Raw genomic sequence first — 72,089 nt, 5'->3', positions numbered from 1 at the left:
ATTTTGGCTGTTGGAGCTGAAAAGAGGACATCGGTAAACCAGGGGAGGAGTCCTGAGGAGATAATTTGCATATTCCCACTGCATTTTGGGGTAAGTGAAGAGTCTCCGCGAGCTCAAAGAACACTGGATTTTGGCTGTTGGAGCTGAAAAGAGGACATCGGTAAACCGCGCGCCGCATTTTGAAGCTTTTTTCACTGTTTTCAGAACATTAACAATAAGAACATGGAAGAGTCCAGGAGCCATTTGGTGAGCTGCATATCCTGCTACATGTTCACAGACTTGCCAGTGGAAAAGCCAAACTTCACATGCCAGAAATGCAAGCTTGTGTCCCTGTTGGAGGAAAAGTTGCGAAATCTAGAAGAGAGGTTAACTACCTTGAAAATCATTAAGGAAGGTGAAGAGTTCTTAGACAGAGCAGAATTATCTCTTCATGATTCAGAAAGAGAAGAAATTCTCGCTGCACCTGATGAAACAGAGGAATGGAAGCATGTGACCCACAGAAGCAGGAGGATCGAGAGGCAGTCAGCACCCATACTGCTCAGGAACCAGTACCAGGCTCTCACGCAGGAGAACCTTGAAGAAATACAGCAAGATAAGACTTTGCCAGCAATGAATAACCTTGTAAGTCCTCAGAATCCTCCTGGATGGAGAAAGAAGAATGTTGTGAAGAAAAAACAGAGAGTGGTGGTTATGGGGGATTCCCTGTTAAGAGGAACAGAGGCCGCTATCTGCAGACCAGACATAACCTCAAGAGAAATGTGCTGTCTTCCAGGAGCAAAAATTAAAGATGTGTCTGACAGGATATCAAGACTCTTCAGACCTACAGATCACTACCCATTCCTGCTAATACATGTGGGGACAAATGACACCGCAAGAAAGGACCTGGAAACCATCTGCAGTGACTTTGAAGACTTAGGCAAGAAAGTGAAAGAATTGGGAGCGCAGGTGGTCTTCTCATCCATCCTCCCAGTGGATGGCCATGGAACAATGAGGTGGAATAAGATTCTACAGGTGAACAACTGGCTACGTCGATGGTGCCGTCAACAAGGATTTGGATTTCTGGATCACGGAATGAATTACCTATACGATGGACTACTTGCTAGAGATGGGGTGCACCTTACGAAGACTGGAAAACATGTATTTGGAAGTCGCCTTGCTACACTCATCAGAAGAGCTTTAAACTAGAACAATGTGGGAAGGGAAGCAAAAGGCCAGAAAAAGCCATACAGCTGACAAGTACTATTGAGATCTCTGCTACTGGAAGTGGAAAAGAAGAACAAAGACAAAACAATTTAAATAATAAAAATATGGGAGGAAGAGAAACCAATCACAAACTAAAATGTTTTTATACAAATGCACAAAGCATGGGCAACAAACAAGGAGAATTGGAACTACTAATGCAGGAAAAGAAATATGATGTCATTGGAATCACTGAAACTTGGTGGGACGATACACATGATTGGAATAAAAGGCTAAAAGGATACAACTTATTTGCAAGAAACAGACTTGATAAACGAGGAGGAGGTGTTGCATTGTATGTTAGAAAAGCGTATATCTGCACAGAGATTGAAGCTTCAGAGACTGGGAGTTCTGTGGAAACTGTTTGGGTAAGAATACAAGGAGAGAACGGAAAGGACACCATTGTAGGCATTTACTACAGGCCACCTGGGCAAGCTGAAGATATGGATGAACTCTTTATGTATCAAATGACCAAGTTCTCCAAAAAATATGACGTAGTGGTCATGGGAGATTTCAACTATCCAGACATTTGTTGGGAATCTCTCTCAAGTAAAACTAACAGGTCAAGCAAATTCTTATCCTCTCTTGCTGACAACTTTATCTTCCAAAAGGTAGGGGAGAAAACAAGGGGATCTGCTACTTTGGATCTAATCCTTATAAACAGGGAGGAAATGGTTGAGGAGGTAAAGGTGGCTGGGACCCTAGGAGGCAGCGATCATGCTATTATAGAATTTTGGATAACTAGAGGAGGAAGACATGTGAAGACTCAAACTTCAAGGTTAGATTTTAGAAAGGCAGATTTTAAGAGACTCAGAAAGAGAATAGGAGGGATCCAATGGCTGGATGTCCTTAAGGACAAAAATGTCCAGGAAGGATGGGAAATTTTTAAAAATGAGATTCTCAAAGCACAATCGTTAACAATCCCGAAAAGTAGGAAGAATGGGAAGCATTTAAGGAAACCAGGATGGATGAACACAGAACTTAAACACATGCTAAAAAGAAAGAAAGAAATGTTTATTAAATGGAAAGAGGGAGGCATATCTAAAGAAGATTATAATGCAGTCTGCAGATCCTGTAGGGCACGTATCAGGTTAGCTAAAGCTGACAATGAATTAAGGCTTGCAAGAGATGTCAAAAGCAATAAAAAAGGATTTTGGGGGTATGTCAAAAGTAAAAGAAAAGTCAAAGATGCTATAGGATTTTTACAGGATGAAAATGGAGAAATGATAAGAGAGGATGTTGAGAAGGCCGAACTTTTTAATTCCTATTTTGCATCTGTTTTCTCTCAGAAAGAAAATGTAACATCAACTGATCTTCACTGTCCTTTTAAAGGAATAGAGGAATCCAAGTTATCTGTAAACCGAAAGATTGTGAGGGAATATTTAGCTAACATAAATGAGTTCAAGTCTCCAGGTCCAGATGAATTACACCCCAGAGTACTGAAGGAGATCGTAGAAGAAATTTTAGAACCACTCTCCATAATCTTTGAAAATTCTTGGAGAACAGGAGAAGTCCCAGAAGACTGGAGAAGAGCAAATGTTGTTCCTATCTTCAAAAAGGGGAAGAAGGTGGACCCAGGGAACTATAGGCCGGTGAGTCTGACTTCTATACCAGGAAAGATCTTTGAACAAATTATTAAACAACATGTATGTAAGTACATGGATAAGAATGAAGTGATTAACCAGAGTCAGCATGGGTTTGTAACTAACAAGTCATGTCAGACTAACTTAATTTCCTTCTATGACAGAATCACTGACTGGGTGGATCAGGGAAATGCTGTAGATATAGTATATCTTGACTTCAGCAAAGCATTTGACAAAGTATCTCACACCATCCTTATTGAAAAAATGACCAAGTATGCAATGGACCAGGCAACTGTTAGGTGGATTCATAACTGGCTTAGTGATCGGACTCAAAGGGTGGTTGTAAATGGCTTCACATCCAGCTGGATGAATGTCTCAAGTGGGGTACCACAGGGCTCCGTCCTGGGACCTGTATTGTTCAACATCTTTATCAATGATTTAGATGAAGGAATTGAGGGTAAGCTGATTAAATTTGCTGATGACACAAAGCTAGGAGGGATAGCTAATACTAGAGAAGAGAGAGAGAGGATTCAAAAAGACCTAAATAAACTGGAGCAGTGGGCAGCAACCAACAGAATGGTTTTTAACAGGGAAAAATGCAAAGTACTACATCTGGGCAATAAAAATGAAAAAAGCATATACAGAATGGGAGGAATAGAGCTAAGCAACAGTACATGTGAAAAAGACTTAGGTATACTAATAGATCATAGACTGAACATGAGTCAACAGTGTGATGCAGCAGCAAAAAAGGCAAATACAATTCTGGGATGTATTAACAGAAGCATACAGTCTAGATCACGTGAAGTCATTATCGGTCTTTACTCCTCTTTGGTCAGACCTCATCTGGAATACTGTGTACAGTTTTGGGCACCACATTTTAAAAAAGACATAGACAAACTGGAGCAAGTTCAGAGAAGAGCGACCAGAATGGTGACTGGTCTGCAAACCATGTCCTATGAGGAACGGTTGCAGGATTTGGGAATGTTTAGCTTGCAAAAAAGAAGACTGAGAGGAGACTTAATAGCTGTCTACAAATATGTCAAGGGCTGTCACATTGTAGAAGGATCATCTTTATTCTCATTTGCACAAGGAAAGACTAGAAGCAATGGGATGAAACTAAATGGGAGGAGACACAGATTAGATATTAGAAAAACCTTTTTGACAGTTAGGGTGATTAATGAGTGGAACAGGCTGCCACGAGAGGTGGTGAGTTCCCCTTCAATGGACGTCTTCAAACAGAGGCTGGACAGACATCTGTCTGAGATGATTTAGTGAATCCTGCTTTGAGCAGGGGGTTGGACCAGATGACCCAGGAGGTCCCTTCCAACTCTACCATTCTATGATTCTATGATTCTATGATTCTATCTCACTAGCGGGTACTGGCAGGTTCCTGTAGCAGAGGCAGACCGGGAGAAGACCGCATTCACCACCCCGATGGGACTTAGCGAGTTCACCTGCATGCCGTTCGGACTCTGCAACGCACCGGGAACCTTCCAACGACTAATGGAGTGTTGTCTGGGCCACAGAAACTTCGAGACGGTCTTGTTGTACCTGGACGATGTCATCGTATATTCCAAGACGTATGAGGACCACCTGAAACACCTGGCGGAAGTGTTCGAAGCTCTGGCGAGTTACGGCCTAAAGGTGAAACCCTCCAAGTGTCACCTCCTGAAACCAAAGGTGCAGTACCTGGGACACGTGGTGAGCGCTGACGGAGTGGCTCCCGACCCTGATAAGATCACCGCAATTAAGGAATGGCCAAGCCCCTCCAGCGTAAAAGAAGTGCGGCAGTTCCTCGGGTTGGTAGGCTACTACCGAAGGTTTATTCCCGGTTTCACCAAAAAGGCAGCACCTATGCAGGACCTCCTGATAGGCCAGTCCCGGAAGGCCAAGAACCAGAAGCCGCCCTTCAAATGGGAGGAGCTGGAAGAAGAGTCCTTCCGCCAGCTGAAGATGGCCCTCACTGGGGACGAAATCCTGGCGTACCCGGATTATAGCCAGCCCTTTATCCTCTACACCGACGCCAGTAACATCGGGCTAGGAGCCGTACTGTCCCAGATCCAGCAGGGGAAGGAACGAGTAATCGCCTACGCCAGCCGAAAACTGCGACCCACCGAAAGGAACCCCGAGAATTACAGCTCATTTAAGCTAGAGTTCCTGGCCGTAGTATGGGCAGTCACCGAGCGCTTTAAGCATTACCTCGCTTCTTCCCGGTTCACCGTGTACACGGATAACAACCCGTTGACACACCTGGACACGGCAAGACTCGGTGCCCTGGAGCAGAGGTGGATGGCCCGTCTGTCCAACTACGAGTTCACAATAAAATACCGGGCCGGACGCTCCAATACCAACGCAGATGCCCTGTCCAGGATGCCCAACCTGCCGGACGAAGGAGAAGATCCGGAGGGACTGGAAGAAGTTGAACTCCCTGCGTTCCACCGTCATGGGACTATCCAGTATTCCCACCGGGTAAGGAGTAAGCAGGCTGCTACGTTGAACCCCTTACCTCACTACAACTGGGCGGAAACGCAAGACAGCGACCCTGCCGTCCGACTGGTGAAGGAGATGCTGACTCGCCCGGAGGCTTGCCTTGAACCAGACGCTCCGGAGGAAGCCAAACAACTATGGGCAGAGAAGAGTCGACTGTTCCTTTACAAGGGGAAGTTGTGCCGCAGAATGGTTAACTCCCGGACGCATGAACTACTCTGGCAAGTAGTGGTGCCACGAAGAGACGCAGCCATGGTGATGGAGGCATACCACGATGGAGCTGGACACTTCGGGTGGAAGAAGCTGGAGTTCCTGCTGCGCGAGCGATTCCACTGGGTAGGCATGAGGGGAACCATTGAGAAGTGGTGCAGAGACTGTGGCCCGTGCAACCTGAGAAGGAAGGACCGTGCCAGCCAGAAGACTCCCCTGCAGTCCATCGTCACCCGGCAACCGTTGGAACTGGTAGCCTTGGATCATGTAAAACTGACCACAAGCAGAAGTGGCTACGTCTACGCGTTAACCATCGTGGATCATTACTCCCGGTTCTTGGTTGTTGTCCCCGTCAAGGACTTAACGGCTCAAACAGCAGCTAGAGCCTTCCAGCAGCACTTTTGCCGTCCACACGGGTACCCGGACCAAGTGCTGACGGACCAGGGACCTGCCTTTGAAGCGGAGGTCTTCCAGGAATTCTGCAATCTGTATGGCTGCCGGAAGATAAGGACGACACCCTACCATCCGCAAACTAATGGACTTTGTGAGAAAATGAACCAGGTGGTAATGGATCTTTTAAAAACGTTGCCCCTGGAAGAGCGCAGTCTGTGGCCTGAGAAGTTGCCCGATCTGGTGGACCTATACAACCACATCCCGGTAGGTTCCACCAACTGTACCCCGGCTTACCTAATGAGGGCAAGACCTGGTAAGTTACCTGTTGACCTGGAAATGGGAGTCCTGACACCCGAGGACACTTCACCAGAAACAGACTGGGACACAGAGAGGCAGCAGCAGTACCGGAGAGTACAGCAGAGCGTGGAGCGAAGTCTCTGTCAGGCTAGGGAAAGACAAGAGAAAACTTACAACCAGTATGCTCCCGCTGTTCCCCTGGTACCCGGAGAGCAGGTCTTGAAGAGGAAGAGACGGCTCCACAAGTTGGACGACCAGTGGGAAAAGGACCCGTACACCGTACTGCCCTCAAGCCACGAGAACCCGAAGGTTTGTACCATCAGTAAAGACGGAGGGGAAACCACAGCTATTGTATCCCGGGACCACCTGAAGAAGTGTCCCGAACAACTGAGGAACCCTGAAGAGGAACAAGAAGACCATCGACCCGTAGAGGAAAGGGAAGATATGGTTAGTACTGTGCTCGGGGACTTCCCTCGGTCTTGGACTCAAGTCAATGGTGCAGTTGTGGTACCCGTTCTCACCTTCCTCCAACCAGCATCCCAAGCACCTACGGAGCAACAGGTAGAGCTGGAAGAACAGCCGGTCCAGGAGGCAGAAGACCCCACACCCGCAGACCAGGAGGATCAACCCTCTGCTTGCAGTGAGCCTGCCATATCCCTAGTGAGCCAAAGAGCCGGTAGACAGCTGCCCAGTTTACCCTTGACAGCTCCTACACCCTGTAGTTCAGGGCTAGGCAGTCAGCTCCGTAGGTCCACTAGGGCCACTAGAGGCCAGTTACCCGCACGGTGGGGGATTTGAAGTGTATAAATTGTTTTATTTATGTTTACCTGTGTATTGTTGCTTGTGTATAATTTTGTGTTTCTAGTTATTTGTAGGAGTCCTTGGCGGATTTACCGGGAATCCTTGTACATAGTTGGAGCGTAACCCAGGACGGACTAAAGACTGTTAAGGACTCGGGGTAGGACAAACCCCTACCTGGTTACGTCTCCCTGTTTTGGTGAAATGGACACCTTGCTTTTCTTCAAAGACTGCACCCGGTTACGGACATGCCGTAACCATCTTTATATGTTTTTCTTATTGTATTATTATTGTTTTTATCTTGTTATGTTTTTCTAAAATATATTTAGTCCCGGAGTACTAAATTTCACTAGGGGGGAATGTGACACCCCAGGGGTCTGGTTGCCACAGTGATAGAGATGTTATGTCTGAGAGCAGGTGGGAGGTCCTTTGGTCAGGGATCCTGTGCATGCCACACCTCCTGCCCAGTCTTGGGAGGGGAAGAACTTCCCCTATATAAACCCAGGGCTGAAGCAGGGTTAGGAGTCAAGGAGAGTAGAGACAAGAAACAGTCATAGGAAGAAACAGCAGGAGCTCAGTGGGAGCAATACTACTACGAGTCAGGGGCTGGCAGCTGCAGAGCTCGCCCTGACTGAGGAGCTTTCTTACCGGACCCGGCGTCCGAGGCTGTGGGGACTAACTCTTACCCAGCAGCAGAAGCCGACCGGCAGGGGATTTCAGGTCCTCAGGCCCAGAAACCCGAAGGCACGGTCACACGTGTGGGACCAGCACCGCCATCGTGGAGCGGAAGCCAATAGAAGGCCCCGAGTCACCGGCCATACGGGTGAGCACCACACGGTACACTCAGGGACGTGGGCTACTTATATCCGCTTCTAGCAAGGTAGCCAGAAGAGTACAGTCAGTTTGGGAGGCCTACAACTCCGCCTGGCCAGGGGAGATCCCATCTGCTCAAGGACTGACCAGGCCCCGTTCGCTAGCAAGTACTCCGGGAGGGTCTATCGTTGTTACCAGTAAAGACCCTGAATTACACCGCACCGTCTCTGAGTGGTTCCTGCTACCCCCATCTTCCACGTCGGCTGCCCTGAGGCCATACCCCTCCCGTTGGGGGTTATACTATCACGCTGCACAATTCTACACCGGCCTCAGCGGTCTGCCCTGCAGCGGCAGCTCCATAGCTGCAAATCAACGGGTGGCGTAGTCGACACTAAAATAACATCTATCAAGACTGCCACACACTGAGTCTGACTCCCTGGGCACGGACCGGGTCCCCGCCACTCGGAGACTACAACCCTCATCTGATCCGGTTCCGGGTAAGCCCCCGTGCGCGAGACGCTGCGCGACACAGCAGGCCCAGGGGCGCGTCACGTACACCTCTATAGGTATTCTCCATTAGAGGCAATGCTTTCAGTGACGGCTTGTTAATACATTGCGTTTTGCTGTGCAGATCTGAAGCAGTTGAATATCTGCAGCGTGTTAATTCTTTCAGCTTCTTCACAGCATTTTTCACCCATTCCAATTAATAGGAAAAAAAAAAAATATATATATTTTAAAAAAATGAACGCAAAAACAGGTGTATTTTATGTAGGATTTTTCCTGCCAAGAGATACTGAAATGTCAGCTGCAAAAAGGAACATATTCACTTACAATAGCGTGTATCAAAAAAGAAGAGGAGACGGCTATGATCGGCAGTGTGTGCTGCTTCTCTGAAGGAGATAAATATAACCTCCGCTCTTTATATACCGAGGCCGATACTGCAACAGGAAGGAGTGTGCGCATCACCGAAAGTGGCATAACAAGAGCTGGTAACCAAGTGTGCGGCCCGGCCCTGTGCACCGCTCGCCTACGTCACAGCTGCAATCATTCGATGTCTCGGGCCGACCACAGCTTCCCCTTTCAGCCCTGAGAACAGAGAACTTCCTCATAACCATTAAGAGAATCATCTCGTGCTGATATCTTCTGCTTTATCTGTGAAAAGAACCAGGGAAATGTGAAATACCGAGAACCAGAAAAACAAAACACGCTCATAACAACTAAGTGCAAATGTGTGGAGAAGAGGAGGCGCAGAGCATCAGTCCTCCTACATCACTGACCTCCAGTAATGATGGGGCATATCACCAGAGGCCTAATGTAAAGCCCAGCGCAAAATCTACAACTGTCTCAGGTCTCTAAGGGCTCAAATCCGTATATGTGAAAAAAAAACGTTCCGTATTCTGGACCGAAAAAACGGATGAGTGTCAAGCGACTGCAGTCCGATTTTTCACGTACCGTCTCTTTAAAAGCCAGCAATTCATCAGCCCCGTACAGTTACAATACAGCGGTACCCGACAATTTAGAATAGAAAGAATAGATCTACACACATAGAATATATACAGTTGTGCTCAAAAGTTTACATAATCCGGCAGAATTTTTCCTTTCTTGGCCTTGTTTCAGAGAATATGAATGATAACCATAAACCCTTTTCTCCACTCATGGTTATTGGTTGGGTGAAACCATTTATTGTCAAACTACTGTGTTTTCTCTATTTAAATCTTAATGACAACCAAACACATCCAAATGACCTGATCAAAAGTTCCCATACCCCAGTTCTTAATACCGTGTGTTGCCCCCTCTAACATCAATGACAGCTTGAAGTTTTTTGTGGTAGTTGTGGATGAGGTTCTTTATTTCCTCAGATGGTAAAGCTGCCCATTCTTCTTGGCAAAAAGTCTCCAGTTCCTGTAAATTCCTGGGCTGTCTAGCATGAACTGCGCACTTGAGATCTCCCTAGAGTGGCTGAATGATATTGAGATCATGAGACTGAGATGGCCACTCCAGAACCTTCACTTTGTTCTGCTGTAGCCAATGACAGGTCAACTTGGCCTTGTGTTTTGGATCGTTGTCATGTTGGAACGTCCAGGTACATCCCATGCGCAGCTTCCGGGCTGATGAGTGCAAATTTGCCTCCAGTATTTGCTGATAACATGCTGCATTCATCTTTCCTTCAACTTTTACCAAGTTTCTTGTGCCTTTTGTATCTCAGATATCCCCAAAACATCAGCGATCCACCTCCGTGCTTTACTATAGGAATGGTGTTCCTTTCATCATAGGCCTTGTTGATATCTCTCCAAACGTAACGTTTATGGTTGTGGCCAAAAAGTTCAATTTTGGTCTTGTTATGATCTGCTACAGGGACTAAGGAAAGACAGGAGAATTGTCCCTACAATAGAACTAAACTAGATCCCTACGATGTAACAGGGAACCTGATCCTGCGATCAGACCCGCTAAAGTCCTCGGCTAGTCTGAACGAAGACCTATAGATGTGAGGGAGGGATCCCTACAAGAACTAGGGACTGGGATAAGTTTGGACACCTCCTAGCAGAAATAGTAGCAGTCAAAGACAAACACACAACAAAAAGCATAGAGGTCAGAAGACCTAGCAAAACTAACAGAGAACGGCAACAGAGCACCAAGCTAGCTCAAGAGTAGTAAATACAATGAAGTCCAGCAAGACCAGGAGGGCGGAGCCGGATTAAATAGGCAAAAATGGTCATGTGACCAGCAAACTAAAAAAAACCTAACAGGAGAGTTCTAACAGTACCCCCTCTTCTAAGAGGATCCTCCGGATCCCCTAGGCCCAGGCTTACCAGGAAACCTCCTGTGAAACGCTCTGACAAGTCTGGAAGCAGAAACATCATCCGCCCTCACCCATGAGTTATCCTCAGGTCCGAAACCCTTCCAAGCGACGAGATACTGCAAACTCCCTCTATACCGTCTAGAATTTAGGATGCGGGAAATTTCATATTCCCCGTCCTCCACCACCGGAGGAACAGTGGCAGAGGCGTCACCATCAGACACATCAGCTTTTTTCAACAGAGAAACATGAAACACCGGGTTAATCTTCCAGGACGTAGGAACCTCCAACCTAACAGCAGATTGGTTAACTATCTGAAGCACCTTAAAGGGCCCTACGAACTTGGGACCCAATTTTTTAGAAGGAATCCTCAATTGCAGATTCTTAGAGGACAACCAAACCATGTCACCAACAGCAAACAAAACCTCTTGCCGTTTCCTATCAAAGTACCTCTTAGATTTTTTGTTAGCCTCCTGAAGATTACCACGCACATCCGTCCAAACTCTCTCCAAATCACCGGAAAAACTCTCCTCCTCAGGCACAGCCAAAACCAATTTGGAGAATGACCCAAAAGACGGATGTCTCCCAGAACAACAAAAAAAGGCGAACACCCAGCAGAAGAGGATGTATGGTTGTTAAGAGCAAATTCAGCAAGTGGCAGAAACTCAGACCACCCCTCTTGATTGTCTGCCACAAAACAACGCAAGAACTGCTCAACATCCTGGTTCTTCCTTTCTGTCTGGCCATTAGACTCAGGATGATATCCAGATGAAAACGACAAATGAACTCCCAACCTGTCACAAAAGGCACGCCAAAAACGAGCCACGAACTGAGGTCCCCTATCAGAAACAATGTCAGTAGGAACACCATGTAGTCTGACAATTTCCTTGACAAAGGCCTTAGCGAGTGTCTTAGCGCAAGGCAGTTTGATGAAGGGAACCAAGTGACACATCTTGCTAAAACGGTCCACGACCACCCAGATGATCGTGAAACCTTCAGAGGGGGGAAGGTCAGTAATAAGGTCCATAGCCAGATGTGTCCAAGGTGCACTAGGAACCTCCAGAGGGCAAAGCAACCCCGCAGCAGGAGCATGCGAAGACTTGGATCTAGCACACACAGTACATTGGCGCACCCACTTAATGACTTCCTTCTGCCATCCAGGCCACCAAAAACTGCGACCCACAAGTCTCTTGGTCTCAGAAATTCCTGGATGACCTGCCAACCGAGACTCATGACACTCAACAAACAAATCTCTCCTAAAGGTCCTAGGCACAAACAACCTCCCATGGGGAGTGTTAGATGGGGCATTCTCCTGAGCTTTAAGAATCTCATCCTCCAAAACGGAGTCCAAAGCAGCAATCACAACACCTTCTTGTAAAATGCTCTCCTCTTCCTCCTCAACACCGACCATGGGAGAAAAGCTGCGAGACAAAGCATCCGCTTTAACATTCTTAGTACCCGGGATGTAAGTAACGGAAAAATTAAACCGCGAGAAAAAAAGTGCCCACCTAGCCTGACGGGCATTCAAGCGCTTGGCAGCATCAAGATAGATCAGATTTTTATGATCAGTGAAAACCTGATTGGGAAATTCAGCACCTTCCAAGAGGTGACGCCAGTGTTCAAATGCGAGTTTAATCGCCAGCAATTCCCGATTACCAATATCGTAATTAAGTTCAGTCTCAGAAAATTTTTTTGAACAAAAGGCACAGGGATGTACTCCATCCTGGTTTTCCTGAGACAACACCGCACCGACCCCCACCGAAGAAGCATCAACCTCAACCAAAAACGGCTTAGTCACATCAGGCTGCATAAGGATGGGAGCAGAGGTGAACCTCTCCTTTAGAAACACAAAAGCTTCAATGGCCTCAGTAGTCCACTGAACAGCATTAGCACCTTTCCTGGTGAGATCGGTCAGCGGTTTGACAATAATAGAAAAATTTTTTATGAATTTTCTGTAATAATTGGCGAAACCCAAAAACCTCTGTATCGATTTCAAACCAATAGGCCTAGGCCATTCCTGCACAGCTTGAACTTTAACCGGGTCCATCTCAAAGCCTTCGCTGGAGATAATGTAGCCCAAAAAACTAATTCTCTGTACAGCGAACTCACATTTCTCCAGCTTAGCAAAAAGCGAATTGTCCATTAATAACTGTAATACCTCACGTACGCTCCGCCAATGAGACTCCAGATCAGGCGAATAAATCAGAATGTCATCCAAATACACAACCACATTTTTGCCGATTAAAGGTCTCAGGATGTCATTAATAAGATTCTGAAAAAATGCAGGAGCATTAGTAAGACCAAAAGGCATAACCAGATTCTCAAAATGACCCACAGGAGTGTTAAAAGCAGTCTTCCATTCATCACCCTCCTTCATGCGCAACAAATTGTATGCCCCCCGGAGATCAATTTTAGAGAACCACTTGGCCCCCACTAACTGGTTAAATAAATCAGGAATCAATGGCAGTGGGTAAGGATTGTGTACAGTAATTTTATTAATCTCACGAAAGTCCAGACAAGGACGTAAACCGCCATCTTTTTTTTTTTTACAAAAAAAAATCCAACAGCCACAGGAGACTTGGAAGGCCTAATGTGACCAGCTTGTCTGTATGTATTCCTCCAAAGCCTTTCTCTCAGGAATAGTAAGATTAAATAAACGACTCTTAGGAAGAGTCGCTCCAGGGACAAATTCAATGGTACAATCATAGTCTCTATGGGGAGGCAAAATTTGTGACTCCTCCTCAGAAAAAACTCTCCAAAAATCCTGAATAGGAACAGGCAATTCCCCTTTATCCACAGCAGCAATACGTCCGTTACAACACTTGTCATAACACTTAGGGCTCCAGGACTTAATTTCATTGGTAGACCAATCCAGTACAGCATTGTGCAATTTTAACCAGGGTAACCCCAATATTACTGGAGAAGGCAAATTATCCAATACCACCAAATCCAAATTTTCTTGGTGAATACCATTAATAGTGAGGGGAAATTCACAGACCTTATGAGTAACACTCTTCAAGGGAGAGCCATCAACAGAAACCACAGCAATAGGGGATGACAAAGTTTTAGGTTCTAATCTAAGTTTTTCCAAGAATCCCCCATCAATCACATTCAGAGTAGAACCACAATCCACAAATACCCGAAATTCAATTAATTCATCCTGAGCAGCAGTAGTGGCAGATAGGAATACTCCCTTAGAATTTAAACAGGCAATACGGGCATAACTGACCATTTTTTTTTCTTTCTTCAAACGAAGCATACAGTTCTTAATAAAATGACCAGAATTTCCGCAATAGAAGCACAAGCCTTCAGAAAGCCTGCGATCTTTTTCCTGAGAGCGGGGTGCCATCGCCCCAATCTCCATCGGCTCTCCATTGTCAGCACAGACCCTCTCAAGACTCGGAGCTAACATAGCAGAGGATTTGCTCTCATTAACCCTTGCACGCAGTCTCCTGTCCACCCGTATAGCTAATTGCATTGCCTCCTGCAAGTTTCCAGGTGTGGGATAAGCAATCAGTAAATCCTTAACCCTTTCACCTAGCCCTGCAAGAAACAAGCTTTTCAAAGCTGAATCGTTCCACCCCACCTGGGCAGACCACCGACGGAAGTGAGAACAATATTTCTCCACATTACCTGATCCCTGCCTCAAACGTCTCAATTCAGACTCAGCAGATGAGACACGATCAGGATCATCGTACAACAAACCCAAAGCAGAAAAAAAAACTATCCACTGATCTAAAGCACGGATCACTAGGTTGGAGAGAGAAGGCCCATCCCTGAGGATCTTTGCGCAAAAGTGACATTATGAACCCTATGCGCTGTGATTCATCACCAGAGGATCCGGGTCTCAAACGAAAATACAATAAACAAGCATTTTTAAAAGAAAAAAAATCTTGTTGTTCGCCAAAAAATAAATCAGGCAGACGTACCTTTGGTTCCACAAAATGTGCTTCAGAACAGCTACTCACGTGTTGTTGGAGCTTGGCCACCTCCAGAGAGAGTCCCTGCAAGCGTTGAGCCAAATCTTGAACCGAGACCATGATGGAAAACTGGAGGTCTTTCCTTAGAGACATTTTTTTTTTTTTCTTTTAGGGCTGGACTTACTGTTATGATCTGCTACAGGGACTAAGGAAAGACAGGAGAATTGTCCCTACAATAGAACTAAACTAGATCCCTACGATGTAACGGGGAACCTGATCCTGCGATCAGACCCGCTAAAGTCCTCGGCTAGTCTGAACGAAGACCTATAGATGTGAGGGAGGGATCCCTACAAGAACTAGGGACTGGGATAAGTTTGGACACCTCCTAGCAGAAATAGTAGCAGTCAAAGACAAACACACAACAAAAAGCATAGAGGTCAGAAGACCTAGCAAAACTAACAGAGAACGGCAACAGAGCACCAAGCTAGCTCAAGAGTAGTAAATACAATGAAGTCCAGCAAGACCAGGAGGGCGGAGCCGGATTAAATAGGCAAAAATGGTCATGTGACCAGCAAACTAAAAAAAACCTAACAGGAGAGTTCTAACAGGTCTCATCACTCCAAATTACCTTGTTCCAGAAGTTTTGAGGCTTGTCTCTGTGCTGTTTGGCGTATTGTAGGGGAGATACTTTGTGGCATTTGCGCAGTAATGGCTTTCTTCTGGCGACTCGACCATGCAGCGCATTTTTCTTCAAGTGCCTCCTTATTGTGCATCTTGAAACAGTCACACCGCTAGTTTTCAGAGAGTCCTGAATTATAGCTGAAGTTATTTATCGTTTTTTCTTTGCATCCTGAACAATTTTCCTGGCAGCTGTGGCCGAAATTTTTGTTGGTCTACCTGACTGTGATTTGGTTTTTACAGAGCCCCTGATTTTCTATTTGTTAATCACAGCTTGAACGCTGTTGACTGGCATTATCAGTTTCTTGGATATTTTTTTTTTGTATCACTTTCCTGTGTTATACAGTTCAACTACCTTTTCTCGTAGATCCGTTGACAATTCTTTTGCTTTCCCCATGACTCACAATCCAGAAACGTCAGTGGCTGGATGAAAGATGCAAGAGTCTGTCTGAATCCCAGATACTCACTCAGCTTTTATGCACACACACTGATTACAAGCAAACAGGTCACAGGTGAGGATGTTACCTTTAGTAGCCATTCAAACCCATTTGTGTCAGATTCTGTGCATGTTATCAGGCCAAAATCACCAGGGTATGTGAACTTTTGATCAGGGTCATTTGGATGTTTTTGGTTGTCATTAAGATTTAAAAAGAGAAAACACAGTAGTTTGACAATAAATGGCTTCACCCAACAATAACCATGAGTGGAGAAAAAGTTTTTTCGTTATCATTCATATTCTCTGAAACAAGGCCAAGAAAGGAAAAACTCTGCCGGGGTGTGTAAACTTTTGAGCACAACTGTAGAGAGAAAGATGTCAGTCACATATATAATCAGTACAGTGACTGTTGCTTACCGTACTTGTAATTTATTGTTAAAATAAAGAATTTATAAAAAAAAAATTGGCATGGGGTCCCCCGTAATTTTATAGTCTAGCAGAGGTTAAGCAGACGGCTGTGGTGGATGTTTTTAGCCTGGAAAGGGGGTAATACCCATAGAGCTTCCCAGGCTACTAATATCAGCCCCCAGCTGAATACTTAGCCTTTTCTGGCTTTTAAAATGGTGAACCCCCCAAAAAATGATGTGGGGTCCCCCTATTTTAACAGCTAGCAAAGGCTAGGCAGACAGCTGAGGGCTGATATTAATAGCCTAGGAAGGGGCCATGAATGTTGGCCCCCTCCGAGGCTAGAAACAGGAGCCCTCAGCCGCCCCAGAAATGGCGCATCCATATAATACTAGGTACCTCATCATCTCATAATTCTTGTAGACTTTTTTTTCCCTTTTAATAGTGAGTGTGGTGCAACGCTATAAGGAAATTATAGTTAGCTGGAAGACATTGTCCGGGTGAGAATATCTGTAGCTTCATATTGTCCCAATGTTCTTCTATCCAGCTATACATTATGTTATCTTATAGGTCATACAGTCAGGGGAGCACTGGCGAGAGTCACATGCCTGATATGCCAGTGTAAGGAGACTTATAGGCCATGCAATGCTTCTCACACAGTATAATTCCCCCACAGTATAATGCCCCTCATAGTACATTCTTCCACTGTCTGATGCCCCCAAAGTACATTCCCCTTCACACAGTATTATGCCCCCACATAGTACATTCACCTTCACACAGTATGATACCTCCATAGCCCTCCACACACAGTATGATGCCCCCCATGGTACTTTCTGACACAGTATAATTCCCTCACAGACACCCACACAGTATAATGGTCCTCAGAGTCCACTTCTCAGCACAGTATGATGCCCTCAATGTGCATTCCCCCTACACACAGTATTATGCCCCCACATTCACCCTCACACAGTAATTCCCCCACAGACACCCACACAAAGTATGATACCCACCACAGTACTTTCTGCCACGCAGTATAATTATACTCTGTGTGGGTGGCTGTGGGGGAATTACTGTGTGAGGGTGAATGTGGGGGCATGATACTGTATGTAGGGGAATGTACTTTGAGGGACATTATACTGTGTTAGAAAGTACCATGGGGGCATCATACTGTGTGTGGAGGGCGAATGTGGGGGCATACGCTGTGTGTAGGGGAATGTACTTTGGGGGCATCAGATTGTGTAGAGGAGTGTACTCTGAGGGGCATTATACTGTGTGGGTGTCTGTGAGGGAATTATACTGTGCGGCAGAAATTACTGTGGGGGCATCATACTGTGTAGGGGCACTTTGAGGGGTCAGGAAAGGGCTACAGTATTGTGTGGAAACACTAATGGGGCTCACAAGAAGCAATATGTCTGTGTGGTCATATATGAAGAACTGGGTCAAGTTAGGACGCTGACTTAGCATAAAATACTAAAATCATTTCTTATTTCTGTAAAAGTTGGGAGATGCGCAAGTGCCGCCTGTAGTGCCGCCTGTAGTGCCACCTGTAGTGTTGTCTGTAGGTCAGCCTGTAGTCCAACCTGTTGTGTTGTCTGTAGGTCTGCCTGTAGTGCCACCTGTAGTGCCACCTGTAGCGCCACCTGTAGGTCTGCCTGTAGTCCCACCTGTAGTGTTGTCTGTAGGTCTGCCTGTAGTGCCGCCTGTAGGTCTGCCTGTAGTGCAGCCTGTAGGTCTGCCTGTAGTACCACCTGTAGTGTTGCCTGTAGTGCCGCCTGTAGAACTGTAGTGTTGCCTGTAGTGTTGTCTGTAGGGCTGCCTGTAGTGTCACCTATAGTGTTGCCTGTAGTGTTGTCTGTAGGTCTGCCTGTAGTGCCGCCTGTAGGTCTGCCTGTAGTGTTGTCTGTAGGTCTGCCTGTAGTCCCACCTGTAGTGTTGCCTGTAGGTCTGCCTGTAGTGCCGCCTGTAGGTCTGCCTGTAGTGTTGCCTGTAGTGCTGTCTGTAGGTCTGCCTGTAGTGTCACCTGTAGTGTTGCCTGTAGTGTTGCCTGTAGTGCCACCTGTAGTGTTGTCTGTAGGTCTGCCTGTAGTCCCACCTGTTGTGTTGCCTGTAGTGTTGTCTGTAGGTCTGCCTATAGTGCCGCCTGTAGTGCCGCCTGTAGTGTTGTCTGTAGGTCTGCCTGTAGTGCCACCTGTAGGTCTGCCTGTAGTCCCAACTGTAGTGTTGTCTGTAGGTCTGCCTGTAGAGCTGCCTGTAGGTCTGCCTGTAGTCCCACCTGTAGTGTTGTTTGTAGGTCTGCCTGTAGTGCCGCCTGTAGGTTTGCCTGTAGTACCACCTGTAGTGTTGTCTGTAGGTCTGCCTGTAGTCCCACCTGCAGTGTTGTCTGTAGGTCTGCCTGTAGTGCCACCTGTAGTGTTGCCTGTAGGTCTGCCTGTAGTGCCACCTGTAGGTCTGCCTGTAGTGCTGTCTGTAGGTCTGCCTGTAGTGCCGCCTGTAGTGTTGCCTGTAGGTCTGCCTGTAGTGCCACCTGTAGGTCTGCCTGTAGTGCCGCCTGTAGGTCTGCCTGTAATCCCACCTGTAGTGTTGTCTGTAGGTATGCATGTAGTGCTGCCTGCAGGTCTGCCTGTAGTCCCACCTGTAGTGTTGCCTGTAGTGCCACCTGTAGAACTGTAGTGTTGCCTGTAGTGTTACCTGTAGTGTTGTTTGTAGATCTGCCTGTAGTGCCAACTGTAGTGTTGCCTGTAGTGCCACCTGTAGGTCTGCCTGTAGAGCTGCCTGTAGGTCTGCCTGTAGTCCCACCTGTAGTGTTGTTTGTAGGTCTGCCTGTAGTGCCGCCTGTAGGTTTGCCTGTAGTACCACCTGTAGTGTTGTCTGTAGGTCTGCCTGTAGTCCCACCTGCAGTGTTGTCTGTAGGTCTGCCTGTAGTGCCACCTGTAGTGTTGCCTGTAGGTCTGCCTGTAGTGCCACCTGTAGGTCTGCCTGTAGTGCTGTCTGTAGGTCTGCCTGTAGTGCCACCTGTAGTGCCGCCTGTAGTGTTGCCTGTAGGTCTGCCTGTAGTGCCACCTGTAGGTCTGCCTGTAGTGCCGCCTGTAGGTCTGCCTGTAATCCCACCTGTAGTGTTGTCTGTAGGTATGCATGTAGTGCTGCCTGCAGGTCTGCCTGTAGTCCCACCTGTAGTGTTGCCTGTAGTGCCACCTGTAGAACTGTAGTGTTGCCTGTAGTGTTGTCTGTAGGTCTGCCTGTAGTGCCACCTGTAGTGTTGCCTGTAGGGCTGCCTGTAGGTCTGCCTGTAGAGCCGCCTGTAGGTCTGCCTGTAGTGCCGCCTGTAGTGTTGTCTGTAGGTCTGCCTGTAGTGCCGCCTGTAGGTCTGCCTGTAGTGTTGTCTGTAGGTCTGCCTGTGTCCCACCTGTAGTGTTGCCTGTAGTGCCGCCTGTAAGTCTGCCTATAGTGTTGCCTGTAGTGCTGTCTGTAGGTCTGCCTGTAGTGCCACCTGTAGTGTTGTCTGTAGTGTGGCCTGTAGTGTTTTCTGTAGGTCTGCCTGTAGTGCCACCTGTAGTGTTGCCTGTAGGTCTGCCTGTAGTGCTGCCTGTAGTGTTGTCTGTAGTGCTGCCTGTAGTGTTGTCTGTAGTGCTGCCTGTAGGTCTGCCTGTAGTGCCACCTGTAGTGTTGCCTGTAGTGCCACCTGTAGGTCTGCCTGTAGTGCCGCCTGTAGGTCTGCCTGTAGTCCCACCTGTAGTGTTGTCTGTAGGTCTGCCTGTAGTGTTGCCTGTAGTGTTTTCTGTAGGTCTGCCTGTAGTGCCACCTGTAGTGTTGCCTGTAGGTCTGCCTGTAGTGTTGCCTGTAGTGCCACCTGTAGGTCTGCCTGTAGTGCCGCCTGTAGGTCTGCCTGTGGTCCCACCTGTAGTGTTGCCTGTAGTGCCACCTGTAGAACTGTAGTGTTGCCTGTAGTGTTGTCTGTAGGTCTGCCTGTAGTGCCACCTGTAGTGTTGCCTGTAGGGCTGCCTGTAGTGTTGTCTGTAGGTCTGCCTGTAGTGTTGTCTGTAGTGGTGCCTGTAGTGTTGCCTGTAGTGTTACCTGTAGTGTTGTTTGTAGATCTGCCTGTAGTGCCACCTGTAGTGTTGCCTGTAGTGCCACCTGTAGGTCTGCCTGTAGAGCCGCCTGTAGGTCTGCCTGTAGTGCCGCCTGTAGTGTTGTCTGTAGGTCTGCCTGTAGTGCCGCCTGTAGGTCTGCCTGTAGTGTTGTCTGTAGGTCTGCCTGTGTCCCACCTGTAGTGTTGCCTGTAGTGCCGCCTGTAAGTCTGCCTATAGTGTTGCCTGTAGTGCTGTCTGTAGGTCTGCCTGTAGTGCCACCTGTAGTGTTGTCTGTAGTGTGGCCTGTAGTGTTTTCTGTAGGTCTGCCTGTAGTGCCACCTGTAGTGTTGCCTGTAGGTCTGCCTGTAGTGCTGCCTGTAGTGTTGTCTGTAGTGCTGCCTGTAGTGTTGTCTGTAGTGCTGCCTGTAGGTCTGCCTGTAGTGCCACCTGTAGTGTTGCCTGTAGTGCCACCTGTAGGTCTGCCTGTAGTGCCGCCTGTAGGTCTGCCTGTAGTCCCACCTGTAGTGTTGTCTGTAGGTCTGCCTGTAGTGTTGCCTGTAGTGTTTTCTGTAGGTCTGCCTGTAGTGCCACCTGTAGTGTTGCCTGTAGGTCTGCCTGTAGTGTTGCCTGTAGTGCCACCTGTAGGTCTGCCTGTAGTGCCGCCTGTAGGTCTGCCTGTGGTCCCACCTGTAGTGTTGCCTGTAGTGCCACCTGTAGAACTGTAGTGTTGCCTGTAGTGTTGTCTGTAGGTCTGCCTGTAGTGCCACCTGTAGTGTTGCCTGTAGGGCTGCCTGTAGTGTTGTCTGTAGGTCTGCCTGTAGTGTTGTCTGTAGTGGTGCCTGTAGTGTTGCCTGTAGTGTTGTCTGTAGGTCTGCCTGTAGTGCCGCCTGTAGTGTTGTCGGTAGGTCTGCCTGTAGTGCCACCTGTAGGTCTGCCTGCAGTGCCGCCTGTAGGTCTGCCTGTAGTGTTGCCTGTAGTGTCGCCTGTAGTGTTTTCTGTAGGTCTGCCTGTAGTGTCACCTGTAGTGTTGCCTGTAGGTCTGCCTGTAGTGCCGCCTGTAGTGTTGTCTGTAGGTCTGCCTGTAGGTCTGCCTGTAGGACTGCTGGTGGGATGGCTTGTATACTTTTTTTGATCAAAAACTGTTCACTAAGTACCCTATATTTCATATGCAACTTTGCTTTACATTTATATATAATGATGGTAGGGTATGAGATATATTTTTTGTCTTTTGTAGGTTTTGCATCTTTTTGCTAGTGTGAACATGCTCCTATTTCTTGCATGTGTACCATCTTAGACCTCAGTTCACATTGCTTGGTTTTCTGTAGGTCTGCCTGTAGTGCCACCTGTAGTGTTGTCTGTAGTGGTGCCTGTAGTGTTGCCTGTAGTGTTGTCTGTAGGTCTGCCTGTAGTGTTGTCTGTAGGTCTGCCTGTAGTGCCACCTGTAGGTCTGCCTGTAGTGTTGCCTGTAGTGTTGCCTGTAGGTCTGCCTGTAGTGCCGCCTGTAGGGCTGCCTGTAGTGTTGCCTGTAGTGCTGTCTGTAGGTTTGCCTGTAGTGCCACCTGTAGTGTTGCCTGTAGTGTGGCCTGTAGTGTTTTCTTTAGGTCTGCCTGTAGTGCCACCTGTAGTGTTGTCTGTAGGTCTGCCTGTAGTGCTGCCTGTAGTGTTGTCTGTAGGTCTGCCTGTAGTGCCACCTGTAGTGTTGCCTGTTGTGCCACCTGTAGGTCTGCCTGTAGTGCCACCTGTAGGTCTGCCTGTAGTCCCACCTGTAGTGTTGTCTGTAGGTCTGCCTGTAGTGCCGCCTGTAGGTCTGCCTGTAGTCCCACCTGTAGTGTTGCCTGTAGTGCCGCCTGTAGAAATGTAGTGTTGCCTGTAGGTTTGCCTGTAGTGCCACCTGTAGTGTTGCCAGTAGGGCTGCCTGTAGTGTTTTCTGTAAGTCTGCCTGTAGTGCCACCTGTAGTGCTGCCTGTAGTGTTGTCTGTAGGTCTGCCTGTAGTGCTGCCTGTAGGTCTGCCTGTAGTGCCACCTGTAGTGTTGCCTGTAGTGCCACCTGTAGGTCTGCCTGTAGTGCCGCCTATAGTCCCACCTGTAGTGTTGTCTGTAGGTCTGCATGTAGTGCCGCCTGTAGGTCTGCCTGTAGTCCCACCTGTAGTGTTGCCTGTAGTGCCACCTGTAGAACTGTAGTGTTGCCTGTAGTGTTGTCCGTAGGTCTGCCTGTAGTGCCACCTGTAGTGTTGCCTGTAGGGCTGCCTGTAGTGTTGTCTGTAGGTCTGCTGTAGTGCCACCTGTAGGTCTGCCTGTAGTGTTGTCTGTAGGTCTGCCTGTAGTCCCACCTGTAGTGTTGCCTGTATGTCTGCCTGTAGGTTTGCCTGTAGTGTTGTCTGTAGGTCTGCCTGTAGTGTTGCCTGTAGTGTTTTCTGTAGGTCTGCCTGTAGTGCTACCTGTAGTGTTGCCTGTAGGTCTGCCTGTAGTACTATCTGTAGTGTTGTCTGTAGGTCTGCCTGTAGTGCCATCTGTAGTGCCGCCTGTATTGCCGCCTGTAGTGTTGCCTGTAGGTCTGCCTGTAGTGTTGACTGTAGTGTTGCCTGTAGTGTTGACTGTAGTGTTGTCTGTAGGTCTGCCTGTAGTGCCATCTGTAGTGCCGCCTGTATTGCCGCCTGTAGTGTTGCCTGCAGGTCTGCCTGTAGTGTTGCCTGTAGTGTTGTCTGTAGGTCTGCCTGTAGTGCCGCCTGTAGGTCTGCCTGTAGTGTTGCCTGTAGTGCCGCCTGTAGGTCTGCCTGTATTGCCACCTGTAGGTCTGCCTGTAGTGTTGTCTGTAGGTCTGCCTGTAGTCCCACCTATAGTGTTGCCTGTAGTGCTGCCTGTAGTGCCACCTGTAGTGCCGCCTGTAGGTCTGCCTGTAGTGTTGTCTGTAGGTCAGCCTGTAGTGTCACCTGTAGTGTTGCCTGTAGTGTCGCCTGTAGTGTTGCCTGTAGTGTTGTCTGTAGGTCTACCTGTAGTGCCGCCTGTAGGTCAGCCTGTAGTGCCGCCTGTAGTGTCACCTGTAGGTCTGCCTGTATTGCCGCCTGTAGGTCTGCCTGTAGTGTTGTCTGTAGGTCTGCCTGTAGTCCCACCTGTAGTGTTGCCTGTAGTGCTGCCTGTAGTGCCGCCTGTAGTGCCACCTGTAGTGCCACCTGTAGGTCTGCCTGTAGTGTTGTCTGTAGGTCTGCCTGTAGTGTCACCTGTAGTGTTGCCTGTAGTGTTGCCTGTAGTGTTGCCTGTAGGTCTGCCTGTAGTGCTGCCTGTAGGTCTGCCTGTAGTGCCGCCTGTAGTGCCACCTGTAGGTCTGCCTGTAGTGTTGTCTGTAGGTCTGCCTGTAGTCCCACCTGTAGTGTTGCCTGTAGTGCCACCTGTAGGTCTGCCTGTAGTGTTGTCTGTAGGTCTGCCTGTAGTGCCACCTGTAGTGTTGCCTGTAGGTCTGCCTGTAATGTTGTCTGTAGGTCTGCCTGTAGTGCTGCCTGTAGGTCTGCCTGTAGTGCCACCTGTAGTGTTGCCTGTAGTGCCACCTGTAGGTCTGCCTGTAGTGCCGCCTGTAGGTCTGCCTGTAGTCCCACCTGTAGTGTTGTCTGTAGGTCTGCCTGTAGTGCCGCCTGTAGGTCTGCCTGTAGTCCCACCTGTAGTGTTGCCTGTAGTGCCACCTGTAGAACTGTAGTGTTGTCTGTAGTGTTGTCTGTAGGTCTGCCTGTAGTGCCACCTGTAGTGTTGCCTGTAGGGCTGCCTGTAGTGTTGTCTGTAGGTCTGCCTGTAGTGCCGCCTGTAGGTCTGCTTATAGTGTTGCCTGTAGGTCTGCCTGTAGTCCCACCTGTAGTGTTGCCTGTATTTCTGCCTGTAGTGCCGCCTGTAGGTCTGCCTATAGTGTTGCCTGTAGTGCTGTCTGTAGGTGTGCCTGTAGAGCCACCTGTAGTGTTGCCTGTAGTGTGGCCTGTAGTGTTTTCTGTAGGTCTGCCTGTAGTGCCACCTGTAGTGTAGCCTGTAGGTCTGCCTGTAGTGCTGCCTGTAGTGTTGTCTGTAGGTCTGCCTGTAGGTCTGCCTGTAGTGCCACCTGTAGTGCCACCTGAATTGCCGCCTGTAGTGTTGCCTGTAGGTCTGCCTGTAGTGTTGCCTGTAGTGTTGTCTGTAGGTCTGCCTGTAGTGCCGCCTGTAGGTCTGCCTGTAGTGTTGCCTGTAGTGCCGCCTGTAGTGCCACCTGTAGGTCTGCCTGTAGTGTTGTCTGTAGGTCTGCCTGTAGTCCCACCTGTAGTGTTGCCTGTAGTGCCGTCTGTAGTGCCACCTGTAGGTCTGCCTGTAGTGTTGTCTTTAGGTCTGCCTGTAGTGCCGCCTGTAGTGTTGTCTGTAGGTCTGCCTGTAGTGTTTTCTGTAGATCTGCCTGTGGTGTTGTCTGTAGGTCTGCCTGTAGTGTTGTCTGTAGGTCTGCCTGTAGTGTTGTCTGTAGGTCTGCCTGTAGTCCCACCTGTAGGTCTGCCTGTAGTGTTGTCTGTAGTTCTGCATGTAGTGCCGTCTGTAGGTCTGCCTGTGGTGTTGTCTGTAGGTCTGCCTGTAGTGTTGTCTGTAGGTCTGCCTGTAGTGCCACCTGTAGGTCTGCCTGTAGTGTTGTCTGTAGGTCTGTTTGTAGTGCCGCCTGTAGTGTTGCTTGTAGTGCCACCTGTAGTGCCGCCTGTAGTGCCGCTGCACATTCTGCTTCCAATGAATCCTGTGACAGCGTGCTATAACACAAGTGACTAGGGCTTTCAAAAGCCCATTCAAATATCCCAGGCTTTTCCCTGGAAGGGGCGGGGGGGGATGCAGATTTTCACATCTGCAGCATGTAAACTTGTAGCAGATTCCTTTCTTTGCAGAAGGTAAAATCTGCAGCGATGACGAGGACTCGATCGCTTCACGATCCTTTATACTGAGTTTTCAGCAGCCCTTATTCCGCTGCTGGTGGTCACCGATAAATAATAATAATAAATAATTCCGTTATCACAGCTGGAGATGTAGATCTTTCTGAAGAATATTTCTTCTCACCTGACAGCGCTCTGTTATGCGGCTCCTTCTCCCATGTGACATTCCTGTAATAATTATTTTGCTTTGTTTTGGGGGGTAAAAATGCTCCTTCCAGCAATTACATGTAATTTCCCAGGGAGAAAACCTGCAGATCTGTACATTATAAATGTCGCACCGTACATAGGACCCTATGACGGAATTACACTGAGGCTCAGGACCTTCCAGCTAGGCCTCTGAGTATGTACTGACATCTAGAAGGATCTTCTGCAGTTTCATATCATAACCACAACATAATGGCAATTTTTTGGAATGACCAGTAGAGGGCGCTGCATGTCTTTAGAAAGATAGAAACATCTCTGTCACTGCTGCCACCTGTTATTGACAGAAGGATTTCATGACTCTGCAGGATTACGGTTTATGTCTGGTTATGTAACAGTATCGTTCTGAGTTTCTTCTGCGGCAGACACGTCATTGTGAGCATGAAGGAGAAATGTAAGATATATTGTAGAGTTTATTGCGTATCGCCAGGGGCTGGATGGATACATTTGGTTTAGGGGGCCAAGCACATAGCGGTGGCTCATGAGTAGCGGCCCATCCTTATTGTGTGCCCCTGTGGCTGCTTCATTAATGGAGTGGAGGTAACAAGCCTCTAGAAAGATAATGATGATGAGACCAAGCACACATGTTTGTGTGTTTCTAAAGGTCAGACTAGTATTTGTGCAACCCTGATTGCGGTCTCGTCTTGGAAACAATGTTGTTTGCTAATATGCTAATTGTACTAAAAACCAGCTATTTACAACAGCCCCTGTGATACCAACTATGTAAATAGATTAGCTCAATAATAACTGAGCCCTGCACCTGTGCATGATGACCTCACACAGATGTAAATATAAACAGGGATGTCTGTAGTGCTGGAGACAGAATGAGACTTGAGGCAGAGTCAGGAGGACTTTGGAAGGAGAATGGGAGACATCCTTCAGGAAAGTAGATGGATTGCATGACATCCAAAGGGACAAAGATTTGTATTCTACATGATTCTAGGCTAAGAGTACCAGCCCTGATTTGGATCTGCTCCATTAATCATTAGAGAGACATGGATGCATTTTGGGGAGTCCAGGAGAGGACAAAAGTCGCCTGGCCCCATGGATATGTTGTTTTGGGGTTGCTAGGAGGTACCCTCTGGTCGCCTAGAACACATGGAGACATTTGGAGTTGCCAGGAGGGACCCAACAGTCGCCTGGCCCCATGGAAACTCTCAGGCCAGATTTGGACCCTTGGGTCTGCTGCTACCTTGATGGACTGCTAGCTTCCTAAGCTTGCTGCTACCTTCTCTCTGTGGAGGCCCGCCAGAAGCGGGGGGCCACTGGTTGAGGTAGTCGGCTCTGGAAGTCTCCAAATTCGCGGCTGTCCTATCCCAGGCGGGCAAAGAAGGAAGGGTGAGACTGTGTAATGTTGCACCATCTTGGGTATTTGCTGGGACTGTTGTATGTGTTTATTGCCCGTTTTGTGGTTCAATAATGTATTGCCACACTGTTTTACCCTCACCCTGTGTTGTCTGAGTAGCGTTACGCCTACGGAAGACCCCTGGTCTTCACAAGGGGACTCACCACATCAGACTCTATATAAAAGCATCTACACCGAAGATCTGACACTCACTACACAGATACAGTATTGGATCAAGCTAAGTACAAAGAAGCAGGAAAAGAACAAGGCCTACTATAGACATATGGTACCAGAACAAAGCTTAAGGAGATTTTCACACACTTCCATTGATGTGCAGGCTGTCACAATTCCCCTGTATTAGCAGTGCGAGCAGGCGATCACAAGTACATGATTTGTATAGCTGTGGTCAAGTACTGACTAGATTCTCTTCTACTTCTCTTAATGTTTTACTGAGAGAAGCGACTGAGACTGTTGTTGGCATGGGACCATAATAGACATCGCATACTTGTGATCATGTGAAAGTCCGTTGCGCTGCAATTCCAGGGCAATCGTGACGGTGTACACATCACACACCATCATGTTTCAGCAATCTGCAGTCACATAGAATGGCTATAGAAGTTTGGAAAAATCCTTCAATACATAGATGCAGTAACAAATCCACACTTACTACATAGATACAGTAACAGAACCCAGTTTACTACTTCTACTTACTGAACTACTAATACATAGTCCGGAACTGAACCAACAACAAGATGTACTAGTAGATAGCCTGTCCCAGGACAATGAGTGTAGTAGAAAATGCATGAGTCCTGTGTCTTGCCATCTGTCAGGTCATGATTCTTTTATCATGCCAGCTGTCCCCCCCCCACTGTGTGGGGGCTTCTCATTCATGGAGGGGGGTCACTAACAATTAAAAAAATGATTCTTCTTTTGACAGGTTGAATAACCCTGGCTGAATCTACATCAGGAGCTAAAATGTAAATCATACATTAAAAAGAAATCAGTAACACTGAAAATAAAGTTTGCAAATGTAGATGGACATCCAGTAATTTCATATTGTCACCTATAAGATATTTCAATCTGTGGCAAATATGTTTTTACCCGGTTTTGACCTTGGTTGCCCTGGCAAACTGTACAACTTGTCTTCTCTCAGGATAGATTCACAACTGCATTTCTTTAGATAAGAAAGTTATGTTCTATGATATTCCATGAAGTGCGCCTGGCAGCTGATAAGAGACGGGCGATCATGTATGTGAAAACACTCTTTTCTTGCTTCAACTCTCTGTAAACATACTTTTGAATAGTAATGAGAATTTTTTTGCTACTTTTTATCTTTGTCATATTAAATGTTTTCTGTCTTTTAAACAGAATGGGGCATTAGACAAGGACATAAGTAAATTCATCTATCCATTCAAAATAGCTTTATTATAAAAAAAATATATAAAAATATTAAAAAGTACCATACATGTCCAAAAGTGTTAGCACCCTTGAAATTGTTCCAGAAAGCAAAGTATTTCTCCCAGAAGAATTATTTTAACTAAACACATTTTGTTATACACTTTTATTTCCTTTGTGTGTGTTGGTACAACACAAAAAAAACTGAAAAATAGGCAAATTGGACATAACTTCACACAAAACCCCAAAAATGGGCCGGACAAAATTGTTGGCACCCTCTACTTAATATTTGGTTGCACCCTTTGGAATAAATACCTGCAATCAATCGCTTCCTATAACCATCAGCTTCTTCCACCTCTCATCTGGAATTGTGGACTACTCTTATTTTGCAAACTGCTCCAGGTCTCATATGTGAAGACGTCTTCTCCCAACAATAATTGTAAGATCTCTCCACAGGTGTTCACTGGGATTTAGATCCGGACTCATTGCTGCCACTTCAGGACTCTCCAGCGCTTTGTTTCCATCCATTTCTGGGGCTTCTTGAAGTATCTTTGGGATCATTCTCCTGTTGGAAGACTCATGACCTAGGACGCAAACCTAGTTTTCTGTCACTAGGCACTACATTGCCACCCAAAATCCTTTGGTAATCTTCAGATTTCATGATGCCTTGCACACAGACAAGTCACCCAGTGCCAGAGGCAGCAAAACAACCACAAAACATCTTTGATCTTCCACCATATTTGACTGTAGGTACTATGTTCTTTTCTATGTAGGCTTAATTCTGTTTTCAGAAAACAGTAGAATGTTGTGCTTCACCAAGAAGGATTGTGGCTTACTCACGTACATTTTGGCAAACTACAGTCTAGCTGTTTTATGTCTGTGTCAACAGTGGGGTCCACATGGGTCTCCTGCCATAGTGTTTCATTTCATTCAAATGTGGACAGATAGTTTGTGCTGACACTGATGCACCCTGAGCCTGCAGGACAGCTTGAATTTCATTGGAACTTGATTGGGGCTGCTGATTTCACCTTCCAGTCTATCCTGGGCTGCAATCTTTCATCAATGTTTCTCTGCCTTCCACATCCAGGGAGATCAGCTACAGTGCCATGGTTTGTAAACTTCTTGATTATACTGCACACCGTGGACAAAGGAACATTAAGATGTGTGGAGTAGAGATGAGCGTTGTTCGACTCGAACTGTTCGCCAATCTCAAATTCGAGCTGTTTTGGTCGGTGTTCAAGCCGTTCGGCGAACACGAACGATTTGAGAAAAATTCGGCTGTTCGAGGTTATGTTCGATAACTGTTCGTGCACCAAAATCATAACTGGATTTTTTCTCAGTAATGATGAAAATTAATGTTAATACGCAGTTTGAGTGTACAGCGGGGTGGGGGGAGGGGCAGGGGATGGATCTCTGCAGGAACAATGAAGATCTCCATTTTTTTTTCTCTTTCCCGCATTTGCAGTGGGGAGGTGCAATCTGTCAGCCTATCAGCAGGGCACACACGGAGCGAAGTGCTTTTTTTTCACACAAGCAAGGGCATGTGTCATTGGCGGTGTATGTCACATGTCCTTGCCCTATAAGACCAAGCCATTTTCCCCGTCGCCACCATTTTCTCACTGCTGCAGCTGCGTGTTAGACGGCACCGCTGTTGCTGTGTGCGCTATACCTTGTTAATTTCAAGCCAATTTTCGCACAAATCTACAGATAGCTTGGGAGTAGGGAATAGTTGTGATTGCAGTCCTTTTAAGGACTAGGTTACAGCATTTCCTACGACTTTTATCAGGCAGGTCTGTGCTCTTAAATAGATAGATTGTGGGAGTAAAGACTAATTGTAATTGCAGTCCTTTTCAGGACTAGGTTACATCAGTTCCTATCAGTTTTTGCCAGGCAGGTCTGTGCCAGTGCTGTGCAAGTTTTTTTCACAGCATTTGGCTGAATCTAGCAAAGCTAATCCTTTTTGGCCTATTGCAGAGTGTGTTAGTCAGTGGAGTAGCCTATCTGTGTTGCAAGATATACCACCTGTGTATAGAATACCAATTTTTTTACTGCACCTAGTGAAGTAAAATCTTTTGGGCATAGCATCATTCTATTAGTCCATCTATACTGACCTCCATCAGGTTGCAAATTGAATATAATTTTTTTCTGCATCTAGCTCTGAAAAAATATTTGGGCTTCTAGCAGTGTGTGGGACTTGTTCTATTAGTCCATCTATACTGACCTCCATCAGGTTGCAAATTAAAAATAATTTATATCTGCATCTAGCTCTGAAAAAATATTTGGCCTTCTAGCAGTGTGTGGGACTTTCTCTATTAGTCCATCTATACTGACCTCCATCAGGTTGCAAATTAAAAATAATTTTTTGTCTGCATCTAGCTCTGAAAAAATATTTGGCCTTCTAGCTGTGTGTGGGACTTGGTCTATTAGTCCATCTATACTGACCTCCATCAGGTTGCAAACTGAATACAATTTTTTTCTGCATCTACCTCTGAAAAAATATTTGGCCTTCTAGCAGTGTGTGGGACTTGTTCTATTAGTCCATCTATACTGACCTCCATCAGGTTGCAAATTGAATATAATTTTTTTCTGCATCTAACCCAGCCAATAGTTTTGGCCTAATACCACAGTTTGGCCACTCAGCTCTGCTCGGTTCCCATCCATTGTTTTTTTGTGCAAACAACTCCAGAGTTGTGAATTAGTTAACCACCAAAATGAGTGGAAAAAGGCCTGCTGCTGGTGGAAAGGGGAATAGGCGTGTTGGGAAGGGGAAAAAAGGTTGTGTCCGTGGGGTAGGTGTTAAAGCAACAGTAACACCTGCAGAAGAAAGACCATCTTCCAGCCAAACTAAAATGTCTACTTCTTTTAGCGGACAATGTGATAAGATCCCTTTCTTACGGCCACGCCAATCGCTACAAATTCCAGATGAGGCACAAAAACAGCAGGTGCTTCAACGGATATCAAGTGCTCCTTTAAGTGGGCTCTCCTCCACATCAACTTCAACATCACAAATACTCCAGTCCTCAAAGGTGTCACCACAATCGCACTTGCTTCCTCACAGCTCCCAAGTCTCCAGCTGCCCGTCTGAGTATGAGGTAGAACAGATGGTTGAGTCTGCAGAGCTGTTTACTCATACTATAGCCTGGGAATCAGAGGTCGGCTCCAGAGCTTCTGTGAATCCAGACGAGGAAATGATCTGCACTGATGCCCAGAATCTTTATGAGTCGGATGCAGGACCAGACGCAGAAGGTTCTGACCATAATGTAGACCCTCGTTCCCAAACTGTAACTCCTGTTGGTGGAGACAATGAGGAAGACGATGATGAGACTCAAATACCTGATTGGAGCGACAACTTTAGTTTTTTGTCAGGGCAGGAACAGGTTGGCTCTGAGGACGACGGGTGTGATAACGCACAGGGTGATGATGATGAGGTTGGAGATCCCACTTACTGTCAACCCACAGTCGGCCAAGAGATGAGGTCAGCAGAGGAGGTGGAGGAAGATGCTAGTGACGACGAGGTCAGGTTGCGCCTTCCTGGACAGAGACGTAGTACTGGAAGCACGTCAACAACTGCATCCTCAAACACAACTCTGCCTCTCACCACAAGTCGTGGTGGCTCTTCAGGTCGCATGGGTGCTAAGCCTTTCATAGCCTGGGCATTTTTTCAGATCGATAAAGATGACCCAACTCGTGTTATCTGTAACATTTGTCAGCAAAAGCTAAGTAGAGGCCAAAAAATACATAGTTTGAGTACTTCATGCATGAACCGGCACATGGACATGAAGCATAAGTTGCAGTGGGAAGCTCAGTGTGCTACAATGCGGCCTAGCCGGCCGGGCCAACCACCGTCTGCCATATCTTGTGCATCCGCGGCCTCTTCATCCTCTGTGACTGGGGGGACAGCAGTCACACCTGTTTTGGAGCGCAGACCTGCCACCTCTTTACCCGCAACAGCCAGCGTGATTGGCAGGTCATCATTTTCTTTGGAGGTGGTAACACCAGCTGGTGTTGAGCGCTGTCCGACATCGATAGCACCACCTTTGGATCAAGGCAACCTAACATGTCCGCCTGCATCTTCCTCACAGACCGGCAGTTTGCCGGGGACAACCTTATCAACCCCGTCTAAGCACAATAGCCAGCCCTCGGTCCCTCAGATGTGGACAAGTAAAAGACCATTTCCTCCTAGCCATGAGAAAGCTAAGAGGTTGAATTTCACCATCTGCAAGCTCTTGGCTACAGAAATGCTGCCTTTCCGCCTGGTGGACACAGAGGATTTTCGAGACCTTATGTCCGTCGCAGTGCCCCAATACCAGATGCCCAGTCGGCACTACTTCTCAAAGAAAGGTGTGCCTGCGCTCCACCAGCATGTCACACACAACATCACCGCTTCTTTGAGAAACTCTGTGTGTGACAGGGTGCATTTCACCACAGACACTTGGACGAGTAGGCATGGACAGGGGCGTTACATGTCGCTGACTGGGCACTGGGTAACTATGGTGACAGCAGGACAAGGGGCTGCTGTCCAAGTCTTGCCGTCCCCACGAGTTGTGCGTCAATCCTCTTTATGTCAAAGTTCCTCCACTGCTTCTGCCTCCTCAACCTCCTCTCGGTCTTCCACCTGCACCCAAAGCCTGTCTGGTCATGCCACAAGCTTTCTAACTGCGCAGAAGGGATCCTGCACACCTCCTTACTATGCTGGCAGTAGGGCTCAACGTCATCAGGCGGTTTTTACTTTGAAATGATTGGGAAATATGAGTCACACAGCTGAGGAGTTGTGGTCAGCTCTGGAGAACCAATTTCATGAATGGTTGTCTCCACTGGACCTGAAACCAGGGAAGGCCGTGTGCGACAATGCTGCAAACCTGGGTGCGGCCCTTCGCCGGGGCAATGTCACACACGTGCCTTGTATGGCTCACGTGTTGAACCTGTGTGGCACCCCAGGGGTCTGGTTTCCACAGTAACAAGCAATGTTATGTCTGAGAGCAGGTGGGAGGTCTCTTGGCCAGGGATCCTGTGCATGCCACACCTCCTGCCCAGTCTTGGGAGGGGAAGACCTTCCCCTATATAAACCCGGGGCTGAAGCAGGGTTAGTCAGTCAAGGAGAGTAGAGACAGAGAAGCAGCATAGGAAGAAACAGCAGAAGCTCAGTGGGAGCAATATTACTACGAGTCAGGGGCTGGCAGCTGCAGAGCTCGCCCTGACTGAGAAGATTTCTTACCGGACCCGGAGTCCGAGGCTGTGGGGACTAACTCCTACCCAGCAGCAGAATCCGTCAGGCAGGGGATTTCAGGTCCTCTGGCCAAGAAGCCCGAAGGCACGGTCACACGCGTGGGACCAGCACCGCCATCGTGGAGCGGAAGCCATTAGAAGGCCCCGAGTCACCGGCCATACGGGTGAGCACCACACGGTACACTCAGGGACGTGGGCTACTTATACCCGCTTCTAGCAAGGTAGCCATAAGAGTACAGTCAGTTTGGGAGGCCTACAACTCCGCCTGGCCAGGGGAGATCCCATCTGCTCAAGGACTGACCAGGCCCCAATCACTAGCCAGTACTCCGGGAGGGTCTATCGTTGTCACCAGTAAAGACCCTGAACTACACCGTACCGTCTCCGAGTGGTTCCTGCTACCCCCATCATCCACATCTGCTGCCCTGAGGCCATACCCCTCCCGTTGGGGGTTATACCATCTACGCTGCACCATCCATCCACCGGCCTCAGCGGACTGTCCTGCAGTGGCAGCTCCATAGCTGCATTCAACGGGTGGCGTAGTCGTACAACATCTACCGCTGATACATCGCCGCTCAGTTTGACTCCCTGGGCACGGACCGGGTCACCGCCACGAGACTACAACCCTCAAGAGATTCGGCTCCGGGTAGCTCCCGCGTGCGCAACGCAGCGCGACACAGGCCCAGGGGCGCGTCAACTTTTGGCGTAGTCGGCAGGATTTCGTGCCCGCAACCACCGGGTACTGCGTGCCTGAAAAAGAGACTTTTCAAACTTACCTGTGGTGAAGATTCCCGCCATCCGGCGCCATCTTCAGCCTTCTTCCCGCCATCGGTGAAGTTTCCCGCCATCCGGCGCCATCTTCTGCCTTCTTCCCGCCATCCGTGGAGTTTTCCCGCCATTGGACGCCATCTTGAGGACGCCGCGCGGGAAGAAGAGGGGCGTGGACTCCGAAAGCGCGCGAGAACTGAAGCCCCGCCTCACGTCCGGACGTTGCGTAAGGTCCTGGAAGGAGCCCAGCAGACGCCGACGTCACAGGAGCGCGACGGAAGGTCCTCAACCCTGACGATCCACTGCGGAGCCGCGGCCTACGGAAGAGGAGCATCGCAAGGTAGGCCACGGTCCACTAGGGGGGAGGAAGATGTCGGATACGGAGGAGAGCTTCACTGCCTCAACCCCCGCCAGCGCTACCGCTGCTGCAGTCATGCCTTTCACCATGCCCTATATCCCGGGAGCAGCTTGGCTACCCCAGTACTCAGGGGAGTCACATACCCTGCATGACTTTAGAGAAAAGCTGGATAGCCTCTTCCAGGTGTACCCCCTCACAGAAGAGCAAAAAGTGAGCATCCTGGTGGCCCAACTAACCGGGGCAGCCAAAAGGGAAGTAAAATCCTGGCCACCTGGGAGGAAGACTGTCGCAGGGATACTAACCCGGCTGAAGGACACCTTTGATACCCGCACCTCAGCCGAGATTAAGCTTAGATTCTACGGGTGCAAGCAGCGAGCGCATGAGAGTATAAGGGACTATGCACTAAACCTACAAGAGGCCCTGAGGGCCATTAAGCAGACCGACCCTGATGGAGTGGGAAACGAGGACAGGCTGTTGACCGAACAGTTTATAGAGGGACTGTATTGTAATACCCACCGAACCCAGTTGCGGGCAATGGCCTTACAGGATCCCCATCTGGGCTTTGCACAGTTCAAGGACAGAGCCATCCGGGTGCTCCGAGAACCGGCACCGGGTGGCGTTGTGACCCACAGGCGCCCTGCTATCACTTACCACCAGGAGGCGGCGCCCTTGTCGGCAGGGCCTGTGGGAGCTGATGCGCAGGCTTTGGACAATGACCCGGCTTCAGACCTACACCATCAGGTCCAAGAGCTAGCTAAGAGCGTTGCTGCGTTAACCCGAACTGTGCAGTCTTTACAGGCTTCCATCCCAGGGAAGATCCAGATGGCATCCGGACCGGAGGACATCCCGTGGCGTCGACCAAGGAGGACCCCACCGGCCAGAGGAAGACCCAGTGACCGATACAGCGAGGACGGACGACCCATCTGCCGCCGCTGCAATCAACCCGGACATATGGCAAGGTACTGTTCTTTAAACGGGCACAACCTGGGGTAGAGGGCCAACCCCCAGGAAAAAGATCACCAGGCCCATCGAACTGGCACGACAGATATGTGGGAGGACGTCCAGTCTTGCCTGTGGTACTGGATGGCATTCCCATGAGTGCTCTACTGGACACCGGGTCACAGGTCACCACCATCCCGTACGTGCTCTTTAAGCAGTACTGGAATGACTCGGATATTACCCGCTACCCTGACGACGACTTGAGTATCATCGCCAGCAATGGCCAGCCCGTGCCACAGATCGGATTTAAAGAGGTGACCATCAAAATCGGTAGAGTCGAACTGGCAGCCCAGGGACTGATCATTGTAGATATTGACAAACATGAGAGTCACCCAAAAATAACTCTAGGAACTAATGTAATTGAGAATTGTCTTGCAGAGGTGATTTTCCTTCTACAGCAGGTTGCCAAGAACGCCAGCTCCGGCGAGCAGCGGGTGCTCCAGAAAGAGATCCGGGCACTGATGCGACGGCAACAGGTGGAACTCTCCGGCGGTGAGATTGGTACCGTAAGAATGTGTGACCCTTTCCCTATTGCCATGCCCCCAAAAAGTGAAATGATGATTTGGTGCCGGGCAGCTATTGGTCCGAGAGGTAGAGATTACCAGGCAATGGTAGAACCAGTTTACTCAGACAGTAGGCCCACCATTTTGACAGCACGGGGGGTGGTCAATGTACGCCATGGGAGGGTGCCCGTTCGCATAATCAATATCGGGGAGAGGGAAGTGTACCTGCCCCGGTATGCCACGCTAGCCAAATTATATACCATCAACCAAAACTCTATACAGTCTGTGGAACCCTTGCCTCCATCTCACCCGGAGGAAGGTAACGGCTCTAAGAAAGTAATGGAGGATTGGTGTCAGCAACTACACTTGGGAACTGACTCCACTCCCTCCCACCAGAAACAGGGAGTCTACCGGGTGGTTCAAGAGTATGAGAGAGTGTTTAGTAAACACCCGTTAGACTTCGGGCGAGTCAAGGGGGTAGAACACCGCATCCCCACGGGAGATCATCCTCCCATAAAAGAGAGGTATCGACCCGTACCCCCTGCGCATTACCAACACGCCAAGGGGATGCTTAGAGACATGAAGGAGGCTGGGGTAATCCGGGATAGCTGTAGCCCCTGGGCAGCCCCACTAGTTTTAGTCAAAAAGAAAGACAACACCATGAGGATGTGTGTAGATTACCGGAAAATCAACCGTATCACACACAAGGATGCGTACCCTTTACCAAGGATAGAGGAGTCTTTGGCTGCTTTAAGATCTGCTAATTTCTTCTCCACCTTGGATCTCACTAGCGGGTACTGGCAGGTTCCTGTAGCAGAGGCGGACCGGGAGAAGACCGCATTCACCACCCCGATGGGACTTAGTGAGTTTACCTGCATGCCGTTTGGACTTTGTAACGCACCAGGAACCTTCCAACGATTAATGGAGTGCTGTCTGGGACACAAAAACTTCGAGACGGTCCTGTTGTACCTGGACGATGTCATCGTATATTCCAAGACTTATGAGGACCACCTGAAACATCTGGCGGAAGTGTTCGAAGCCCTGGCAAGTTACGGCCTGAAGGTGAAGCCCTCTAAGTGTCACCTCCTGAAGCCAAAGGTGCAGTACCTGGGACATGTGGTGAGCGCTGACGGAGTGGCTCCCGACCCTGATAAGATCACCGCAATTAAGGAATGGCCAAGTCCCTCCAGTGTAAAGGAAGTGCGGCAGTTCCTCGGGTTGGTAGGCTATTACCGCAGATTCATCCCCGGTTTCACCAAAAAGGCAGCACCTATGCAGGACCTCCTGATAGGCCAGTCCCGGAAGGCCAAGAACCAGAAGCCGCCCTTCAAATGGGAGGAGCTGGAAGAAGAGTCCTTCCGCCAGCTGAAGATGGCCCTCACAGGGGATGAAATCCTGGCGTACCCGGATTATAGCCAGCCCTTTATCCTCTACACCGACGCCAGTAACATCGGGCTAGGAGCCGTACTGTCCCAGATTCAGCAAGGGAAAGAACGAGTAATCGCCTACGCCAGCCGAAAACTGCGACCCACCGAAAGGAACCCCGAGAATTACAGCTCATTTAAGCTAGAGTTCCTGGCCGTGGTATGGGCAGTCACCGAGCGCTTTAAGCATTACCTCGCTTCTTCCCGGTTCACCGTGTACACGGATAACAACCCGCTGACACACCTGGACACGGCACGACTCGGTGCCCTGGAGCAGAGGTGGATGGCCCGTCTGTCCAACTACGAGTTCACAATCAAATACCGGGCAGGACGCTCCAATACCAACGCGGACGCCCTGTCCAGGATGCCCAACCTGCCGGACGGAGGAGAAGATCCGGAGGGACTGGAAGAAGTTGAACTCCCTGCGTTCCACCGTCATGGGACTATTCAGTATTCCCACCAGGTAAGGAGTAAGCAGACTGCTACGTTGAACCCCTTACCCCACTACAACTGGGCGGAAACGCAAGACAGCGACCCTGCCGTCCGACTGGTGAAGGAGATGCTGACTCGGCCGGAGGCTCGCCTTGAACCAGACGCTCCGGAGGAAGCCAAACAACTATGGGCAGAGAAGAGTCGACTGTTCCTTTACAAAGGGAAGTTGTGCCGCAGAATGGTTAACTCCCGGACGCATGAATTACTCTGGCAAGTAGTGGTGCCACGAAGGGACGCAGCCATGGTGATGGAGGCATACCACGACGGAGCTGGGCACTTCGGGTGGAAGAAGCTGGAGTTCCTGCTGCGCGAGCGGTTCCACTGGGTAGGCATGAGGGGAACCATTGAGCAGTGGTGCAGAGACTGTGGCCCGTGCAACCTGAGAAGGAAGGACCGTGCCAGCCAGAAGACTCCCCTGCAGTCCATCGTCACCCGGCAGCCGTTGGAACTGGTAGCCTTGGATCATGTAAAACTGACCCCAAGCAGAAGTGGCTACGTCTACGCGTTAACCATCGTGGATCATTACTCCCGGTTTCTGGTTGTCGTCCCCGTCAAGGACTTAACGGCTCAAACAGCAGCTAGAGCCTTCCAGCAGCACTTTTGCCGTCCACACGGGTACCCGGACCAAGTGCTGACGGACCAGGGACCTGCCTTTGAAGCGGAGGTCTTCCAGGAATTCTGCAATCTGTATGGCTGCCGGAAGATAAGGACGACACCCTACCATCCGCAAACTAATGGACTTTGTGAGAAAATGAACCAGGTGGTAATGGATCTTCTAAAAACGTTGCCCCTGGAAGAACGCAGTCTGTGGCCTGAGAAGTTGCCCGATCTGGTGGACCTATACAACCACATCCCGGTAGGTTCCACCAACTGTACCCCGGCTTACCTAATGAGGGCAAGACCTGGTAAGTTACCTGTTGACCTGGAAATGGGAGTCCTGACACCCGAGGACACTTCACCAGAAACAGACTGGGACACAGAGAGGCAGCAGCAGTACCGTAGAGTACAGGAGAGCGTGGAGCGAAGTCTCTGTCAGGCTAGGGAAAGACAAGAGAAAACTTACAACCAGTATGCTCCCGCTGTTCCCCTGGTACCCGGAGAGCAGGTCTTGAAGAGGAAGAGACGGCTCCACAAGTTGGACGACCAGTGGGAGAAGGACCCGTACACCGTACTGCCCTCAAGCCACGAGAACCCGAAGGTTTGTACCATCAGTAAAGACGGAGGGGAAACCACAGCCATCGTATCCCGGGACCACCTGAAGAAGTGTCCCGAACAACTGAGGAACCCTGAAGAGGAACAAGAAGACCATCGACCCGTAGAGGAAAGGGAAGATATGGTTAGTACTGTGCTCGGGGACTTCCCTCGGTCTTGGACTCAAGTCAATGGTGCAGTTGTGGTACCCGTACTCACCTTCCTCCAACCAGCATCCCAAGCACCTACGGAGCAACAGGTAGAGCTGGAAGAACAGCCGGTCCAGGAGGCAGAAGACCCCACACCCGCAGACCAGGAGGATCAACCCTCTGCTTGCAGTGAGCCTGCCATATCCCTAGTGAGCCAAAGAGCCGGTAGACAGCTGCCCAGTTTACCCTTGACAGCTCCTACACCCTGTAGTTCAGGGCTAGACAGTCAGCTCCGTAGGTCCACTAGGGCCACTAGAGGCCAGTTACCCGCACGCTGGAGGATTTAAAGTGTATAAATTGTTTTATTTATGTTTACCTGTGTATTGTTGCTTGTGTATAATTTTGTGTTTCTAGTTATTTTTAGGAATCCTTGGTGGATCTACCGGGAATCCTTGTACAATTAGTTGGAGCGTAACCCAGGATGGACTAGAGACTGTTAAGGACTCGGGGTAGGACAGACCCCTACCTGGTTACGTCTCCCTGTTTTGGTGAAATGGACACCTTTGTTTCTTCAAAGACTGCACCCGGTTACGGACATGCCGTGACCACCTTTATGTGTTTCTTTATTGTATTGTTATTGTTATATCTTGTTATGTTTTTCTAAAATATGTTTAGTCCCGGAGTACTAAATTTCACTAGGGGGGAATGTGGCACCCCAGGGGTCTGGTTTCCACAGTAACAAGCAATGTTATGTCTGAGAGCAGGTGGGAGGTCTCTTGGCCAGGGATCCTGTGCATGCCACACCTCCTGCCCAGTCTTGGGAGGGGAAGACCTTCCCCTATATAAACCCGGGGCTGAAGCAGGGTTAGTCAGTCAAGGAGAGTAGAGACAGAGAAGCAGCATAGGAAGAAACAGCAGAAGCTCAGTGGGAGCAATATTACTACGAGCCAGGGGCTGGCAGCTGCAGAGCTCGCCCTGACTGAGAAGATTTCTTACCGGACCCGGAGTCCGAGGCTGTGGGGACTAACTCCTACCCAGCAGCAGAATCCGTCAGGCAGGGGATTTCAGGTCCTCTGGCCAAGAAGCCCGAAGGCACGGTCACACGCGTGGGACCAGCACCGCCATCGTGGAGCGGAAGCCATTAGAAGGCCCCGAGTCACCGGCCATACGGGTGAGCACCACACGGTACACTCAGGGACGTGGGCTACTTATACCCGCTTCTAGCAAGGTAGCCATAAGAGTACAGTCAGTTTGGGAGGCCTACAACTCCGCCTGGCCAGGGGAGATCCCATCTGCTCAAGGACTGACCAGGCCCCAATCACTAGCCAGTACTCCGGGAGGGTCTATCGTTGTCACCAGTAAAGACCCTGAACTACACCGTACCGTCTCCGAGTGGTTCCTGCTACCCCCATCATCCACATCTGCTGCCCTGAGGCCATACCCCTCCCGTTGGGGGTTATACCATCTACGCTGCACCATCCATCCACCGGCCTCAGCGGACTGTCCTGCAGCGGCAGCTCCATAGCTGCATTCAACGGGTGGCGTAGTCGTACAACATCTACCGCTGATACATCGCCGCTCAGTTTGACTCCCTGGGCACGGACCGGGTCACCGCCACGAGACTACAACCCTCAAGAGATTCGGCTCCGGGTAAGCTCCCGCGTGCGCAACGCAGCGCGACACAGGCCCAGGGGCGCGTCACCTGGTTGTCCAGCAATTTTTAGCCCACTATCCCAGACTAGATGGCCTTCTGCAGAGGGCACGGTCGCTGTGTGCTCACTTCCGCCGTTCGCATCCCGCAGCTCAGCGACTTACATCTCTACAGAAGTCGTTGGGCCTGCCACTTCACCGGCTAAAATGCGATGTGCCTACCCGGTGGAATTCAACTCTGCACATGTTGCAGCGACTGTGGCAGCACCGACAAGTCCTGGTGCAATACGTTCTGACGTATAGCCTGGGCCAACGAGATCCAGAGGTGGGGCAAATCACGCTGGAGGAGTGGTCTCAGATCAGGGACCTATGCACCCTTCTGCACAGTTTTGAAATGGCGACGAAGATGTTTAGTGCTGACGATGCCATTATCAGCATGACTATTCCGGTGATTTACATGCTGGAGCACATGTTAAACAGAATTCGGAGTCAGGTGGTGGCACAAGAGGAGGTGGAGGAAGTAGAGGAGGAGGAGTTGTATGCGGAAGGGCTAACATCTGCAAGGTCCAGACGGTCGGCAGCACCAAGGCGGCAGGCATGTGAGGGTGGGGGAGATGGTTTTACCAGGGCTCATGGTAGCAGCCAAACTAGTGAGGAAGGTGCAGGAGCCCAGGAAGAAGTGGAGGACGAACTGATGGAAGACTCATCAGATGAGGGAGACCTTGATCACATTTCTGTTGTGTGAGGTTGGGGGGAGAGGACAGAGGAATGAAGCATGATTGTTACCTCGCCACCAACACAACAGGGACTTGGTGCTCCTGGATGCGCAACACACATGAGTGCCTTCTTGCTGCACTACCTGCAACATGACCCTCGAATTGTGAGAATTAGAAATAATCCTGACTACTGGGTTGCCACACTGTTAGATCCCCGGTATAAAAGTAAATTTGCAGAAATTATTCCTGCCATAGAAAGGGATGCACGCATGCAGGAGTATCAGCAGAGACTGTTGCAGAATCTTACATGTGCTTTTCCACAAAACACCAGTGGTGCACGTAGTGAATCTCACAGTTCCAACTTGCCAACCGTGGGACCGTCAAGTGTTCAGCACTCAAACCGTAACAGAACCACAGTATCTGCTGGTAACATCAATTTTGCGGAATCATTTCACCACTTTTTTAGCCCATCCTTTGCAAGGCCACAGGAGACAAAAAGTCTGACACATAGTCAACGCCTAGAGACGATGGTACAGGAGTATCTCCAAGTAAACATTGAAGCCATGACTGTGTCACTGGACCCTTGCTCTTTTTGGGCTTCCAATCTGGATAAATGGCCCGAGCTCGCCACTTACGCCTTGGAGATCTTTTCATGCCCCGCAGCCAGCGTTCTGTCTGAACGTGTGTTCAGCGCTGCTGGTGGTGTGCTGACAGATAAGCGCACGCGGCTCTCCACTGATAATGTAGACAGACTCACGTTCATAAAGATGAACAAATCATGGATCCGAAACGACTTTTCTACCCCTGTCTCATCCTGGGGAGAGTAAAAGCTTGATGATTGGTTAAAATCACCCTACCAACCGTTTTAAGCTTTCAAATTACTAATCATGTTTATCTGTATCTTGGCTGGAAAATAATTTGGGCTTTGTAGCAGTGTGCAGCACTGATTCTATTAGGCCATCTATAATAAGCTCCACCAGATTTAAAATTACTAATCATGTTTATCTGTATCTTGACTGGAAAATAATTTGGGCTTTGTAGCAGTGTGCAGCACTGATCCTATTAGGCCATCTATACTAAGCTCCACCAGATTTAAAATTAATAATAATTTTTAGCTGCATCTAGACCGGAAAATAATTTTGGGGCTCCGAGATGCGCAAGACACATAAGTGCCTTCTTGCTGCACTACCTGCAACATGACCCTCATATTGTCAGAATTCGAAGTAATCATGACTACTGGGTTGCCACACTTAGATCCCCCAAACTTTTCGATCAACCTTTTCATTTTAATAAAGACCAAAAAAATGGTCATTTTTGAAATTATAAGCATTAGCAGGTTATTAGAAACTGAAATCAAACAGTTTTCAACTCAAAACTTTATTCTAGGTGATGTTACATTTTCACATAGGACCCCTTGTTCGAAAGGAGCTTCTGAACTCTCTCGTCCATTGAATTTGTCAGGTTTTGGATGGTTTCTGCTTCAATTGTTTTGCATGAGGACAGAATACCCTCCCAGAGCTGTTGCTTAGATGTGAACTGCCTCCCGCCATCATAGACACTCCTTTTGATGATGCTCCAGAGGTTCTGAATGGGGTAGAGGTCAGGGGAGCATGGGGGTCACACCATAAGTTTGTCCCCTTTTATGCCCATATCAGCCAGAGATGCAGATGTTTTATGTGCAGCATGAGATGGTGCATTATCATGCAAAAAAATGATCTTGCTGTGAAATACACGGTTCTTCTTCTTGAACCATGGCAGGAAGTGCTGTTTGAGAAAATCCACATACATTATGGAGTTCATCTTTAGCGCCTTCAGGGATCCTAAAGGGGCCGACAATCTCTCTCCCCATGATTCCAGCCCAAAACATTACTCCACCTCCTCCTTGTTGGCGCTATAGCCGTGTTTGCGTGGGGTGTCCATCAACCAGCCATCCTCCACTCCATCCATCTGGACCATCGAGCGCTGCACGGCACTCATCCGTGAACAAAACAGTTTTGAAATCAGTCTTCATGTAATGTTTGGCCCACTGGAGCCGTTTCTGCTTGTGTGAAGTGGATAGAGGAGGTCGACAGGATGGCGTATGCACAGCTACAAACCTCTGAAGGACCCTGCATCTTGTTGTTCGGGGGACGTTGGAGGCACCAGCAGCTTCAAAAACTTGTCTGTTGCTATGACAAGGCTTTTTTGCCGCTGCTCTTTTAACCTGACGTAATTGCCTGTAGGAAAGAGTCCTCAATTTTCCCTTATCAGCACGCACATGTGTGTACTGTGAATCAGCTACATACTTCTTGATTGCCAAGACACTTCATCCTGATCATCGCACAATGTTGATTGTAGTCATGCCTTGACCTAAACACTCCACAATTTGTTGCTTCTCAGCAGCCGACACATCCTTTTTCTTTCCCATTTTGGCAGAAAATGTAGGCTGCTTAATAATGTGAGACAGCCTTCTTAAGTAGTCTTGCCTTTCATTGGACACACCTGCCAAACTAATTAGCACAGGTGTCTGCAATTGCTTACAGTGATATAAAGAGCCCTGACACACATCACCATCAATGAGTTTAACTGACAAACAAACAAATTCTTCCCTTATCACTCCTAAACACTTTTTGCATAATAATTTGGAACACAGTGTACATGTGCTTTTCCACAAAACACCAGTGGTTCACGTAGTGAATCTTACAGTTCTAACTTGCCAACCGTTGTCTGTATGGAGTTGTTCAATAAAGGGCCCAAAATTAAGATAACATAGATGGGAGAGGTCTCTATGAATAGGAATTCCTAAGTATTTGATACCCTGTGAGGGCCAGGCAAAGGGAAAGTTGGACTGGATGGAATCCTATATGGATTTGGGGAGGGAGACATCGAGGGCCTCAGACTTCGCTGCATTGATTTTAAAATTTGACCATGTAACAAAGTGATCTATTTCAGCCATAACAGCATGGATGGATATATGTGATTGAGTGATATATACTAGGACATCATCAGCAAATAGAGAGCACTTATACTCGGTGCCTCCCACCTCAATCCACCTAATATTGGGGTTATGGCGAATTGATGAGAGCAGGTGCTCCGTCACTAGGATGTATAAGAGAGGGGACAGAGGACATCCCTGCCTTGTCCCATTGGTGATTGTGAAAGGTGATGAAAATGTTCTGATGCACCCCCTGGGCCTTGGGACACCCGGAGCCGGACCCTTTTTGGTGGATGCTGGTGGTTGTAGTCTTCGTGGCGGCGACCCGGTTCCGTGGCTCAGGGTGGTCAAACTAGTGGCGGAACTATTTATGTGTTTTTGATGTTTAAAATGTCCGACTACGCCACCCGTGGATTGTGGTCAGAGTGAACCGCCGCTACAGGGCAGACCGCTGAGGCTGGTGTTGTGGGTGCAGCAGAGCGTAGCATAACTCCCCACGGGAGGAGTATAGCCTCAGGGCAGTGTATGCGGAGGATGGGGGTGATGGTGCAGGGCAGCAGCAGTAATGACACGGAGTCAGTGATGCAGTCCAGGGCCTTTACTCACAGTTCTTATTATCCAGACCACGTCTGCAGGTAACGGCTGCCCACGTCGTACTGTGCTCACCAGGTGAGGGGCTCAGACAACTCCCAGATAACTTTGGAGCGCTTCACAGGACCCCCTTTGTGTGTCCTTTGTCTGGCCTTTCTTACCAACCCTTCTGTCCGGCTGCCTCGGGCCTCCTCTTGGTAAACTTGGCGCCAGTTTCCCTGACCCTATGTGGTGCCTTCCTAGCGGGTGTAGCGAGGGGCTGCGCCACATAAAATGTCACAGCCTCCGGTTTCTAGCTGAGGGTCGTTTCCTGCCTCCACTAGTTTCGGGGACCGGTCTCCCCCTTTGGCCTGACCCCTCCACGCAGGTGGATTCGGGCGTGCGGTGGCGACTCGCCCGTCCGCAACCCTGGGATCCCTTCATTCCTCGTTCCTGGAGCCTTCTCTGCTCCTCTTCCTTCCTTCTCCCTCTTCCAGGCCTGGGCCTCTGTTACTAGGCCCGCCTCGGGAGCAGAGCTCATGCAGAGCCCCTGCTCCCTGCCACTTCTGCTCAGACTTCTCTGCACTGAACTAAGATGGTGCCCACCTTTTATACTCCCTTCTCAATGCACCCAGGAACTGCTTCCTCCCTGCTCCTGCACTACAGGGTTCCCCTTCCTCAGTGTTCCCTCCCCCCACTCCAGCCAGGGACAGGGACTGTCGTGCCCATCTCAGAGGCATATTGGTCGCCCTGCCCCACGGCAATGTGGTGTAATGCATGCAGGTGTCGGGTCCTGATCCACACTCCATCCTTACCTGAGAGTGAGATATCACACCTCTGGGTGAGGTGCAATACCTCTGTAGCAACCGAGCCCTCAGGGTGCTACAGTTCCATTCATCTTCAGCCTAGGTGACGTATTGTGATACAGGGCCGTGATTTTGGCTATAAAAGGGTCCCCTAGACCCCTACCCCAAGCTTTTTAAGAGAATCATATATGGCGTGCCAGGAGACTCCATGGAGTGCTTTCTCAGCATCCAACGAGAGTATCTAATTACAAATTTTTAACTGCATCTAGCCCAGGAAATACTTTGTGCCTAGTAGCAGTGTCTGCTAGTCAGCGGATTATCCCGGCTGTTAAGCAAGCTACACCACCTGTAGTTTGGACACTTAATTTTTTCAAAGGAAATGCTTCGGGACCACGGGATACTCAGTGAAGAGCATCAAGAGGCACCCCAAGGCATAGGGGCTGGGACTGGCAGTAGGATGCCTTGCGGTGGACAGCCGAGCTCGATCCTTATAAAAGCTTTTTAACTGCAGCAGCTTTAGTGGACGCTACTGGAGCTGGAATTACGCGGCTGCTGGCATGAGACTTGCCTTCCAATAGATCCTTGTAAATGGATTTAAAGTGTATTCATTCAAATTAGAGAGACAATTTAAATTAAAAAGCTTAGAGCTGCCTCCACCACAGGGGGGCTCGCTCGACCCACCAGCGGACAGGCACCAGTATTGGGAGAGGGGGGCTGACCGTCAGGGTTCACCGTGGCTCTGGCACAAACCCGGCGACACGGAGGTGGCACGGGCAGGAGCGGACTGAATGTGTCGGCTTCTCACTTTTTGGATTTTAGAAGGGCATCTGTGTCTCCCCCTCCTTTTACTCCTCCACCTCTTTTCTTTTCGCTTGACTATATGTACTTGTCACTTTTCCATGTGTTAGTTGTGTCTTCTGAGCAGTTTGTCAGCTTTTGGACACCTTTGAAGGTGTTTTCTATGTGTTTCTATGTGTTTTTGTTTGCCTGCCATTGGTTTTAACGGTGTTCGAAGGTGTTCGACGAACAGTTCGACGAACAGTTCGGCGAACACACGGGTGTTCGACGAACCGAACCGAACTCGAACACTACGGGGGTGGCTCAACACTAGTGTGGAGATGGACTTGTAACCTTGATATTGTTCAACAACTTTTCTTCTCTTTCTGTTCTCCACGCTTAGTGTGGCACACTCAGACACATAATACAAAGACTGAGTCAACTTCTCCCCTTTTTATCTGGTTTCAGGTATGATATTCACATTGCCCACACCTGTTACTTGCCACAGGTGAGTATGAGCGAGCATCACATGCTTGAAACAAAATTGTTTACCCACAATTTTGGAAATTTGCAACAATTTGGTCCAGCCCATTTTTGGAATATTGCGTGAAATTATGTCCAATTTGCCTATTTTTCTTTTGTTTTGGTTTTTTTTGTGTTGTTCCAATACACACAAAGGAAATAAACATGTGTATAAAAACATATCAAATTGCAATTATTTTCTCAGAGAAATATTTCATTTTCTGGAACAATTTCAAGGGTGCCAACACTTTTGGCCATGTCTGTAGTTGCTATTGCCGCAATCATAACAACTGTATGCTATAAAACTAACATTATATTTATCTCACATACTGAACACATTTCAAGTAAATAGCAGATATTCATTATTTTTCGTTCATTGTGCTTTCCAAAACTTAGAATAAAAGTGGTCAAAAGTCATAGTCCCCTCAAAATGTTACCAATGAAATCTAGTCTATCCAACAAAAAAATCAGTTCCTTCTATTCGAGACCCTCTCCCCTCAAAAATATAATATAATATTTAATATGTATCAATAAACTGCATAGTATATATACATAAGATGGGTATAGAAAGTCTACACACTGCTGTTAAAATGCCAGCTTTTTTTTATCATATAGAAAAATCATATCAAAATTCTTTCCAATTTTAAGGTCACCTATAATCTGTACAAATTCATTTTGAAATAATCTTAAATCATTGTGAGGGTAGAACTAAAGATAGCAAAGCTAAAATAATGTGGTTGCATAAGTGTGAACACCTTCTTATAATTGGGGATGTGGCTGTGTTCAGAATTAGCCAATTACATTTGCGCTCATGGTAAATAGCAGTCAGTGCACGGCTGCCATCATTTAAAGCTTAGCTTTTCTAGTGGGATTTTTCTGACATATTCTTAGTTACATTTTACATCAAAAATCAAAGCCCATAAACAGCATACAACACAGCAAAGGGATACTATTGTTGAACGTTATCAGTAAGGAGAAGGGTACAAAATAATTTTCAACACATTAGATATACCATAGACATTGTGAAGACATCAAGAAGTGGTGTCAATTTGGCACAACAGTGACATTACCTTGAACACAAAAATTGATGAAAACACAACAACAAAATTGGCCTGGAAAGCTGCCAAGAGGCTGACAGCAATATTAAAGGGAATTTGTTAGTAGGATCAATTCTCCTAAGTCGTCTTTATGGGCATTTAGATCATAGGAATCTGGATAAAATGATACCTTGATATCTGTGATCCAATATCTTATTCCAGAGAAATCTATGTTTTTCTTATATGTAAATGAGTTGTTAAAGACTATGGCCTCCAGAGCTGGTTTTATATAACAGGTGGAGTTACCAGTGTGATATGTAACTAATAGTGTTGAGCGAGCACTAAAATGCTCGGGTGCTCGAAGCTCGGGCCGAGCTCGCCGTGAGACTAACATTGGGCTCGTGGCTCGGGTCGAGCACCCGAGTATCACGGCGAGCTCGACCCGAGCAACGAGCCCAATGTTAGTCTATGGGAGACTCGAGCATTTTTGCGGCGGTTCCCCCCGGCAGTCTTTTAAAAGCCTAACAAGTGCTCAAAACGATAGTGACAGTGCTCAAATGACATGGGGACAGCATGGGGATCGCCCCAGGAAGCATTTCTGACCCCCAGGTCACTGCTGTCAACAACGTGGTCAGAGGTATTAAGCCACTTTTACGGGCTCACAATGAAACGTTCAAAAACAAAAGTGAAACTGCTTTCCTGTGAAATACGTTAAGGATAGTGTTGAGCGATACCTTCCAATATCAGGAAATATCGTATCGGATTGGATCGGACCGATACCCAAAAAGTATCGGATATCGCCGATTCCGATACCGGAAACCAATGCAAGTCAATGGGACACAAATATCGGAATGAAAATAAACCCTTTCTTTCCTTGTAGGTTAATTCTACATGAAGTAAAACAACTAAGAATAATGTAGAATGTATTACGCGAAAAGCCAGCAATTCAGCAGCGGCATACACCGGTACCCGACAATTTACAACAGAAAGAATAGAGCATCACACATAGATTAGATAGATAGAAACATGTCAGTCACATATATATGAAGTACAGTGACAGTGTTGATTACTGTACTTGTCATTTAGTGTAAAGGATTTATTTAAAAATATAATAGTGTTTTCATGCACCATCTCTTTAAAAAAGCCGGCCGGCAATTCAGCAGCGGTACCCGACAATTTATAACAGACAGAATAGAGAATCACACATAGATTAGATAGATAGAAACATGTCAGTCACATATATAAGAAGTACAGTGACAGTGTTGCTTACTGTACTTGTCATTTAGTGTTAAAATAAAGGATTTATTTAAAAAAAAATTGGCGTGGGGTTCCCCTTAATTTTAGGCTCTAGCGGAGGTTAAGCAGATGGCTGGGGCAGATGTTTGAAGCCTGGGAAGGGGGTAATACCCACGGAGCTTCCCAGGCTACTAATATCAGCCCCCAGCTGAATACCTAGCCTTTACTAGCTATTAAAATGGGGGACCCCCTCAAAAAAATGACGTGGGGTCCCCCCTAATTTAATAGCTAGCAAAGGCTAGGCAGACAGCTGGGGGCTGATATTAATAGCCCAGGAAGGGTGCCATGAATATTGGCCCCCTCCCAGGCTAGAAACACCAGCCGTCAGCCGCCCCAGAAATGGCACATCCATAGGATACTCCAATTCTGGCGCTTAGCCTCGCTCTTCCAGGCTGCCCTGGTGCGGTGGCAGGGGGTAATAGGGTTGGGGTTCATGTCAGCGCCAGCTGCTATGAAGCCCAGGTTAGTAATGATGGGCGTCTATAAGACACCCCCATTACTAACCTACAAAGTGTTAAAAAGAAAAAACACACTACACCCAGAAAAAAATAATTTATTTGAAATAAAACACACCATTTTATTTAATTCTTAGTTTACTAAAAAAAAATAGTTACCTGTCCACGTTCCTGCGCTGATCTCCCATGCACAGCTGTCACATCTGGAGATGGTGACAGCTGTGCATGGCTGCTGTAAGCGCACGCTGCCGGGAACACGTCCGCTCCCGGCAGCGGGAGCCACTGACTGAGGTCACCGGAGTGCATTCAGGCAGCGCAGCTCCGGAGACCTCCTTTACGGCACTGCTGTACCGTGGGAATTTCTCACGATACAGCAGGGCCGTAAAGGAGCTAACCGGAGCAGCGCTGCCTGAACTCCGGCGAACCCGCTTATGCAATGACGGGGCTGCTTTACGGCCCCATCATTCTAGCGGTGGCAGCGGTTCAGAGCGGTCACATTCTATGTGGCTGCTCTAAACTGGAGATCATCGTGGGACACTCGTGGACTACTACGGAGGGGTAAGGATAAGGTTGTGGTTTATTATTTTATATTTTATTACAGGAGATCGATGGCTTCGGGGAATTAGGTGTCTAGGTGAGTATAGGTGTAGTTTTTTATTTTTTACTTTATTTTATGTGGCGATCGGCGGGGACAGGTAATGTATAAACTAATTTATTGTAGGTAACCACTGGCCACCAATGACATGTATTTAAAATTTATTGGGGACACAGTAGGGCAATTTATATAGCAGGATCAGGCTGATGGGAACTACTGCTCCCATCGAGCTGATCCTGCTGGCACGAGTGGACCGGGGACAGACATAGGCCGATGGGAGTAGTAGTGTCACATCGGCCTATGTCTGCCTGCATGCACACACCCGCACACACACACCCGCACACATCCCGCACACATCGCACAGACACCGCACACACTCGCAGACATCGCACAGACACCGCACACACTCGCAGACATCGCACAGACACCGCGCACACACGCAGACATCGCACAGACACCGCACACACCTGCAGACATCGCACAGACACCGCACACATCGCACAGACACCGCACACACCCGCAGACATCGCACACACTCGCAGACACACGCACAGACACCCCGCACACACCAATCATGACGGGCTGATCGTCTGGGAGGTGACGCAGTGCGGCCAGCCAATCACTGTAATGCCCACAAACAACATGGCTGCGGCATTACAGTGACTGGCTGGCAATCCCTGCATGTTCATTGGCTCTGTAAAGAGCGGCAAGCGTGCAGGGAGGGGACCCGAGCTCCCGCCCGAGTAACCCGGAAATGCTCGGTGCTCGCCGAACATCCCGAGTAGCGTGATGCTCGGGCGAGTACCGAGCAGTGTCGAGCATGTTCGCTCAACACTAGTAACTAACACAAGATAGTACAACTGAACTTTGTCTCCTTACAAACACATTTTCTGCAGCTCTCACAGCTCTGATATATTGTAACACTATCAGCTTGTGAAATGGAAGCTGAAGAAGAGAGGAGCCTGCAGATGTGTCAGTTATAACCACACACAGCTCCGCAGTGAGATCAGGAGAGCAGAGAGCGGCCATCACACAGCACACTGGTAACTCCCCCTTCATGTAAAACAAGCTCTGGAGGTGGGGTGAAAGAGAACTTAAGTGCTACCACTCAGGGTTATTTTTCCACCCATAATCCTGAGAGAAGAACCAGTGTAACGTTCCCTTCTGAAGGCTTCTTCATTGCATTGCACAGGTGGTCTACAGGCCAGTCTACAACTATCATACAGAAACATCTGAAACACATCGCTGAAGAGGATATACTTCTATTCCAGCCTCCGATCCCGTCTTGCTCTGCACCATGATGGCCTTTGTGAGTGGTGGGGTAAGATAAATGGGGCAACTGTAGCTGGATGTCCCGCTTGTAGCCCAATGTCATACATATGCCTACCAATAGTTTGTGTAGACACTGACGGCATTGGTTAGTATATGGTATCCTGTTTCATTTTCAGTACAGAATGGATCAATCGTGGAATCAGTGGGACGAACATTTCTCCGCAATGTCCAAAGAACTGTTATTCAATATGACAATGCCAGGGCACATGTTGCTTGTGCTACTGTGAGCAGCCTGGGTTTCCTAAATCTGCAGTCATGGCTTTGTCTCCCATCGAGCACATCTTGGACATCATTAGTCGGCAATTACACAGGGAGCTGCCAGCAGCGGATCTTGATGATTTGCCAAAGTGCATTCAGTGGCAGAACATTCCTCAGACAGCCATTAATAACCTCACTGATAGTATGTCGAGACATAGAAGTACAGAGTACAGAGATTTCTGCAAGTATCTGTTCATATTCGAGTAAATCAAGATGTGTTGAAAATTTTGTTTCCATTTTTTCATAATTTCCATATCGATAACATGTCTATCCATCCATAATTCAACAACCTTTCCTTCTTGGTGTTGCAGTTGCAATGTTGAGGAGTGCAGATCAATAGTTAATCTCTAGATCTGTCCGAAGAGTTAGGCCTCATTCACTGCAGAAGGACCCAATGCATTTTGCATTTGCGCTTTTTTTGCTTAGTTGTTGTTTTTAGCTTGGTTTTCATTTGGGCTGAATTCTTCTTTTGGTTTTCACACTTTTTGAAGTCTATTTATATGTGTTATGTACCAAAGCCAGTTAGGTTAGAGTTAAATCCTAGCTCTAAAGGTGCTGATTAGATCACCTGGCTATCCTGCACCAGGCTTGCTGTTCTCCTTAGTCAGTCAGTTCAGGGAAGCTGACCAGATTGGATGTGCCTTGGAGCTAAAGAGAGCGACGTGACAGAATTCCTCTCTAAGAAGAATCTGCACAGGCAGGACTGCCACCAGGAAATTCAGGGCCCCATACTGGCAACATTTTCAGGCTCCCTTGAGACTCCTCCCAGGCTCCACCCCAGCTCCACCTCCACTCCTCGAACCTTCCACAGTCCCACCATCCACTCTTGGAAATCTCCACTTCTGCACCACGTCCTCTCCAATCACACATTAACAGTTCCCAATCGAACAACATATCACATACATAGCAAGCAGCTTTTGTTTTGGCCAAAAGATTTATTAAGCCGCCACCTCAACAAGGAGACTCTTGGCAGGGCCCTACTCTACTTTAAATTATTGAACATTGAATACTATTTTTAGGTATATTTTTTTATTTATTTTCTTTAAGGGAATGAGTCACATGCATTTTTTAAAATGACTAATAATACCACATACAAGGGTCAAATACTGTCACACTATGGCCGGACCACATATTACTACTGCATAGTGACCGAATAATACCACATACTAGGGACAAATACCACCACACCATGACCAGATCACATATTACTACCGCATAGTGACCAAATACTACAATATTGATCATTAATAAAAAACACAATACTAATATTACCATAAGTGCCATTATACACAGGAACTCCGTACATAGTATCAAGTGTATAGCGTCAGTGTAGAGGTAACACACTGACTCACCAGTGACATTATATACAGGAGCTCTGTATATAGTATATTATGGAAGTGTACAGGTAACACACCGACTCACCAGTTATATCTCTAGTTGAAGACCTTCATCTTCATTTTTCTTCCTCATCCAGCGCCGACTGCCATCACTTCTTCCAGCCAGGACTAGTCTCTATAAAATAACACAGATATCTAAAGAACCGCTTCCAGAGCACATTCCCTAATTTTTCCCCAACTTCTACACTGCGCCAGATGAAGAGAAAGTGATTTAGTGCCGCACTACACAGTAACAGGACCGCCCATCGAAAAAAACAGTATACTCAAAAATAAAATACATCACACAAGTAATAATATCCCTTAATTAGCCCCTACAATAATAATGATCATGTCCCACATCCTAGCTCCTTCCTGTAATAACGTCCCTCATCCTGGCTGCCATGTGTCTCATTCCTGGCCCCATATGTTCTCCCTTCCTGGCCCCATGTGTCTTCAGCCTGCCCCCTATATGTTCTCCCATCCTGGCCCCATATGATCTCCCATCCTGCCCCCCTATGTTCTCCCATCATAGCCCCATGTGTGTCCATCCTGCCCCCATATGTTCTTCCACCCTGCCCAAAAGTATCCTCCCATCCTGCCCCCATGTGTCATCCATCCTGCCCCAAGTATCATCCCTCTTTCCCCAGGTGTCTCCATCCTGCCCCAGGTGTCATCCAACCTGCCCCAGGTGTCTCCATCGTGCCCCAGGTGTCTCCATCCTGCCCCAGGTGTCATCCATCCTGCCCCATGTGTCATCCATCCTGCCCCATGTATCATCCCTCCTGCCCCATGTATCATCCCTACTGCCCCAAGTGTCTCCATCCTGCCCCAGGTGTCTCCATCCTGCCCCATGTGTTCTCCATCCTGCCCCATGTGTCATCCATCCTGCATCATGTGTCATCCCTCCTGCCCCAGGTGTCATCCATCCTGCCCCAGGTGTCATCCATCCTGCCCCAGGTGTCATCCATCCTGCCCCATGTATCATCCATCCTGCCCCAGGTGTCTCCATCCTGCCCTAGGTGTCTCCATCCTGCCCTAGGTGTCTCCATCCTGCCCCATGTGTCATACCTCCTGCCCCATGTGTCATACCTCCTGCCCCATGTGTCATACCTCCTGCCCCATGTATCATCCATCCTGCCCCAGGTGTCATCCCTCCTGCCCCATGTATCATCCCTCCTGCCCCATGTATCATCCATCCTGCCCCAGGTGTCTCCATCCTGCCCCAGGTGTCTCCATCCTGCACCATGTGTCATCCCTCCTGCCCCAGGTGTCATCCATCCTGCCCCAGGTGTCATCCATCCTGCCCCAGGTGTCATCCCTCCTGCCCCAGGTGTCATCCCTCCTGCCCCAGGTGTCATCCATCCTGCCCCAGGTGTCTCCATCCTGCCCCAGGTGTCATCCATCCTGCCCCAGGTGTCATCCATCCTGCCCCAGGTGTCATCCCTCCTGCCCCAGGTGTCATCCCTCCTGACCCAGGTGTCATCCATCCTGCCCCAGGTGTCTCCATCCTGCCCCAGGTGTCTCCATCCTGCCCCAGGTGTCATCCATCCTGCCCCATGTATCATCCCTCCTGCCCCATGTATCATCCCTCCTGCCCCATGTATCATCCCTCCTGCCCCATGTATCATCCCTCCTGCCCCAGGTGTCTCCATCCTGCCCCAGGTGTCTCCATCCTGCCCCAGGTGTCATCCCTACTGCCCCATGTATCATCCCTACTGCCCCATGTATCATCCCTACTACACCAGGTGTCTCCATCCTGCCCCATGTGTTCTCCATCCTGCATCATGTGTCATCCATCCTGCATCATGTGTCATCCCTCCTGCCCCAGGTATCATCCCTCCTGCCCCAGGTATCATCCATCCTGCCCCAGGTGTCTCCATCCTGCCCCAGGTGTCTCCATCCTGCCCCAGGTGTCATCCATCCTGCCCCAGGTGTCATCCATCCTGCCCCAGGTGTCATCCATCCTGCCCCAGGCGTCTCCATCCTGCCCCAGGTGTCTCCATCCTGACCCAGGTGTCATCCCTCCTGACCCAGGTGTCATATATCCTGCCCCAGGTGTCATCCATCCTGCCCCAGGTGTCATCCATCCTGCCCCAGGTGTCATCCATCCTGCCCCAGGTGTCTCCATCCTGCCCCAGGTGTCATCCCTCCTGCCCCAGGTGTCATCCCTCCTGCCCCAGGTGTCATCCCTCCTGCCCCAGGCGTCTCCATCCTGCCCCAGGCGTCTCCATCCTGCCCCAGGTGTCATCCCTCCTGCCCCTGGTGTCATCCATCCTGCCCCAGGTGTCATCCATCCTGCCCCAGGTGTCATTTCTCCTGCCCCAGGTGTCATCCCTCCTGCCCCAGGTGTCATCCCTCCTGCCCCAGGTGTCTCCATCCTGCCCCAGGTGTCATCCATCCTGCCCCAGGTGTCATCCATCCTGCCCCAGGTGTCATCCATCCTGCCCCAGGTGTCTCCATCCTGCCCCAGGTGTCATCCATCCTGCCCCAGGTGTCTCCATACTGCCCCAGGTGTCTCCATCCTGCCCCAGGTGTCATCCATCCTGCCCCATGTATCATCCCTCCTGCCCCATGTATCATCCCTCCTGCCCCATGTATCATCCTTCCTGCCCCAGGTGTCTCCATCCTGCCCCAGGTGTCATCCATCCTGCACCATGTGTCATCCATCCTGCCCCAGGTGTCATCCCTACTGCCCCATGTATCATCCCTACTACACCAGGTGTCTCCATCCTGCCCCATGTGTTCTCCATCCTGCATCATGTGTCATCCATCCTGCATCATGTGTCATCCCTCCTGCCCCAGGTATCATCCCTACTACCCCAGGTGTCTCCATCCTGCCCCAGGTGTCTCCATCCTGCCCCAGGTGTCACCCCTCCTGCCCCATGTATCATCCCTCCTGCCCCATGTATCATCCCTCCTGCCCCAGGTGTCTCCATCCTGCCCCAGGTGTCTCCATCCTGCCCCAGGAGTCATCCATCCTGCACCATGTGTCATCCATCCTGCCCCAGGTGTCATCCCTCCTGCCCCAGGTATCATCCCTACTGCCCGAGGTGTCTCCATCCTGCCCCAGGTGTCTCCATCCTGCCCCAGGTGTCATCCATCCTGCCCCAGGTGTCATCCATCCTGCCCCATGTATCATCCATCCTGCCCCAGGTGTCTACATCCTGCCCTAGGTGTCTCCATCCTGCCCCATGTGTCATACCTCCTGCCCCATGTGTCATACCTCCTGCCCCATGTGTCATACCTCCTGCCCCATGTATCATCCCTCCTGCCCCAGGTGTCATCCCTCCTGCCCCAGGTGTCATCCCTCCTGCCCCATGTATCATTCATCCTGCCCCAGGTGTCATCCATCCTGCCCCAGGTGTCTCCATCCTGCCCCAGGTGTCACCCATCCTGCCCCAGGTGTCTCCATCCTGCCCCAGGTGTCATCCATCCTGCCTCATGTATCATCCCTCCTGCCCCATGTATCATCCCTCCTGCCCCATGTATCATCCCTCCTGCCCCAGGTGTCTCCATCCTGCCCCAGGTGTCTCCATCCTGCCCCAATTGTCTCCATCCTGCCCCATGTGTCATCCATCCTGCCCCAGGTGTCATCCCTACTGCCCCATGTATCATCCCTACTGCCCCATGTATCATCCCTACTACACCAGGTGTCTCCATCCTGCCCCATGTGTTCTCCATCCTGCATCATGTGTCATCCATCCTGCATCATGTGTCATCCCTCCTGCCCCAGGTATCATCCCTCCTGCCCCAGGTATCATCCCTCCTGCCCCAGGTATCATCCCGCCTGCCCCAGGTATCATCCAGCCTGCCCCAGGTATCATCCATCCTGCCCCAGGTATCATCCATCCTGCCCCAGGTGTCTCCATCCTGCCCCAGGTGTCATCCATCCTGCCCCAGGTGTCATCCATCCTGCCCCAGGTGTCATCCATCCTGCCCCAGGCGTCTCCATCCTGCCCCAGGTGTCATCCCTCCTGACCCAGGTGTCATATATCCTGCCCCATGTGTCATATATCCTGCCTCATGTGTCATATGTCCTGCCCCATGTGTCTCCATCCTGCCCCAGGCGTCTCCATCCTGCCCCAGGTGTCATCCATCCTGCCCCAGGTGTCATCCATCCTGCCCCAGGTGTCATTTCTCCTGCCCCAGGTGTCATCCATCCTGCCCCAGGTGTCTCCATCCTGCCCCAGGTGTCATCCATCCTGCCCCAGGTGTCTCCATCCTGCCCCAGGTGTCATCCATCCTGCCCCAGGTGTCTCCATCCTGCCCCAGGTGTCTCCATCCTGCCCCAGGTGTCATCCATCCTGCCCCAGGTGTCTCCATCCTGCCCCAGGTGTCATCCATCCTGCCCCAGGTGTCATCCCTACTGCCCCAGGTATCATCCCTACTGCCCCAGGTGTCTCCATCCTGCCCCAGGTGTCTCCATCCTGCCCCAGGTGTCATCTATCCTGCCCCAGGTGTCATCCCTCCTGCCCCAGGTGTATCCCTCCTGCATCATGTGTCATCCATCCTGCATCATGTGTCATCCATCCTGCCCCAGGAGTCATCCATCCTGCCCCAGGAGTCTCCATCCTGCCCCATGTGTCATCCCTCCTGCCCCATGTGTCATCCATCCTGCCCCAGGTGTCATCCATCCTGCCCCAGGTGTCTCCATCCTGCCCCATGTGTCATCCATCCTGCATCATGTGACATCCATCCTGCCCCAGGAGTCTCCATCCTGCCCCATGAGTCTCCATCCTGCCCCATGAGTCTCCATCCTGCCCCATGAGTCTCCATCCTGCCCCAGGTGTCTCCATCCTGCCCCAGGTGTCTCCATCCTGCCCCAGGTGTCATCCATCCTGCCCCATGTATCATCCATCCTGCCCCATGTATCATCCATCCTGCCCCAGGTGTCTCCATCCTGCCCCAGGTGTCATCCCTCCTGCCCCAGGTGTCATTTCTCCTGACCCCATGTGTCATCCCTCCTGACCCCATGTGTCATCCCTCCTGACCCCAGGTGTCTCCATCCTGCCCCAGGTGTCTCCATCCTGCCCCAGGTGTCATCCATCCTGCCCCAAGTGTCATCCATCCTGCCCCAAGTGTCCCCATCCTGCCCCAGGTGTCATCCATCCTGCCCCAGGTGTCATCCATCCTGCCCCATATGTCATCCATCCTGCCCCATGTGACATCCATCCTGACCCAGGTGTCATCCCTCCTGACCCAGGTGTAATCGATCCTGCCCCATGTGTCTCCATCCTGCTCCATGTGTCATATATCCTGCCCCAGGTGTCATCCCTCCTGCCCCAGGTGTCATCCATCCTGCCCCAGGTGTCATCCATCCTGCACCATGTGACATCCATCCTGCCCCAGGTGTCTCCATCCTGCACCATGTGTCATCAATGCTGCCCCAGATGTCATCCCTGCTGCCACAGGTGTATCCATCCTGCTCCAGGTGTCTCCATCCTGCCCCAGGTGTCATCCATCCTGCCCCATGTGTCATCCATCCTGCCCCAGGAGTCTCCATCCTGCCCCAGGAGTCTCCATCCTGCCCCTTGTGTCATCCCTCCTGCCCCAGGTGTCATCCATCCTGCCCCTGGTGTCTCCATCCTGCACCATGTGACATCCATCCTGCACCATGTGACATCCATCCTGCACCATGTGACATCCATCCTGCCCCAGGTGTCTCCATCCTGCCCAAGGTGTCATCCATCCTGCCCCATGTGTCATCCATCCTGCCCCATGTGTCATCCATCCTGCCCCAGGTGTCATCCATCCTGCCCCAGGTGTCATCCATCCTGCCCCAGGTGTCTCCATCCTGCTCCAGGTGTCATTCATCCTGCCCCATGTGTCATCCATCCTGCCCCATGTATCATCCCTCCAGCCCCAAGTGTCATCCATCCTGCCCCAGGTGTCTCCATCCTGCCCCAGGTGTCTCCGTCCTGCCCCAGGTGTCTCCATCCTGCCCCAGGTGTCATCCATCCTGCCCCAGGTGTCTCCATCCTGCCCCAGGTGTCATCCATCCAGCCCCATGTGTCTCCATCCTGCTCCATGTGTCATATATCCTGCCCCAGGTGTCATCCCTCATGCCCCATGAGACATCCATCCTGCCCCATGTGACATCCATCCTGCCCCATGTGTCATCCATCCTGCCCCATGTGTCATCCCTCCTGCCCCATGTATCATCCCTCCTGCCCCATGTATCATCCCTCCTGCCCCATGTATCATCCCTCCTGCCCCAGGTGTCTCCATCCTGCCTCATGTATCATCCCTCCTGCGTCATCCATCCTGCCCCATGTATCATCCCTCCTTCCCCAGGTGTCTCCATCCTGCCCCAGGTGTCTCCATCCTGCCCCAGGTGTCATCCATCCTGCCCCAGGTGTCATCCATTCTGCCCCAGGTGACATCCTTCCTGCACCATGTGACATCCATCCTGCACCATGTGACATCCATCCTGCCCCAGGTGTCTCCATCCTGCCCCATGTGTCATCTATCCTGCCCCATTTGTCATCCATCCTGCACCATGTGTCATCCATCCTGCCCCAGGTGTCATCCCTCCTGCCCCATGTATCATCCCTCCTGCCCCAGGTGTCTCCATCCTGCCCCAGGTGTCTCCATTCTGCCCCAGGTGTCATCCATCCTGCCCCATGTATCATCCCTCCTGCCCCATGTATCATCCCTCCTGCCCCATGTATCATCCCTCCTGCCCCAGGTGTCTCCATCCTGCCCCAGGTGTCATCCATCCTGCCCCAGGTGTCTCCATCCTGCCCCAGGTGTCATCCATCCTGCCCCAGGTGTCTCCATCCTGCCACAGGTGTCTCCATCCTGCCACAGGTGTCATCCATCCTGCCCCAGGTGTCTCCATCCTGCCCCAGGTGTCATCCATCCTGCCCCAGGTGTCATCCATCCTGTCCCATGTATCATCCCTCCTGCCCCAGGTCCCTCCATCCAACCCCATGTGTCATCCCTCCTGCCCCAGGTGTCATCCATCCTGCCCCAGGTGTCTCCATCCTGCCCAGCTGTCTCCATCTTGCCCCAGGTGTCTCCATCCTGCCCCAGGTGTCTCCATCCTGCCCCAGGTGTCTCCATCCTGCCCCATTTGTCATCCATCCTGCACCATGTGTCATCCATCCTGCCCCAGGTGTCATCCCTCCTGCCCCATGTATCATCCCTCCTGCCCCAGGTGTCTCCATCCTGCCCCAGGTGTCTCCATTCTGCCCAAGGTGTCATCCATCCTGCCCCATGTATCATCCCTCCTGCCCCATGTATCATCCCTCCTGCCCCATGTATCATCCCTCCTGCCCCAGGTGTCTCCATCCTGCCCCAGGTGTCATCCATCCTGCCCCAGGTGTCTCCATCCTGCCCCAGGTGTCATCCATCCTGCCCCAGGTGTCTCCATCCTGCCACAGGTGTCTCCATCCTGCCACAGGTGTCATCCATCCTGCCCCAGGTGTCTCCATCCTGCCCCAGGTGTCATCCATCCTGCCCCAGGTGTCATCCATCCTGTCCCATGTATCATCCCTCCTGCCCCAGGTCCCTCCATCCAACCCCATGTGTCATCCCTCCTGCCCCAGGTGTCATCCATCCTGCCCCAGGTGTCTCCATCCTGCCCAGCTGTCTCCATCTTGCCCCAGGTGTCTCCATCCTGCCCCAGGTGTCTCCATCCTGCCCCAGGTGTCTCCATCCTGCCCAGCTGTCTCCATCTTGCCCCAGCTGTCATCCATCCTGCCCCAGGTGTCATCCCTCCTGCCCCAGGTGTCTACGTCCTGCCCCAGGTGTCTACGTCCTGCCCCAGGTGTCTACGTCCTGCCCCAGGTGTCTACGTCCTGCACCAGGTGTCATCCCTCCTGCCCCATGTATCATCCCTCCTGCCCCATGTGTCTCCATCCTGCCCCATGTGTCTCCATCCTGCCCCATGTGTCATCCATCCTGCCCCATGTGTCTCCATCCTGCCCCATGTGTCTCCATCCTGCACCATGTGTCTCCCTCCTGCCCCATGTGTCATCCCTCCTGCCCCATGTGTCATCCCTCCTGCCCCATGTGTCATCCTTCCTGCCCCAGGTGTCATCCTTCCTGCCCCAGGTGTCATCCCTCCCGCCCCAGGTGTCATATATCCTGCCCCATGTGTCTCTTTCCTGCCCCATGTGTCATATATCCTGCCCCATGTGTCTCCATCCTGCCCCAGGTGTCATCCCTCCTGCCCCAGGTGTCATCCCTCCTGCCCCAGGTGTCATTTCTCCTGCTCCAGGTGTCATCCATCCTGCCCCAGGTGTCATCCCTCCTTCCCCAGGTGTCCTCCCTCCTGCCCCAGGTGTCCTCACTCCTGCCCCAGGTGTCCTCACTCCTGCCCCAGGTGTCATCCATCCTGCCCCAGGTGTCATCCATCCTGCCCTAGGTGTCTCCATCCTGCCCCAGGTGTCATCCATCCTGCCCCAGGTGTCATCCATCCTGCCCCATGTATCATCCATCCTGCCCAAGGTGTCTTTATCCTGCCCAAGGTGTCTCCATCCTGCCCAAGGTGTCTCCATCCTGCCCAAGGTGTCTCCATCCTGCCCAATGTGTCATCCATCCTGCCCCAGGAGTCATCCATCCTGCCCCAGGAGTCATCCAACCTGCCCCAGGTGTCATCCATCCTGCCCCATGTGTCATCCCTCCTGCCCCAGGAGTCATCCATCCTGACCCAGGTGTCTCCATCCTGCCCCATGTGCAGGGGTGGATTAAGAGTAGCCAGGGCCCCGGGCCGTTTAGAAGGTCTGGGCCCCCCAGGTACCCGTTGTATCACGTGACCTGTCACATGATCCCTTTTGATGTGATAGGTTCTGTTAGTAACACACAGGTGCTCATCTGTAGACAGTGGCACACGTATCGCCAATGTCCCCCGTATGTACAGCACCATACATACTAGAGCAGGGGAGGAAGATTAATATTCCCAATGGGCCATAAGAGAGACCATGACTGTGGTGGAGGCCGAACCAATATACTGAAATCAATTCTGATCAATATTAACATATTAATTAATTATTTTTTTATATTAATTTTATGGCTTAACACTGAGCAGAATTAAGTTTTGACATCCCCCTATATGGCAGTGCAATTAAACCACACCCTTATACCTCATATATATATACCCTATAGGGCCTGAACACTTGTGTACTTACCTTAATGGCGTCTTCTTCCGACGTGTTTTACCTCTCTTGGTCATTCAGGGATCCATCAGGGAATTCCTTCAATCAGGACAAGAAAATGAGACTATAAGACGAACTGCAATGAGGATAACAGCTCACAGGTCCAGGCAATATGCCCCCACAAAGCCCCCTACATACAATATGTCATCCATCCTGCCCCATGTGTCATCCCTCCTGCCCCAGGAGTCATCCATCCTGACCCAGGTGTCTCCATCCTGCCCCATGTGCAGGGGTGGATTAAGAGTAGCCAGGGCCCCGGGCCGTTTAGAAGGTCTGGGCCCCCCAGGTACCCGTTGTATCACGTGACCTGTCACATGATCCCTTTTGATGTGATAGGTTCTGCCCCCACACAGCTCCCTACATACAATACGAGCCCCCACACAGCCCCCTACATACAATATGAGCCCCCACACAGCCCCCTACATACAATATGAGCCCCCACACAGCCCCCTACATACAATATGAGCCCCCACACAGCCCCCTACATACAATATGAGCCCCCACACAGCTCCCTACAAACAATATGAGCCCCCACACAGCCCCCTACATACAATATGAGCCCCCACACAGCTCCCTACATACAATACGAGCCCCCACACAGCCCCCTACATACAATACGAGCCCCCACACAGCCCCCTACATACAATATGAGCCCCCACACAGCCCCCTACATACAATATGAGCCCCCACACAGCCCCCTACATACAATATGAGCCCCCACACAGCCCCCCCATATACAGTATGAACCCACACACTGCACCCTACATACAATATGAGCCCCCACACAGCCCCCTACATACAATATGAGCCCCCACAAAGCCCCCTACATACAATATGAGCCCCCACACAGCTCACAGGTCCAGGCAATATGGTTACTGGGATGAATAAAGTACATTTTTTCCCCCCATGAGCTGCACTTTCAGTACAGCTGTCGTGCACCTTTCTACACTATTAACCTGCAGATTGACCCTACATCTGCGGGTTAGTAGTGTTATCCAGCATGACAGTTTGCATTTAAAAGGGTTTTCCATTGCTCTGACAAACCCATCTCAATCCATATGTTTTGCCCTTGTAAAATACCAACACTTACACTCACTGCTGGTGCCATACTAGCTGCAGCGTTGGTATGGCACCAGCGGTGAGTAGAAGTGTTGGTATTTTACAAGGGGGAAACATATGGATTGAGATGGAGTTGTCCGAGTAGTGGAAAACCCCTTTAAGGAGTTAACAACAGCCGGCGGAGCTCAACTGCACCAATGGTTGCGAGATCTTGGCTGTATCCACGCCCCGGCACTGATAGCCCGCTCAACAATAGAGCCGGCTGTCAGTCAGTGCAGGGGCGCTCAGCATTAGAGCCGGCTGTCAGTCAGTGCAGGGTCGCTCAGCATTAGAGCCGGCTGTCAGTCAGTGCAGGGGCGCTCAGCATTAGAGCCGGCTGTCAGTCAGTGCAGGGGCGCTCAGCATTAGAGCCGGCTGTCAGTCAGTGCAGGGGCGCTCAGCATTAGAGCCAGCTATCAGTCAGTGCAGGGGCGCTCAGCATTAGAGCCGGCTGTCAGTCAGTGCAGGGGCGCTCAGCATTAGAGCCGGCTGTCAGTCAGTGCAGGGGCGCTCAGCATTAGAGCCGGCTGTCAGTCAGTGCAGGGGCGCTCAGCATTAGAGCCGGCTGTCAGTCAGTGCAGGGGTGCTCAGCATTAGAGCCGGCTGTCAGTCAGTGCAGGGGCGCTCAGCATTAGAGCCAGCTATCAGTCAGTGCAGGGGCGCTCAGCATTAGAGCCGGCTGTCAGTCAGTGCAGGGGCGCTCAGCATTAGAGCCGGCTGTCAGTCAGTGCAGGGGCGCTCAGCATTAGAGCCGGCTGTCAGTCAGTGCAGGGGCGCTCAGCATTAGAGCCGGCTGTCAGTCAGTGCAGGGGCGCTCAGCATTAGAGCCGGCTGTCAGTCAGTGCAGGGGCGCTCAGCATTAGAGCCGGCTGTCAGTCAGTGCAGGGGCGCTCAGCATTAGAGCCGGCTGTCAGTCAGTGCAGGGGCGCTCAGCATTAGAGCCGGCTGTCAGTCAGTGCAGGGGCGCTCAGCATTAGAGCCGGCTGTCAGTCAGTGCAGGGGCGCTCAGCATTAGAGCCGGCTGTCAGTCAGTGCAGGGGCGCTCAGCATTAGAGCCGGCTGTCAGTCAGTGCAGGGGCGCTCAGCATTAGAGCCGGCTGTCAGTCAGTGCAGGGGCGCTCAGCATTAGAGCCAGCTATCAGTCAGTGCAGGGGCGCTCAGCATTAGAGCCGGCTGTCAGTCAGTCAGGGGCGCAGTTACAGCTCCCAATCACTATGCTGTGAGCCGTTACTGAAGCCGCCCAGCAGCACCTCTATGACTAAAAGCCTGAGGCTGCCGGCAGGATGAAAGTTTTTCCTTCTGGCAGCCGGAATCTAAGTGCGGTGGCCACACGGCTTCAGAACGCTATTAATCTGCAGATTAACCCCATATCTGCAGGTTAATAGTGTTTATTTTACTAGACAGGTTCCCTTTAAAGGACATTAGTCTGCAGTCATTCTGTGACTCAAGACAGAGAAATAGTGACAGTAGTATAAAGGTATGTGCCCACGATCAGGAATAGCAGCATTTTGGACACAGCGAGCTCACCTGCGCTGCATACAAAACGCTGCGTTCTATGATACAAACACATGGATAGGATTTATAGAAATCCGATGCCCACTGTGCTTCTATATGACGCTGCGTAATCTCACCCTTGGTGCGGGTTTACCAACCGCAGCGTGTCAATTTCTGTAGTGGAGACTAGCATCTCCGCTGTATTTTGAATAATTGAATGTCATTAGATATGTAAAATCTGCATGCACCTAAACACCAGTGCTGTAATTTGAACGCAGCGTTTTGGATGCAGCAAAAATACGCTGAGTCCAAAACGCTATTATTCCTGATCGTGGGCATGTACAAGTAGAATTTGCAGTGGTGCTCTGTATCTAAGGGCAAGGATGGGAGGGGACTGAAACTACATGGTGCAAATGCCCCGGCACACTGTGCCCCTCCACCTTGCAATGATGCAAGCAAAATTTGTAAGGTGGAGGTGCACAGTGTGCTGGGGCATTTGCACCATGTAGTTTCAGTCCACTCCCATCCCCCACATTATATACAAATTTTAAAAATTACAATAATGGCCCCCTGCCCTTTCATATAAAGTGATGTGGGTTGCCTACTAGTTCCACTGCCACATACAGACATGATGATAATTAACACATACTTTTTAGGCAGACCACGGAGAGAAGGACTCAACAGGAGGACCGAGGCAGTCAGGAATCGACTCAGACCATGCAGGCTTGTTTAGGCTCCTCAATCTTAGCTCAGGCTATGGCTTCGATCTGGGTGCGGAAGCCGGCTCCTCTTCGGCAGATCGTTGGATAGGCGTGTGAGTCATTTCCGGTCTTTAAATAGAGGCGCCGGCGCTGTTTATGCTGGACCCTGCTCTACCTGATGTCACGTGGCAGGACGGGCCCAGCAATTTGAAACATGCGGCAGCGGCGGTGATGTGAGTCATTTGAAGAATTCTTGAATATACGCGCCCGCGTTGTGTATGCTGGGTCCTGCTCTGGCTGACCTCTTGCAGCAGGGCGGACCCCGCATCATTTAAACCACCTGTGGCCGCGCGCGGTGAAGATTTTATACATGCGGCCGCAGCTGCCGTGACCAAAAAAACATGTCATGGGCCCCCCCCAGATAGCCCTTATTATAATCCGCCTATGCCCACGTGTATCCATCCTTGCTCCATATGTCTGCTTTAAGTACAAAAGAAAATAAAGTTTCTCCTTACCTGGCCGTGGTCAATCGGCGTCCTCTTCCTCATTCATTTGAGACGCGTGGCTGCGACGTGCGCACTGACGTCAGCTGCTGGCCTCTGATTGGCTGGCAGCTGTTAACTATTGCTGTGCAGAAAGCTGCTGGCTTCCTGCACAGAAATAGATTTTAACTGAATGTGTGTCCGAGGATGCACATTCAGTTACTAGACCGGCAGAATCCTGCTCGTGGGGCCCGGTGAGCAGAATTAGAGAGAGGGCCCGGTCGCAGCCTGGTTTGGATTCCCCATCCTCGCTTCTGCTCACTGGACCCCATACACCAGTAAGGGCAGTAATGTCCTGATGGTGGTCCTGTGCATAGGCCGTGTGCAGAGAATCGCAAGTATTAGTGGTTGCTGTGGACAATAGCTATTTTATTTGGCCGAGCTGGGGACTAGCTCAGTCGTGTATCAGTGAATAGTGTATAGTGAATCCCTATAGTTAGCAAAGAGTTAAAAATCCTGCAATCCAACTTCCTAAATGAAGAATCCGGCTTTATTCATTGTCCATATACAGTGTGAGGGCAACAACAAAAAATCTGTATCTTTCTCACACATTTCCGACTGATGTACCGTCCTTATTTTCCAATTTATATTCGTTCGTCTCTTTTTTTATGTTCGTTATTGTGTGTGGGGTTTGGTTTCTCTAGATGTTTTCAGCTCATGAATCAATTGCTACTCCATTATTAGTGATTTTATGTACGACTGAAATTATTGTAAATCTTATAACCTTTTTAACGAATCATGCAACTGTTCTAAAAAGGCACAAAAAGGTAAAAGACAAAAATGAAAAGCATTTTTGCGCACAATTCATGAACTACTTGCTCTATTTTGAAGAATGAACAAAAAATTCCAACAAATACCACAAGGAAAAAAAAGAAAAGTAATAACAAAAAACACAAATGACTGATCCCTAAGGGTTTGTGCACCTGAAATCTTTTAGACGCCAGCGTATCCGCTGAGTTTTGGAAGCAGAAAATGCTTCAGGAAACACCAGAGGTATTTTTCATGGAGAGTCTTCTTTGGAGCCTCCTTGGGTTTTTTGTTGCATTGGCTTTGCTGCTGTGGTCATTCATTTTGAACTGTATGCAAAAACTGCAGAGAACACAGTATTGTACACCTCCTGCGCAATTGTCTAGTAAACCACAATAGAACCTAGCGTGTCCGAACAAGGCCGGAGTAACTGAAGCTGATGGTTACTCCCTCCTTGTTTTGTCTGGAAAATTCAGGAGTCTAGGTGGAACAGCAATTTATTCCTGAGGAAGAAAAACATTACTTTTCAAAGCGCGTTGGTAGAACTTTTGTACTATAGCTCCCAGTGATGTCACTGAATAACGTTTTCTCAACACTTGCAGAGTTCAGAGAGACGCTACTTGCCGGAGTGCTCTCAGTGATACTCTTTATTAATCTAGTTTCATATACTAGTTTCCTACCCAGTTCGGGGCAATATTTTACTACAAACAAGATTCAGATACTCTCATTCAGACTCGATTTATTTAAACAACATAGTGTAACGAAGCCAGGTAGGCTAGAGTTAAATCATAGCACTGCAGGGCTTTATTAGATGCAATAGAGGAATATCCAGCTCACCGTTAGTTCATATTCATAGTTCGGCGCATGTCCATCATGACTAAGTGTGCATTGTCACTTGAAATGCGTTGATGCCACTGCTACCATGAAAATCTTTGTTTTAATCTTGTGTAACACACTTATGTGACTAAAAATACGTCCACTGTTCGTGAGCTGGATTTACTTCAACTTCATTACGTGCACCTGGCTAGCTTTGATTAAGAACCAAGAAATGAGTTCACCTTGTGTCCGTCTGCTGGGGATGTTGAGCATAGTGGAGTATATTGGAGCTGGTGAGTGAGCTGTAGGTGAAAGATAGACAAACCAGAGTCTCTTTCTGAATGTAGACTGCACGCGTCAGCTAGGAGAGCTGAGCAGTCTGTGTGTTGGAGCTGCAGAGAAATGTGTAGAAGCTACAGCCTGTTCAGTGTGAGCTGTGCATTTAGATGAACACCTCTGTTTGGCTCTGGAAGCTTCAGGAGCTCGGGCTGAAGGGGATACCGAGACTTGTAGGACCATACCTCTACTGTGTATGAAGTTTGCTATGGGAGAGGACTGTAATCTGTTCAGGTGGGTCCGCATTGATAAATATGTGCTGCTGAATAAACTGTTTATTTGCTGTGATACCTTTAGGGCCCAGAAGAGACTGTTTCTGGTTTTGAATCCCTTGGAGTTTTATGAAAGCGATAAAACTGCACATGTGTGGACCAAACCGCATTGCTTGTGTGAACGCTACCTAATGCCTACCTGAGCAATGAATCCCTACAATAGGTAGATAGATAGGGACTAGTGTTGAGCGAGCACTAAAATGCTCGGGTGCTCGAAGCTTGGGCCAAGCTCACCGTGATACTCGGGTGCTCGACCCGAGAAACGAGCCCAATGTTAGTCTATGGGAGACCCCAGCATTTTTGCGGCGGCACCCCCGGCAGTCTGTAGAAAGCCTAAAAAGTGCCCAAAATGATAGTGACAGTGCTCAAATAACATGGAGACAGCATGGGCATCGCCCCAGGAAGCATTTATGACCCTCAGGTCACTGCTGTCAACAACGTGGTCAGAGGTATTAAGCCACTTTTACGGGCTCACAATAAAACGTTCAAAAATGAAACTGAAATGGTTTTCCTGTGAAATATGTTAAGGAATTTCCTTGCCAGGGTAAAGACTTGTGTATAAGGTAAAATAAATAACCAAAACAAAAATACTCCTCCACACCTTGGGCTATGTTCACAAGTAGCATTTTTTATGCGTTTTTGCACTTTTGTATTGCTTCCAACTGTGACAAATGCATTCACTGGAAAATGTCATTTTAACATTTTACAACCTTATCTGGACATGTGCTGTGTGACACATGCATACAGTGCTGAAAAGACATGGGAACAGCATGGGGAAGACCCCTGGAAGCATCTCTGACACCCAGATCACTGCCTAAAAGTGTGCCCATCAGAAGTGATCCTTGCCGCATGAGAAGATGTAGACTTGCAACTATCCCCGTGCAAGTCCTTGTCCCAGGGCAGTGTTCAATTGTACCTCCCCCATTCCTTGCAATGCAATATGCAGCCAACCACCCACCCACCCGCAGGCTGCAATACTATACTGCCAGCTTGCACTTGAAATAGGGCCTTTTAGTTTGGAGGACGCCGAAGCTGGCCACTACCTCATGGTTGCTTCGGCAGCGAGGTGTGCAGCCTGCCACCCACCCACCCCAGGCTGCAATACCATACTGCTAGCTTGCTTGCACTTGAAATGAGGCCTTTTAGGCTTGTGGAGGCAAACGCCGGCCACCATGTCATGGCTGCGTCGGCGGCCGGGTGTCCACACTCGGTCCCCAGCCACCAGGAGGCGACCGGGTGTCCATACTCGGTCCCCAGCCGCCCCTATTTGTCCCGGTGTGCCTTATACACAAGCGCGCATACCAAAACATTACCTGTGCCCTCCCCAGTGCATTTAGTGGGAAGGACAGCCTATTCCGCTGTAGTGTGTCCAAACCCCTGTTCATGGCACATGCGAAGATGCCTCCCGCCCTGCACTTGTCATTGCAGACTTGCAACTATCCCTGTTCAAGTCCTTGTCCCAGGGCAGTGTTCATTTGTACCTCCACCATTCCTTGCAATGCAAGCGCAAGTATGCAGCCTGCCACCCACCCACCCCCAGGCTGCAATACCATACTGCTTGCTTGCTTGCACTTGAAATGGGGCCTTTTAGACATGTGGAGGCGGAATCTGGCCACCACGTCATGACTGCGTCGGCAGCCTGGTATCCATACTCAGTCCCCAGCCGCCCGGCGGCTGGGTGTCCACGCTTGGTCCCCAGCCGCCAGGGGGAGGCCGGGTGTCCATACTCGGTCCCCAGCTGCCCCGCGGCCGGGTGTCCACACACGGTCCTCAGCCGCCTGGGGGCGGCCGGGTGTCCATAAACGGTCCCCAGCCGCCCCTATTTGTCCCGGTGCGCCTTATACACAAGCGTGTATACCAAAACATTACCTGTGTCCTCCCCAGTGCATTTAGTGGGAAGGACAGCCTAACCACAAACACGTGGACAAGTGAATGTGGCCAGGGATGGTCCATCTCACTGACGCCTTCACACTGGGTTAATATTGTGGAAGCCGGGACACAGTTGGACACTGGGATGCAACACGTCCTCCAGACATAGAGGATTGCGGGTTCTGGGTCAATCAGGCTTCAACACAAAGGTCAGAAGGTAGACAGCAGCAGTGGTCCGCCTCCTATACAACGAGTAAATTATTCATGATCATGAGGCCATCCATCTCCTTAGCTTTCTGTTCCTTGGAATGCAAGCGCATGTATGTAGTAGCGCCTAGGCCTGAGGTGGTTAGCGTTTTGGCGCATATCCTACCTCCTCCGAGGATTGCTGGATGTTTTCCTGCTACTATCCCAGTTCTATGACTCCCGTTAAAACAAAGCTTCAGGTGATGAATGATGGATGAGGTGGTGGCAAAGGAGAAAGAGCAGGAGGAACAGGGACCATTCACATCAATTTCAGGCCAGTCAATCACACATGTCTTGTAGGATATGTTTCTGTACCAAAAGGAGCGGTTCAGCTACATAGTTATAGGGCATACAGTGAGTGCAATGCCTACCAAAAATTTCGAGACACTCCAATGCCCCTTGGAAGTGACATGGAGGTCAGAGGGCCTTAACTAAACCGTTTTTTCCATTTACAGCAACTGGGTGTCCTGTACACTGTTGGCCTAAGCAGTGAATGGAAGGCTTTCCAAAAATTATGAGGAACTGCACTGCCCCTTGAAATAGACGTGGATTACAGCATACTAAAAACCTTCTACCCATTATTGGGGAGTGGGTCTCCCTTAGTGTTCGCCTATGCATTGAAAAGCTAAAGCTGACTAAAATTAGGAGGAAATGCAATGCCCCTTGGAAAAGCTGTGGAGTTCAGAGTGGTTTAACAAGACGGTTTTAATGCCCCTTGGAAGAGACGTGGAGGTCACAGTAGCTTAACAAGATGGTTTTAATGCCCCTAGGAAGAGACGTGGAGTTCAGAGTGGTTTAACAAGACGGTTTTAATTCCCCTTGGAAGAGACGTGGAGGTCCCAGTGGAATAAAAAGACAATATCAATGCCCCTTGGAAGAGTGGTGGAGGTCCCAGTGGAATAAAAAGACAATATCAATGCCCCTTGGAAGAGTGGTGGAGGTCCCAGTGGAATAAAAAAGACAATATCAATGCCCCTTTGAAGAGTGGTGGAGGTTACAGTGGAATAAAAAGACAATATCAATGCCCCTTGGAAGAGTGGTGGAGGTCCCAGTGGAATAAAAAGACAACATCAATGACCCTTGGAAGAGACGTGGAGGTCACAGTAGCTTAACAAGACGATTTTAATGTCCCTTGGAAGAGATTTAGAGGTCACAGTAGCTTAACAAGACGGTTTTAATGCCCCTTGGAAGAGACGTGGAGTTCAGAGTGGTCTAACAAGATGATTTTAATGCCCCTTGGAAGAGATTTAGAAGTCACAGTAGCTTAACAAGACGGTTTTAATGCCCCTTGGAAGAGACGTGCAGTTCAGAGTGGTCTAACAAGACGATTTTAATGCCCCTTGGAAGAGACGTGGAGATCCCAGTGGAATAAAAAGACAATATCAGTGCCCCTTGGAAGAGTGGTGGAGGTCCCAG

At 49.6% G+C, this 72,089-nt stretch overlaps 1 long non-coding RNA gene across 1 annotated transcript; it reads left to right on the top strand.

The window, feature by feature from the left end:
* The first annotated feature begins 25,573 nt into the window (after positions 1-25,573).
* Positions 25,574-52,180, top strand: LOC141153060 (uncharacterized). Its single transcript, XR_012247228.1, has 3 exons — positions 25,574-25,634; positions 51,618-51,734; positions 51,874-52,180. It is a non-coding gene; the product is annotated as an uncharacterized lncRNA (long non-coding RNA).
* Positions 52,181-72,089: the final 19,909 nt, after the last annotated feature.

The sequence above is a fragment of the Phyllobates terribilis genome, unplaced genomic scaffold, assembly GCF_046119375.1.
Source record: "Phyllobates terribilis strain yellow unplaced genomic scaffold, ASM4611937v1 Scaffold_7__3_contigs__length_470593459, whole genome shotgun sequence".
Taxonomy (NCBI): Eukaryota; Metazoa; Chordata; class Amphibia; order Anura; family Dendrobatidae; genus Phyllobates; species Phyllobates terribilis.
Note: the sequence above shows the minus strand (reverse complement) of the source record. Positions and strands in the feature narration are given on the sequence as shown.